Source organism: Hemitrygon akajei, chromosome 6 (genome assembly GCF_048418815.1).
Source record: "Hemitrygon akajei chromosome 6, sHemAka1.3, whole genome shotgun sequence".
Lineage (NCBI taxonomy): Eukaryota > Metazoa > Chordata > Chondrichthyes > Myliobatiformes > Dasyatidae > Hemitrygon > Hemitrygon akajei.
In genome coordinates, this window is record NC_133129.1 from 183,187,580 (window position 1) to 183,259,668 (window position 72,089).

The window sequence follows — 72,089 nt, forward strand, 5'->3', positions numbered from 1 at the left end:
TGGAGACTAGAACTAGGGGATATAGCCTCAAGATTCGGGGGAGTAGATTTAGGACGGAGATGAGGAGGAACTGCTTTTCCCAAAGAGAAGTGAATCTCTGGAATTCTCTGCCCGATGGAACAGTGAAGAGTGGAGGCTACCTCAGTAAATATATGTAAGACAAGGTTGGATAGATTTTTGAATTGTAAGGAATTAAGGACTATGATGAAAAGGCAGATAGGTGGAGATGAGTCCATGACCAGATCAGCCATATTCTTATTGAATGGCAAAGCAGGCTCAATGGGTCAGATGGCCCATTCCTGTTCCTATTTCTTATGGTCTTATGTTCTTTTGAGGGCCCCTATCACATCGGCCTCCACCGCCATCCCAGGCAGCACATTCCAGGCACCCACTACTCTGTGTACAAAAAAAATTTGCTCTACACATCTCCTTTGAACTTACTCCCTCTCATGTTAAATGCATCCCCTCTAATATTAGGCATTTTTAACCCTCAGAAATTCTGATTCTGTAGATTCTGTCTCTCTACTCTATGCCTCTCATAATCTTAGAAATTCCTGTCATATTTCCCTGAGCCTCCACCAATTCTGAGAAAACAACCCAACAGCCTCTCCCTATAGCTCATGCCCTCAAATCTAGGCAGCATTCCGGTAAATATTTTCTGCACCCTCTCCGAAGCCTTGACGTCTTTCATATATTTCTCTTTTATTCATGTGCTAGTCCCTACTGCCTACATACTGTCCATAACCCTCCATTCTCTGCACATCCATGAGACTAACTAAGGTTCTCTGAAATGTCCCTATTGTATCTGCCTTTACCACCATCCCTGGCAGCACTCGCCAATCTGTATAAAAAAACCTACCTCTGACATCCTCCTTTACTTTCTTCTAATCACCTTAAAATTATGCTCCCTCATTTCTGCCCCTGAGGGGATCATTCTGATCCTATATGTTATAGTCACCCATCATATCAGTTTTCAGTTGTCTTCTCCTGCTGTAATATAAGAAATTGTTTCTAAATTTCTTTATGTCTGAATGTCAGAAGAGAAGGACCTCCCTTGAAGAGAGAGATGAGGAGGAATTTGTTTAGCTAGATGGAGGTGAATCTGTGGAATTCATTGCCACAGATGGCTGTGGTGGCCAAGTCATTGGGTTTACCTAAAGTGGAGGTAGATAGGTTCTTGATTAGTGAGGGCGTCGAAGGTTACAGGGAGAAAGGAGGAGAATGGGTTTAGAAGGATGATAAGTTAGCCATGATGGAATGGCAGAGCAAACTCGATGGGCTGAATGGCTTAATTCTGCTCCAATGTTATATGACGATTTAACATATCAATTTTTAGCTATCTTTTCCTGGGTTTAGGGTGTAACAACAAAAGCACAAGAAATGCTCTCTGCATTTACATTACGTCCCCATTTTATGATAAGCCTTTCTTCAATAAGCTTTCAAAGCAAAAAGTCTGTGCTACACCCAGCAACTCCTGAAAACGCCTGTATTTGCAAGGCAAATCGTAACCTTCATTCCAGTGGATGACTCATGGCTTCTGCCAGTTTTCAAACTCCTGCTGTATTTGCTTAAGTGTTGAAGTTCTGTGTAAAGCAGGACTACGAGAAGAATCACTCGGCACCGCACACTGTACCAGAACACAGGCGAGTGGTCATCCAACTCCACATTGGAGCCTACTCAACGGTTTAGTAAGTATAAAATTGTTTCAAACCCGTTAACTTAAAATGTAGATCTACTACTGGTAATTTTAAACAAGCTGATGAGAATCAAAATCAGGTTCAATTATCACTAGCATATGTCATGAACTTTGTTGTTTTGCTGCAGCAGTACAGTGTAATACATGATAATAAAACTATAAATTACAATAAGAAATATATATAAAACTGTTAAATTATATAAGTAGTGCAAAAAGAGCAAAAAAAATTAAGTGGTGTACATGGATTCTTTATCCATTCGGAAATCTGATGGCAGAAGAGAAGAAGCTGTTCCTGGAACATTAAGTGTGTGTCTTCTGGTTCCTGTATATCTTGTCCTGTTGAAGGGTCTCGACCCAAAACATCAACTCTTTATTAATTTCCATAGAAACTGCCAGACCTGCTGAGCTCCCCCAGCATTTTGTGTGTGTTACTCCTGTACCTTGATAGTAGCAATGAGAAGACTGGTAATTAACACGGACACAGCTGGATGCATTGTCCGATATCACCTCTTCTAGGGTGCGTTCAAAGAATTGAAATGTTTTAACCCTCTGTCAGAGATCAGAAAGAACATGTGTCAGCCTCAACTTTGTCTCCTGCCCAACCATTGCAATATTTATTTAAGTATATTTGTTGCTGTAAGAAAGTGAATTTTAATTTCTAAACCCTGGTCAGACCCCACTTGGAGTACTGTGCTCAGTTCTGGTCACCTCACTACAGGAAGGATGTGGAAACCATAGAAAGGGTGCAGAGGAGATTTACAAGGATGTTGCCTATATTGGGGAGCATGCCTTATGAGAACAGATTGAGTGAACTCAGCCTTTTCTCCTTGGAGTGACGGAGGACGAGAGGTGACCTGATAGAACTGTATAAGATGATGAGAGGCATTGATCGTGTGGATAGTCAGAGGCTTTTTCCCAGGGCTGAAATGGTTGCCACAAGAGGACACAGGTTTAAGGTGCTGGGGAGTAGGTACAGAGGAGATGTCAGGGGTAAATCTTTTACATAGAGAGTGGTGAGTGAGTGGAATGGGCTGCCAGCAATGGTGGTGGAGGCTGATACGATAGGGTCTTTTAAGAGTCTTTTGGATAGGTACATGGAGCTTAGAAAAATAGAGGGCTATGGGTATTCCTAGTAATTTCTAAGGTAGGGACATGTTCGGCACAACTTTGTGGGCTGAAGGGCCTATATTGTGCTGTAGGTTTTCTATGTTTCTTAAATGAAGATGCTCTGTCCTGGGTTGGAGGACTGTGTTTGTGCATGGCTGGGTGGGATGAAGGTGAAGGACTTACACTTAGAACATAGATCATAGATCATAAAACATAGAATAGTACAGCACACAAACAGTCCCTTTGGCCCACAATGCTATGCCGGACCAATTAAGTCAGTAATTAAATGGCCAACTAAACTAATCTCTTCTGCCTACAATGTCCATATCCCTCCATTTTCCTCACATTCATGTGCCTATCTATCTCATCCCTTTTAAGTCTGTAATGTATCTGCCTCTAACACCAGGCAGTACAGTCCAGGCACCCACTAGTCTCTGTGTAAAAAAAACTTGTCCCTCACATTTCTTTTGAAATGACCCCCTCTCACCTTAAATCATAGGTTCCCAACCTTTTTTACGCTATGGCCCAATATCATTAAGCATGGACCCCAGGTTGCAAACCCCTGCCTTAAATGAATCCCTTCTGATTTTAGACATTTCAACCCTGGGAAAAAGATATTGTCTGCCTACTGTCTGTGCCTCTCATAATCTTATAAACCTCTCTCAGATTCCCCCTCAGCTGCCACCAATCCAGAGAAAACAACCCAAGTTTGTGCAGCCTCTAATTATAAAACATCCTCTGATCCGGGCAGCATCTTGAACCCTCTCCAAAACCTCGGCATTCTCCCTGTAATGGACCAGAGCTGTATGCAATACTTCAGATGCAACCTAACTAGAGTTTTATAAAGCTGCAACAGAACTTCCTGAACTTTGAACTCAGTGCCTCAACTACTAAAGGCAAGCATGCCACATGTCTTCTTAATCACTCTATCAACTTGCGTTGATAAAGCTATGAACTTGGACTCCAAGATCCCTTTGCTCTTCAACACTGATAAGGGTCTTGTCCTTGAGAGAGTACTGTCTTGTTTTGTTGCTTGTTGTGTTCTGTGCTGTTCTGCAGAACATTGTGGGTATGCTATGTTGGCACCGGAATGTGCGGTGACCCTAGCCACACATTCTGTCCCTAGCACGTAATTATTAGGCTGTGTTGGTTGTTGATGCGAGCAATGCGTTTCACTGTACGTACATATAAGTAAATCTGAATCGGAACCTGAATGTAAATTTTAAAGCGGTGGGGAAGAGTCTTGACTTTTTATAAGAAGTAAGAACATGACTGAGAAATCGACACTTCCCAAGGCTGTGTTATCATCTTCTATAGTGAGTGATCTCAGAGTAAAAGGAATTGAATTATAAGCTGAGACAGGTAGGGTGGGACTGTTTTCCCCAGAGCAAAGAAGATTGAAGAGACCTTAAAGAGTTCTATAAAATCTTGCAGGGAGTAGTTTAGGCAAATAGTCACAGTCTTTTTCCCAGGGTAGGGAGTCTAAAACTAGAGGACATAAAATATTACTCTCACAATATACAAAATCTACACTAAACTCCATGTCTCTAGGAGAGTCAAGTGTCAGAGGATCTGTAGAAAGGAGGAGCCAATCAAATGGCCATGATATCATCTTGTGGTGGGACAGAAATGGAGAGAACACATCAGTGACTCCTGCTCTGATCCTCTAATGAATATGGGTGGGACCATTCAGTGGCCCAGGAGAGCAACTGCCTCACAGCACCCCCGTGACACAGGTTCAATCCTGACCCTGGGAGCTGTGAGAATGGAGTTTGCAGGTCCTCTCAGTCACTCGCTGGGTTTCCTCCCACAATGAAGCTGTTAGGTTCATTGGTCATTGTAAGTTGCCCCTGTGTAGGTGAGTGACAGATTCTTTGACAAATTATTGGAGAGAATGAAATGGAATTGGAGCGAGATTGGTGTATATGGATATTAAATAGATGGTGTGGAACTATTGGCCTGTTTCTTTGTTGTGGAACTATCCAGCCACCTTCAGCTGCTTCGCAGACCATTACAGCACAGTACAGGCCCTTCAGCCCACAATGTTCTGCTGTCCTTTTAACCTACTCCAAGATCAATCTAACCCTTCCCTCCCACATAGTCCTGCATTTTTCTATCATCCTATCTAAGAGTTTCTTATCTGCCCTGAATATATCTTTCTCTACCACCACCCCTGCAGGGCTTTCCACTAACTGTGTAAAGAACACACTTCTAACATCTCCCCGATACTTTCTTCCAATCACCTAAAAAATATGCTCCCTCGTATTAGCTATTTCCGCCCTGGGATTTGGGCACTGGCTGTCCACTCTGTCAATGCCTCTTATCATCTTGTACCCTCTATCAAGTCACCTCTCATTCTCACTCACTCCAAAGAGAAAAGACAAAGCATGCTCAACATTTTCTCCTAAGACGTGCTCTCTCGTTCAGAATGCTTCATCGTAACATGCAAAAGAGGGACGTTCACTGATGACCGCACAAAGTTCTGCACCGATCATGGACTCCTCTGAATCAGACCACACCCAAAACATGGAAAGGCTAGAAAATATCCAGACCTGGACTGATATCCACTCTACACATGTTCCAGGCAATCCAAGAAGAAAAAATCCATTTATCCACCACCCACCCACAGTATTCAATGGCATCACCATCACAAGATCAGAAAGAGCTGCAGAGGGATGTAGACTCAGCCATCTCCATCACAGGCACAATCCTCTCCACCATCGAGGACACCTTCAAAAGTCGATGTCTCAGGAAGGCAGCGTCCATCGTTAAAGGCCATCACAACCCAGGACATGCCCTCTTCTCATTGCTGTCCTGACGAAGGGTCTCGGCCCAAAACGTTGACAGTGCTTCTCCCTATAGATGCTGCCTGGCCTGCTGCGTTCCACCAGCATTTTGTGTGTTGCTTACATGCCCTCTTCTCATTGCTACCATCAAGGAGGAGGTACAGGAGCTTGAAGACACATATTCAATGTTTTGTTTTGTATCTTCAAAGCATTAAACTAATTCAAGAGAGACACTGAAGCCCCTTATTTCACTCCTGATAGAAGATCAGAAAATTTTGAGAGGTGAGTAGACAGGAGACAGTCAGAATCTCTATTACCCAGGAAAGAGATGTCGGATGCTACAAGACATGCATTTGAAGTGAGAAGAGGAAAGTTTAAAAATGAGCAGCTCAGATTTTTATCTTACATGCAGATTGGTGGGTGGCTGGAATGGATTTCCAATGCAGGTGGTGGAGGCATCTCTGCGATGGCAATGCAGAATTACACCAGGGTCCTTACACAAATTTCGAGATGATTTTTTGCCATTCTTCAGTAAAGGAGAACAAAATTATTGTTATTGCAGATCCAATAAGGCATAAAAAAACACACAATAAGCTGCAGAAAAGTTACAAACTCAATCAGCTCCATCATGGGCAGAAGCTTCCCCAACATCCAGGATATCTTCACGGAGCAGAGCCTCAAAAATGTGGCACACATCATTACGGACCCCTGTCACCCAAGATGTGCCCTCTCCTCATTGCTACCATCAGGGAAGAAATACAAGAGCCTGAAGGCACACACTCAATGATTTAGGAACAGCTTCTTCACATCTGCCCTCAGATTTGTTATTGAACATTGAACCCACTACATTTGTTCTCTTTCTGCATTACTAAATTAATTTAACTTTTTAAAATATATATGTATACTCTTAATGTATATCACAAATTTTATTATCATGTATTGCAATATATGGCTGCCACTAAACAAATTTCATGGCATATGCCAGTGATATTAAAGAACACAATAAATATAAATATAAAAGGAATCTTATAAAACACAATGTACAAGTAGCTGTTATATACATAATCTGATTGTATATACATAAAGTGACATTCAGTGACGTTGGTTGGGGGTGTGGGGGTGGGTTAATGGGTGGAGATGTTGACCACCCTAACAGCTTTGGGGAAGTATTTGTTTTTGAGTCTGGTGGTCCTGAAGTGCATGTTGTGTAGTCTCCTCCCCGGTGGGAGTGGGGCAGACAGTCTGTGAGCAGAGTAGATGGGATCCTTCATGAAATTACTACTCTTTCTGTATATATGTCCTTGATGGCAGGTAGGCAGGTGCCAGTGATGCTTTGGGCAGTTTTATCTACCTGGTGTAGAGCCTTCCTCTCCACTAGAACTCAGTTAAAATGCCATGCAGTGATGAAGCTTGCTTACTCACTGTGGGTAGGCTCAAAGGGGAAGTGGGAGGTAATTTTTTTACACAAAGGATGTTGAATGCCCAGATGGTGAAAGAGGCAAATACATTGGAGGCTTTTAACAGACGTTTAGATAGGCACATGAACGTGAGGAAGATGGAGGGATAGGGACATTGTGCAGATAGGAGGAATGAGTTCTCAGCTGGTTTGGCACAACACTGTGGGCTGAAGGACTGGCTCCTATGCTCTGTTCTCTATGTTCTATGACTGGTAGAAGGTCATGAGTATTGATATGCATAGGGAAGCTCTTGTCAGCCTTCTCCAAAAGAAGAGACATTTGTGATCTTTCTTAACTGTAGAAGCAGTGTTCTGGGACAATGAGATTTGCAGTCCCAGGTGTTTGAAACTGGTTGCACTTTCCACTGCTGTGAAGATGTGATATATTGTCAAGGTGAACAGTCTAACATTGCTCTTTGGTGAAAGTACTTAACTCGGCTTTATATCTTACAGAAAGTCACTGCCAAATATGACCACCAACATCCTGAAGGATATTCTAAAAATACCAGAGAGGCTCTACATGGTTCAGCAGTTCAACCAATGCATCGTCTCTGCATCGCAGAGAGTGAAAGAGTACGTTGGCTTTCAGGACCCTGAGGGCAAACTGAAGGTCAGTAACTCCGTGCTGATTGATATCTTCCTGATGACTTACATTAACCGGAGCAAGCAGTGTAAGCTCACCGAATCAATCAGGTGTACCAGACTGACCGATGAGCAAGCCATTCTACTGGGTGCTGACTGGGTTTGGTCTGTGCATGATCTGCCTTCCAAAAACCCCAAGCTGCAGATTGCCGTGCAGGTGATTCACATGGAGAGGAAGGAAGAGGAGGAGGAAGAGAAGAGGTTTAAGATCACCGAATCTATGGAAGTTGCCAGGGCAGTGGTGATCAATAAGACCAACCACGAGAAGATTGCCAGCTTCTGCAACTCCATTGGCAGGGATTGCTACGGGCTCTTCCTCTTCTTCGGGCACAAGGGGGACCCAAAGACAATCTGCGGAGTCCTCAGCAACAACTTCCACGCACGTTTAGAGAACGGGCACAGGCTGGACAATGCCTTCCTGTTGGAAAGCATCGAGAAGTCCAAGACTGTTATCACGCCAGGAAAAATGTTGGAGCTAATCCTTCAGAAGGATGATCAGCCAGAGGACTTAAAGCCAATCTGTGTCAAGTTTACTCAGTGACCTTCACTGAGGCAAAACTCCAAGCAGCATCGATCATCTGAAACCTTTGGTGTGTTCAGCTTTATCAGGAGGCAAACCGTGACATCATCACCCAAAGGAACATCTCTCCCCAAACATGACATTTCCCATCTCTTCTAAGGATAGTCCTCCAACTGATTGACTTCAATCAAAGACCAATTACAGAACTTGCTGTAGAACACAGAACACTACAGCACAGTTCAGGCTCTTCAGCCCACAATGTTATGTGACCTTTGAACCTACTCCGAGATCAATCTAAACCGTCCCTCCCACATAGCCCTCCATTTCTCTTTCAGCCATGTGCCTATCTAGGAGTCTCTGCCTAGACCACCACTCCTGGCAGTGTGTACCACATATCTACCACACTGTGCAAAGAACGTAACTCTGACATCCTCCTGTACTTCCCGCCAATCACCCCTCGTATCAGTCTCCTATATCTGCTAAGGAAAAGGGCATTGGCGGTCAGCTCTATCTCATCATCTTGTAAAGTGGCCTCTCATCCATCTCTGCCCCAAAGAGAAAAGCTGATGCTCTCTCAACCTACCCTTGGGAGACTTCTTCAGTCTCTTCTGGTTTGTGACATTTTGGGTCAAGACCATTCATCAGGACTGGGAGGGAAGTTCAAAGTACCTCCCAAATGGCATTCAGAACTGAAGTTCACAAAAATGGGTTCGTAGGCCCAAAGCCAGCAGCCGATTAAGCAGCCAGCTCGTTGCAGGCCAGGGCCTCTCAGTTCAGTGCAGACGAGTAAACCTCATGGAGTCGTGGAGCAGCGAGCTGAACCAGCCCGTCCCCTCGTTTCCGACGCCAACACACTGACCCAGCGCTTAAATCGTCCAAACCTTGATTCAAGTTCAAGTTCAAGTTTAATTGTGATACAACCGTACATAATGAATTCACATGAATACAGCCAAACAAAACAGTGTTACTCTGGGCCAAGGTGCAAAACAAAGTACCAACAGCACACGGCACAGGGCACGTATAGCACGTGTAAGATAGCAAGCATGTATGAGACTGCAGTAAATATTGCCCATCTCCCTGAGTCTGTGAATGTTGCAGCAAACACAATACAGCTTGTCTTCCACCGAGTGAACACTGGAGGGCTGCACTGAGTGCAGCCTGGATGCCGTGCTGCACTGCCTCTCCTGGGCTGCTGCAAACAAGCAATAAGCTGGCTTGAGGCCTAGTCCCCGTTGTGACTGAGGCCACGCAGCTCCCCCACCACCTGTCTCTCCAATAAACCAGTGACCTGCACCGTTTCACACTACAAAAGTCCAACAGAGTCTTGCATTCACAAGAAAAGCGACTAAGACAATCGCTTTCTGAGTGCACACCACATTCGCACACCTCTCTGTAGGAGGTAGCAGCACAATCCACACCATCTAGCCCTGTCAGCTTCTCCACCAATAAGCAACTTGCTGATGGGGTAGACCTTTAGTACTTTACGTTCTCAATGTCCAACAGGGTCTTGTAATTCTTAAAAAATATGTTTAAAATAGCCAATAACCGCTTTGATTGGCTCCGCAGAAGTTTCTGTGTCCAAAGGTGCTACCTTCTTACCGGAATACTCCAATAAGTTAGGAAAGGGGGAAGAAGTTTCAGAAGAAGAATTCTCCAGAGTTTGTGGACTATGGGACCATAAAGTAGATCAGCACAGAAGAAGCCACCCAATTAATCTACACCCTCACTCTTTCCCTAGGTTCCTGAGATGATCTTTCATCCAATTGCCATTTGAAGGCCCGTGTTGGGTAAAAAGCCCTGACAGTATTTCCCATGGTTAGGGGAGTCTAGGACAAGATGGCAAAACTTCAAGATTGAAGAACTGCGATGCAGAGAAATTACTTTAGTCAGAGGGTGGTAAATCTGTGGAATTTGTTGCCACAAGCAGCTGTGGAGGCCAAGCCATTGGGTGTATTTAAAGCAGAGATAGATAGGTTCTTGATTAGCCAGGGTATCAAAGGGTATGGGGTGAAGGCAGGGGAGTGGGGATGACTGGAAGAATTGGATCAGTCCATGATCAAATGGCGGAGCAGACTCGATGGGTTGAATGGCCTACTTCTGCTCCTATATCTTTTGGTCTAATGGTCTTATACGTCCTAATGTGAGCAAATGGGATTATTTACTTATTTAGCGATAATGAGCAGAATAGGCCACACTGCCCAGTTAACCCCAGCCTAATCACGGGACAATTTACAATGACCAATTAGCCTCCTAATCAGAATGTCTTTGACCATGGGAGGAAACCGGAGCAGTGGGGGAAAGCCACATGCTCACGGGAAGAATGCCACTCTTCCTTTCTGCAGTTGCTGGAATTGAACACTGAGCTGTAATAGCCTCACATGACCACTATGCTACCGTGGTGCTGTGGGGCAAAGGGGTCAGCATGGAAGTTGTGGGCCGAAGGCCCTGTTTCTTGTACTTTGTCTCTACAACTCTATGAACGCAACACTTGTATCAGGCAACTCATTCCAAATCTAAACCAATATGGCATAAAAATTATTTGCTCAGGTCCCTTCTAGCCTTTTGGAGGATTATTTTAAACAGAGTCATCAAGTCACAGAAACTACAAAACAGAAACAGGCCCTTCAGCCCATCTAGTTCATGCCAACTACTATTCTGCCTGGTCCAACAACCTGCACCCTAACCACAGCCCTCCATACCCTTCCCATCCATGTGTACCTATCCAAATTTCTGCTGAGATTGAACCCGTATTCACCACTTCTGCTGGCAGTTCGTTCCACACTCTCTTCACCCTCTAAGTGAGGAAGTTCCCCTTAAATACTTCATCCTTCACCCTTAACCTATGACCTCTGGTTCTTGTCTCTTCCAACCTCAACTGAATCTACGGCCTTTCATCCTTCCAACCCACTGTTTTATTTGTGGTTTTTCAGTGCACAGTGTTAATCACCTTCACCAAATCTGCACTCAACTTTCCTTCCACTGAGAAGGCATCTCACTAATGACCTGTAAAGGGTCTCAACCTGAAACATCGACTGTTAATTCATTTCCAAAGATGCCGTCTGGCCCGTCGAGTTCTTCCGGCATTTTGTGTGTGTTGCAATAAACCAATTTACCAATTTTACAATTCCTTTCCCTCCCCACAAGGGCTGCCTTACCTGTTGAGCTCCATCAGCAGATTGTCCTTTGCTTGAGATTGCAGCGCCTTCTGTCATCATATACTGCTGGGCGGTTTAGAAAGTGTTATCAGTCCTCTTCCCCATTCCATCGACCAACCACCCCTCCCACATCATTAGTATCTAACTGAGCAGAGGAAACTGTTGCAGCACTCATTCTCAGAAGACAATTGAATATGTATTTGGAGATATTTTAAAATGCCACATGATATAAGTTGAATAGAATTAATGTAAATATTAATGCATGAATATCACACATAAAAAGCTGGAGGAACTCAGCAGATCAGGCAGCATCTATGAAATGGAATAAACAGTTGACATTTTGGTCCAAGATTCTTCTTCAGGACTGGAAAGGAAAGGGGGAAGATGACAGAATAAGAAGGTGGGAGAGAGGAAGGAGTACAGGCTAGAAGGTGATAGGTAAAGCCAGGTATGGGGGGGGAGGGGCTGGTATGAAGTAAGAAGCTGGGAGGTGATAGGTGGAAAAGGTAAAGGGCTGCAGAAGAAGGAATCTGATAAGAGAGGAGAGTGGACCATGGGAGAAAGGGAAGGAGGATAGGCAAGTAAAAGGCCAGAGTGAGGAATTGAAGAAGAGGGCAGGGGAAGGAGAATAATTACCAGAAGTTGAAGAAATTGATGTTCATGCCTTCAGATTGGAGGCTACCTAGATGGAATTAGAGGTGATTGCTCTTCCAACTTGAGAGTGGCATTATCTTGGCAGAAGAGAATATTATGAGTATCTTAGGTCCTAGATAGGTTAAAAATGGTGGGAGCTGAGGAAAGGGTGAAACTTAAATCAACAGGTTTGTTCAATAAGTTAGACTTGGCAGAACTTGATGTTTGTTTTTTAAAGCATTTATTGAAGCATTTTCATTCTTGCTAATATGAAGCAATCAAATTGTAAAATGTAGCAGAGTTATTAATAGAATTAAAGGGCTTCAAACAATGAATTGATCTTTATTTTGTGAGGTAAAACTAAATATATTGTGAGTCCCAGAGACATTCCATAAAGCTTAGATAGGCCCCCATTGGTTGGGGTTAACCACAGGTGCTGCATCCTAGCTGTCAATGTGAGAGCAAACAGGCCGTCCCCTCTTCACGCATCTGATAAACCCAAAAGAAGGCCAGAGACCGATACAGTTTGCCACCAGCAGCATTGTAGGAGTTGCCAGTCAGTATTGAACTCAGCATAGCTCTGCCTTAAGGACTCCAGCTCCGGATTTTTCCTTGGGTTTACTCCTGTACCCTTGCCCAGGAGTGGGTCTATCGCAAGGCAGTGGAGGTTTGAGATCAGAGTTTTCCTTCTCCTAGGTGAGATGACGAGGCCCATCTGCCTGAAGTGATTGGTTTTGGGGTGTCACCTTTGCCCTTTCTTCTGTCAGTAGAAATGGTTCCACCAGGCTCAGTAGCTAACCCGCACATGAAGGCCAGGATCTGCACTTGGTTGACAGAGGCTGTTTGAGGCACACTCCATCTGGAGCATTCGATAGGTTGTGGGAGGCGTCCCCACAACCACCCCTGATTATATCAACCTTATGGAAACATGGTAACTTCAACACTAATAGGGCCAGGCTGAGCACTTATTACCTGCTTCTCCAAGGATCATCACCTTGTTGTGGTGAGATGCTTGTGAGTTCCTGACATCTTGAGAGTGACGCTCTGCAGATTAGCTCCTGGTAGGATCACTCATGGTGGTAAGGTCAAAAATGAGGTTCCAGACAAGGAACAATCCATCCAAGAGCTCAAAGGCGGAACCCCTGCCCGAGCCTGATCACAGGACAATTTGCAATGACCAATTAACCTACTAACTAGTACGGCTTTGAACTGTGGGAGAAAACCAGAGCACCTGGAGGAAACCCAAACAGTTCACGGGGAGAGCATACAAACTCATACAGGTGACGTCGGAACTGAACTCCAGATTCCAGACTGCCCTGAGCTATAATAGCATCACACTAACTTCTATAGCACCGTGGAGCAGAGAGGCTAAAAGGAAACATGCATAAAATTATGATCGGTATGGATCGAGCTGACTGCTGGACCTTATCTCTCTTATCAGAAATAGATAAATCTAGGCAATATAGATTTGGGGTAGAGGGTTAAAGTAATGAGTCTGGGTAAGATTTAGAGGAAGAGGTTGAAAGATTTGGAGAGAATTAGAGGGGGGCCTTTCTCACTCAGAGAGTGGTGAGTATAAGTTTCCCTCTCTTCCCCCCATCCCCCGTCACTCTTCCATACTCCAGTGAGTACAGGGCCAGAACCATCAAACACAATCAAAATGCACCAAAAGTGGTGAGTATCTGGAATGCAATGCCAAAAAGAGTGAACGTGGAGCACACTAGACTTCTGCACCTATTGTCTATTGTCTATTGTAAAGTACACCCTTCCGCCCTACATAGCCCTCCATTTTTTATCTTCCATATGCCTACGAGTTTCTTGAATGCCCCTCCATCTTTGTGGAGGTGAGCACCTGCTCTACTCACTTTACACTTATGACTGAGAGGCTAAGCACAACTCTAATGGAATATTTAAATTTGCTGACAGCACCACTCTTGTTGGCCGAATCAAAGGTGGTGGCAAATCAGCATATAGGAGGGAGATTGGAAATCTGACTGAGTGATGCCACTTCAACAACCTCTCACTCAATGTCAGCAAGACCTAGAGGATGATTATTGACTTCAATTGGAGGAAAGCAGACATCTATGAGCCACTCCTCACTGGAGGCTCAGAGATGGAGAAGGTTAGCAACTTCAAATTCCTCGGTGTTATCATTTCAGAGGACCTGTCCTGGGCCCAGCACTAAGTGCAATTACAAAGAAAGCATGGCAGCACCTCTACTTAAAAGTTTGCAAAAATTTGGCATTATGTCTAAAACTTTGACAAACTTCTGCAGATGTGTGGTGGAGAGTATATTGACTGGCTGCATCATAGCCTGGTATGGAAACACCAATGTGCTTGAATGGGAAATCCTATAAAAAGTACTGGATTCAATATAGTCCATCACAGATAAAGCCCTCCCCACCATCATTGCTTGCTGCCACTCACATGCGGGAGGGAGAGGAGTTGGGGAGGGACTTTAGGGTTCTAACATTTAACTGTCATTCATTCCTCTGTTTTCATTGATGGTTCCGAAGAAAAAGTAATTCATGATGTACATTGTAAACATTTCTCTGACATTAAATGTACCTTTGAAACCTTTGAAACGTCTCTAATTGTCATCTGCCCCATCACTGAACTATTTCCACAACCAATAGACTCACTTTCAAGGACTCTTCATCTCAAGTCCTTGATATTTATTACTTATATATTCATCATTTTTTTCTTTTGTATTTGCAGTTTGTTGTCATTTGCATGTTGGTTCTTTGTCGTCCTGTTGGGTGTGGTCTTTCATTGATTCTATTGTGTTTCTTGGATTTAATGTGTATGCCCGCAAGAAAATGAATCTTAGCATCGTATATGGTGAAATACATGTACTTTGATAATAAATTTACTTTGAACTAATGTACTGTAATGTAATGTACTCTGCCACCACCCCTGGCAGCACGTTCCACTCACCCATACACTCTGTGTAAAAAAACCCTATCTCTGACATCCCTCCTATACTTTCTTCCAATCACCTTAAAATTATCCCCCCCCCCCCCCCGTGTTTTAACCCTGGGGAAAGTTTCTGACTGCCAATTCAATCTATGCCTCTTATCATCTTGTAAACCTCTGTCAAGTCACCTCTCATCCTCATGAGGTGACCAGAACTGAACACAACACTCCAAGTGTGGTCTAACCATGGTGCTACAGGATTGCAACATTACTCTCACAGCTCTTGAACTCCATCCCCCTGACAAATGAAGGCCAGTGCACCACATGACCTTTTAAGCATCCTATTAACTGTGGTGGAGACTGAGCTACTGACTGTTTAAGAGGTGTCTAGATGAGCACGTGAATCACCCATCCATAGAAAACTATAGACCAGGTGCTGGAAGATGGGATTAATACAAATTGGTGCCTGTAGGTCAGTATGGAGGAGTTGGGCTGAATTGTCTGTTTCTATGCTGTCTGACTCTATAACTAAAATCCTGTGCAGAAAATGGTATTGATTTTCCTCAGTCTTCAAAATAAATGCTCTAAATTAGGCAATTACTTAGACAAATGAGTAAAGAAATACCAAAGTGAATTATTCAAGAAGCATTTTAATTTCTATCATATTAAACTCTAACAACTTATGGATAAACACAAAAGATTTTGCAGATGCTGGAAATCCAGAGCAACACATACAAAATGCTGGAGGAACTCAGCAGGTCAGGTAACATCTGTGGAAATGAGTAAAAACCCAGCATTTCAGGCTGAGACCCTTCTTCAGGACTGGGAAGGAAATGGGGTGATAAAGGAAGATGAATGGTGTGGTCAGGTGGGTGGGAAAGGTAAAAGGGCTGCAGAGAAAGGAATCTGATAGGAGAGGAGAGTGGACCATAGGAGAAAAGGAAGGAGGAGGGGCACCAGGGGAAGGTGATAGGCAGGTGAGCAGAGGTAAGAGGCTAGAGTGGGGAATAGAAGAAGACAGAAGTGGAAGGGAATTTTTTTTAACTGGGAGAAGAAATCAATATTCATAACATCAGCTTGGAGGCTACCCAGACAGAATATAAGGTGTTGCTCTTCCACCCTGAGGGTGGCCTCATCTTGACACAAGAGGAAGCCAAGGACCAAAATGTTGGAATGAGAATAGGAATCAGAATTAAAATATTTGACCATTGGGAAGTTCTGCTTTTGCCAAATGGAGAGGAGGTGCTCGATGGGGCTTATCAATGTAGAGGAGGCCACCTCGGGAGCACCGGACACAATAGATGATCCTAGCAGATTTGCAGTTGGTGTTGCCTCACCTGGAAGGATTGTTGAGGGCCCTGAATGGAGGTGAGAGAGGAGGTGAATGGGCTGGTATAGCACTTAGGCTGCTTGCAAGGTTAAGTGCCAGGAAGGGGGTTAGTGGGGAAGGATGAATGGACAAGGGAATCACACAGGGGGCAATCCCTACAGAAAGCGGAGGGGAGGGAAGTAAAGATATATTTAGTGGTAGCATCCCTTTGAGATGACAGATGTTGCAGAGGATGAAGTGTTGGATGCAGAGGCTCATGGGGTGGTAGATAAGAACAAGAGACACACTATCATTGTTAAGACAGCAGGAAGATGGTGTGAGTGTTGATGTTCAGGAAATGGAGGAGATGCGGATGAGCGCAGCATCAATAGTGGATGAAGGGAAAACCCATTCTTTGAAGAAGGTGGATCTGCTAAGGAAAGCCTCATCCTGGGAACAGATACGGCAGAGATGAAGAAACTGAGAAAAGGGAATAACATTTTTTATAGGAGATAGGGTGGGAAGAGGTATAACCAAGATAACCATGGAAATCAGTAGGTTTGTAAAAGATGTCAATTGACAGTTTGTCTGTAAGGATGAAGACAGAGATCAAGAAAGGGGAGGGAGGTGTCAGAAATAAACTATGAATTTAAGGGCAGGTGGAATATTGAGGAGAAGTTGATGAAATTGACGAGCAGAGCATAGGTGCATGAAGCACCACCAATGCAGTTGTCAATGTAGCACAGGAAGAGTTGAGGAGTATTACTGGGAAGGCTTGGAACATAGACTGTTCTACGTAGTCACTAAGGGCCAGGCGTAGATAACTGTGCAGGTTCCCCTGGCCACCCCTCAAGTCTGAAGGAAGTGGGAGGAGCCAAAGGAAAAATTGTTGAGGTGGGGAACCAGTTTTGCCAGACGGAGGAGGGTGGTAGTGGAGGGGAAATGGTTGGTTCCTTTGTCAAGAAAGAAGCGGAGAGTTTTGAGGCATTCTTGATGGCGAATAGAAGTGTATAGGGACTGAATAACAATGGTGAAAATTAAGCAGTCAGGGCCAGGGAATTGAAAGTTACTAAGGAGATTGAGAGCCTTTGAAGTATTGTGGATGTAGGTGGGAAGGATCTGAACCAAGGGGAGTAGAATGGAATCAAGATATGAGGACATGTGTTCAGTGGGGCAGCAGCAGGCAGAGATAATAGACTTTACCCTGACTTACGGATAAGCAGATTTAAACTATAAAATCATTACTGTGCTTAGAACTCAATTTGATTCAGGTTTGAGTGCTCTGCACAGCTTTAGCGTAGTGAATCTGTGGAATTCGTTGCCACGGAAGGCCATGGAGACTAATTCATTGGATATATGTAAGCTGGATTATAGGTTCTTGATTAGTCAGAGTGTCATAGGTTACTGGGAGAAAGCGGAGAATGAGGTTGAAGAGGAAAATAAATCAAACATGATAGAATGGCGGAGTCAACTTGATGGGCCAAATGGCCTAATTCTGCTTCCATGTCTAAAAATACAGTTTCAAATGTCAATTTCCTATGCTGGGTGGGTTTGGAAGGTTCGTTTGGATGGTCTTGGAGAGTAACTTCATTCTGCAGAATCTATCCTGAGACAAAGTGAACTGGAGTGGTTCAGTTTCACAAAAGAGACACCAAACATGGTGGGAGGGCAGGGGAAGAGCTCGAGGAGAATGGAAAAAGTGGGAGTGATGGAAAGCTGGATAAACACAGGAGGAAGAAAGATGTTGGTGAGGGAGCTGGATGGAAGTGGAAGAGCCCTGTATGTAGGCTGGAAGAGAGGGGCTGAATAGCCTGTCTCAGAAGTGAATTGCAGGCCCTACGTTCTCTCTGGCAGCACATCCCTCACACAAGAGATTGCTGACTGTTCTTTGGCTGTTGGGTGGTGTAAACCAGCCAGATACCACCCGAGGTACTGTTGGATCTGACGGTGAATTCCACGGTTAATGCTGAGCCACTGGACCAAATGGGGGGAGCAAGTCGGCCACCACACAGTGTTGCTGGAAGAAACAAAAAATACGAGCTTGATTTTATAGAAACGTAAAACTGTACAGCAGTGAAGGAGGCCAATGGAACAGAGCACTGCATCTAAACCCTACTTCCTTAGCAACACACACAAAATGCTGGAGGAGCTCAACAGGTCAAGCAGCATCTATGGAAGTGAATAAACAGTCGATACTTCAGACTGAGCCCCTTCATCAGGACTGGAAAGGAAGGGCAAAGAAACCAGAATAAGAAGGTGGGGAGAGGGGAAGGGGTACTAACTGGCAGGTGGTAAGTGAAATAGGGTTGGGGTAAGATGGGTGGGTGGGGGAGGAAAGATGAAGTAAGAAGCTGGTAGGTGATAGGAGGAAGAGGAAAAGGGCTGAAGAAGAAGGATCCTGATAGGAAAGGAGAGTGGACCATGGGAGAAAGGGAAAGAGGAGTGGCTCCAGACAGACGCTGTGAGCAGGTAAGGAGATGAGAAGAGGTAAGAGCGGAACTGGGGAAGGTGAGAGAATGGATGAGAGGGGAACCAGAGGGAAGTGAGGAGAAGAGAAGGGGTGAGAGGGGAACTAGAATGGGAAAGAGAAAAAGCTACGGGAGTGGGGAAGAGGTACCAGAAGTTGGAGAAATCTCTGTTCATTCCATTAGGTTGGAGGCTGCCTAGACAGAATCTGAGGTAGTTTCTCCAGCTGGAGGCCAATGGATCAGACTCACTCCCTCACCCTTATCCCATATCCTAGCTCACTACACAAAGTACAAAACTGTTTGTATCATGGTTTGGCATGACAATTCGAATGCAGAGGAGTATAAGAATTTGCAGAGAGAGGTGGATAGCCCAGTACGTCACAGGAACATCCCTCACCACCATCAGTAGAATCTCCAGGAGATGCTGCCTCAAGAAAGCAGCATCCATGGTCAGAGATCCCCTCCATCCAGGCCACGCCATCTTGGCATACCCACAACTTACTAACACTAACCATATGCCTTTTAGGAATGTGGAAGGAGACCAGAGGAACCAGAGGAAACCCATGCGGTCACAGGGAGCGGAGGGAAATGAACACCAATCTTACAGCTGTCACTGTAATGTGATGCACCAACCATGTGGCAATTTGAATACACAGGAAGATAGGAAATTGCCCAGAGAGTAGTGGATTAAGCTCAATGGTGCATTAATCATTGGTGCATCTGTCCCCACCAGCGCTGTATCCATCACCAAGGATCGTTGGAATCTAGAAGGATGGGGGGGGGGGGGGGGGGGGATCTCATTGAAACATTTCAAATGTTAAAAGGCTTAGACAGAGTAGATGTGGAAAGGATGTTTCCCATGGCCAAGAGGGCACAGCTTCAGGATAGAGGGGCGTCCATTTAAAAGAGAGATGCGGAGAAATTTCTTAAGCCAGAGGGTGGTGAATTTGTGGAACTTGTTACCACAGGTAGCAGGGGAGCCCAGGTCATTGGTCATATGTCTTATGGCCTTAATATTTTCCAGCTTCTGTCACTATTCCCACTCCCCCATTCTCACCTAGATTCACCTATCTTTTAGAGTTCAGGGTGGCATGGCCCTGTGTGGCTTGAAGACTTTAACCCCACCTGGGCAAGTTGGAGGTAGATACTATTTCTCCAGCAGGACTTACCCTTCAAGTTTTGGGCGAGAGTTGCACCATCGAAGACGGAGAGAGAAATCCTGCAGTCTTCACCATCCAGAATGCTGTTAAAAGCTTTAACTTCAAGTTTAATAACTCTGTTTTTCGGTGCGACAATCCTCCACAAGCAACTGCGATACAAGAACACAAGAGCCAGCATGGATAACTTCATTCACGATTGCTCTGAACTGAATCCAGAACTATAGATCAAGTGGTCAGCCAGAGACATTTTTCCAAGACGCAAACGGCTAATACGATGGGGCATAATTTTAGAGTGAGTGGAGGAAGGTATGGAGATCCCCGGAGTAAACTTTCTTTTACACAGTGAGTGATGAGTGTGTGGAACGCGCTGCCAGGGGTGGTGGTAAAGGCAGATATATTTGGGACATTTAAAAGACTCTTAGACAGATACACAGATGATATAAAAATGGAGGGCTATGTCAAAGGGAAGAGTTCAATTGATCTTAGGGTAGGTTAAAGGTTCGACACAGCATTGTGGGTTGTTCTATGTATCAGTGCTGGATCGTACCTTGGTTGGGTAATGTAACCAGATGATCGGATCTCCCCCCGAGATCCCATCAAAATTACATCCGTACATCCAGTGGAAAAGTTAACCATCTGGAGCAAGTCTGCAGGAGGCCGCACGTCCTCTGGACTCTCCAGATCTGCCCCTACTCGAGAAACAAACATAAGGTCACAGGCAAGTGTGCTGCACCTTCACAGCCCCATAGGAGGGTTAAGTGGCTCTTTCCAAAGCAGATCTCACACACACACAAGTAGAAAGAAACACAGATGCAGGCACACAAAAATAAAGAGACACACTTGTGAGCACACACACACACACACACACACACACACACGTGGACACACACACACACACACACACACACACACACACACACTCACACACACGTGGACACACACACACACACACACACGTGGACACACACACACTCACACACACACACTCACACACACACACACACACACTCACACACACACACACACACACACACACACACACACACACACACACACACACACACACACACACACACACACACACACACACACACACACACCTGGGAAAGCCTGAGCATTACATTTTTTTTATACAGAGTCTAGTTCTCTGGAAACAATTGCATTTGGCTTCTTTCCTACCAACAAATTGGATGTTCTGCCTTTTGGAACACGGCTAAGTGGAAATTGCTGGCTGCGTTTCCTACATTACAGGACTGAATGAACCTTAAAAGCACTTCACTGGAGGTACTTTGGAAAGGGTTTTTACTGTACTGGAGTGTTCTACGTTCTGTGTTCTATAAATACAATGCTTTCACAACCTCTGGGACATTCCAAAGTACCTCCAATGAAGTGCTTTTGAGATGCATTCAGTCCTGTAATGCAGGAAACTCAGCAGCCAATTTCTACTCAACCATGTTCCAAAAACACAGCCAACCATTTAACTTACACTATGATCAATCGAACCCTTCCCTCCTACATAACTCTCCATATTTCTATCATCCACATGCCTCTCTAAGAGTCTGTTACATATTCTCTCAACAACTTAACAAGCAAATAATTCAATCAACCCTGATACACAATGTGTCTTCAACAAAAGAATTCCAACTCTGCTACTTAATTCCAAATTATGCTGATGAATAGAGGTCGAGAACTGGCTTGCAATTCTCTATTGATTTACAGATTAATTTTTTATATTATTTTTACTTTTTGAATTATTTTTATGATATTTTGTCAGCAAAACACAGGAACTGATCATAGAGGGATCAGAAGTGGAAAGAGTGAGCAATTTCAAGTTCCTGGGTGTCGATATCTCTGAGGACCTAACGTGGACCCAACATCTCAATGCAGCTGCAAAGAAGGCATGACGGTGGCTGTATTTCAGGAGATTTTGGTACGTCACCAAAAACACTCACGAATTTCTACAGATGTACCATTCTGACTGGCTGCATCACTGTCTGGTATTGGGGGGAGGGGGGCTGAAATAAGCTGCAGAGACTTGTAAACTTAGTCAGCCCCATCGTGGACAATAGCCTTTGTGGTATCCAGAACATCTTTGAGGAACAATGCTTCAAAAAAGCAGCATCCATCATTAAGGACTACCAGCACTCAGGCCATACCTTGTTCTCATTGCTAACATCAGGGAGGAGGTACAGGAGCCTGAAGACACACACTCAATAATTCAGGAGCAGCTTCCTCTCCTCCGCCATTAGATTTCTGAATGGACAATGAACCCATGAACACTACTTCACTACTTTTTATTTCTATTTTTGTATTATTCAGTTTAACCACTTTATATATATAAAGACGACAAATGGCACTAATATTATACCTGAATCTGATTCTGACTTGAGCAGGCAGACCTGTCTCTATCAATGGCACTGAGGTGGACACAGTTGAGAGCTTCAAGTTCCTAGGTGCACATCGCCAACAATTTGCCCTCATCCAACCACTGCCAAGAAAGCTCAATTGTGCCTTTACTTCTTCAGAAGGTTGGGAAAATTTGCCTTATCCCCAAAGACCCTCACCAATTTATACAGACATATCATAGCCCAGTACATCACCACAACCCGATCTGCCCTCATTGACACTTCTCACTGCCGTGGTGAAGCAGGCAACATCATCGAGGGTCCATCCCACTCAAACATTTTCTCTGCTCCCCTCTGCCGTTGGGCAGAAGATACAAAAGCCTGAAAGCACATTTCACCAGACTGAAGGACAGTACCTATCCCACTGTTATCAGACACTTGAACGGAATGCTCATACACAGAATCTCAAATGGTTTTAAGAAAGTGCTTAACATACCTGGTAAGATTGATCTGCTGTGCCGTATTAATTCTGCAATAAAAAGTACACACGTTCAGTCCTGCTGCGCCATATCAACTTGACTTTACGTGCAACGATTGAGAAGGAATTATGAGGTGAGGGGAAAGGTGTGAGAAACATTTGGGGGGCCACCACGGTAGTGTCGCAGTTAGCGTGATGCTCTCACACCTTTGGTATCGAGTTTGGAGTTCAATACTGGCACTGCCTATAAGGAATTTGTACCTTCTCCCTATGAACTGCATGGCTTTCCTCTGAGTGCTCTGGTTTCCTCAAGTAGTTCAAAGATATACCGGTTAGTAGGACAATTGTTCACTGTAAATTGCCCCATGGATAGGGTTTCAATAGGTACATTTAATGACAGAGAAATGTCTACAATATACATCCTGAAATTCTTTTTCTTCACAAACATCCATGAAAACAGAGGAGTGCCCCAAAGAATGAATGGCAGTTAAAACGTTAGAACCCCAAAGACCCGCAAGCTCCCCCCCATACAAAAGTAGTAGCAAGACAATGAACACCCCTCCCCCCACCAGCAAAAAACATCTGATAGGGTAGGGGTAATTCTGTGTTGCTGGGAAGTGTGGCTTGTTGAGCAGGAAGGGCAATATCTCTAAATTAAATAAATAAATTCAGTTTAACAGCATCATTCACTGAGAGGTAGAGGGCTGAATAAGGAACAATTTGAAGGCAGTACTGTATATGTGGGAAAGAGGCAAGGAGACAAAGGGACAAGAAGGTATCGAAGAGGCAGAATAGTGGTGAGTGATACACAGTGAGAGCGGATGGTAAATCCTTGGCAAGGCGCGGTAGCGCAGTGGTTAGCAGTACCAGTGACACAGGTTCAATTCCTTCCACTGTCTGTAAGGAATTTGCCCGTTCTTTCTGTGACTAGATGCTCCGATTTTCTCCCACATTCCAAGGACGCATCGATTAGGGTTAATAAGTTCTGGGCAGGCCAGGCTGGCGCTGGAAGTGTGATAACTCTTGCAGGTTGCCACCAGCACGTCTCCGGACTGCGTTGGGGAGAACGTACAAACTCCTTGCAGACAATGGTTGGAATTGAACCCAGGTCACTGGCACTGTAATAGCATTATGCTAACGGCTACACCACCATACCTCCCCGGTACAATCCAGGTTTTGTATTCTATGCGGATACAGCCCAGTCAATCACAGGAAAAGCCCTCCCCGCCAGTGATCCCATTTACAAGGAGCATTGTCGCAGGAAAGCAGCTTCCATCATCCAGGACCCCCACCACCTGGGCCATGATCGCTTCTCATTGCTGCCCACAGGAAGGTGGTACAGGAGCATCAGGACCCTCACCACCAGGTTCAGGGGCAGTTATTACCCCTCAACTATCAGGCTCTTGAATCAGATGGGATAACTTCACTCACCCCAACACTGAACTGATTCCGCAACCTACAGACTTACTCTTAATGACTCTATGACTTGTGTTCTTGATATTTATTGCTTATTTTTTATGGATTTGCTCAGCTCGCTGTCTTTTAAATGTTGGTCATTTGTCTGTTTCTGTCATGAGCGGTTTTTTCATTGATTCTATTGTTTTTCTTCCCATTTACTGTGAATGCCCACAAGAAAATTAATCTCAGGTTTGTATATGGAGACACTTAAGTAATTATATAATTACATTTCAAAGTACAGTTATTATCAAAGTATGTACACAGTACACAACCTTCAGATTTGTTTTCTTGCAGGCAGCCGCAAAACAAAGAAACACAATAGAACCGGTTGAAAAAACCCACACAACAAAAACCGTCAAACACCCTATGTGAGTAAAAAAGAAAAAAATTGTGTAAACAAAAAAATACAAATAACTCACAGCAGAACATTAACCACAGAGTTACTTTGAACTTTGAGTAAAGTGGATGTAGCCAATCACGTTAGTGAGAGCGCTTCAGCTCTAAGAAGCTGCCCTGTCCAAACCCATTGCTTCGAGATGTTGAGCCAATCCCAGTGAGTTACAGTGACTTCAGTTCCATACCGCTGTTCATGGCCTGGTGAATCCACAGTATCACGGACTTCACGTTGGTGAAGATGCTAGGGGTCCCTCTTTTTTTGAATGATTTCCTTCCGTTATCCTTCCAGCCACGACCACAGCCCATGCCCCATGAGGAGATTCCGGCCAGGGTCCAAGCCCCTCTGTCACTCCGGCACACCAGGGGGCCTCCTGAATCACCCTCCGAAAAGAAAAGTAGAGACGTGTCAACTCACAGGAATAGCACAATTATTTATTCCTTAAGCCCATCACCCCTACTGGGGCAGAGGCCACCGATGGCAGCTCACCAGAGTCCTCTGCCCTGGGCCAGTCTTTCAGTCTGTCAAGGTGTAGCCCATCAAAGATCCTCCCTCACACAGGGATGGCTTCCGTAGGTGTTCCTGTAGCTCTAGGTTGCTAGCCCCATTCCCAGCCCTCCTCCTTTTGCAGTCACGCTTGGGACTGTCGATGGCAGAGTTATGACTAGCACAGAAAGCACCATCCAGTACAAGGCAGCCCACTTGATTGGTACCCCTTCCTCAAGCATCCAATCCCTCCACCATCGATGACCAGTTGCAGCAGTGTGTACTATCGACAAGATGCACTGCAACAACACACCAAAGCTCCTAAAGCAGCACCTTCCAGACCCATGGCCACTACCATCTAGAAGGACGAGAACAGCAGATACCTGGGAACACCAGCACTTGGAAATCCCCCTCCAAGTCACTCACCATCCTGACTCGGAGACATACCCAGTTCCTTCATCGTCACTGGGTCAAAATCATGGAATTCCCTCCCTAACAGCACCGTGGGAATACCTACACCTCAGGGACCGCAGTGATTCAAGAAGGCAGCTCATCACCACCTTCTCAAGGGCAACTAGGGATGGGCAATAAATGCTGGCTTAGCTGGTGACGGCCACATCACGTAAATGAATAAATAAACATAAAAGGCACAGATGAAGAGAAACACCGGTGGCCCTTACCAGGGTATCAGTCACCTAGTGGACCCCTCACAGCGGTTCTCCACCCTCCCTACACCCCTGTTAACAGGTTATCAGTGCATTGTTCTCCCTGGGAGCTAACTATTCACAAATGCAAGCACACAGTTCGCTGAAATTGGCTGCACACAAACAAATCACTTTGCACATTGGCTTTACCAATCAAGTTGTGGAGTTGGGACATCACATTGCAGTAATTCACGTCATTGGTGAGACCGACTTGAAGTATTGTGCACAGTTTTCATCACCCCATTATAGGAAAGACTTTGTCAAATTGGAGAGGGTGTAGAAGGGATTTGCAAGGATGGTGCAAGGGCTAGAGGGCTGAGTTACAGGGAGAGGTTGGCCACACTGGATCATATTCTCTGGAGTACAGGAGAATGAGGGGCAGCCTTATAGGAGAGTGAGGGGTGACATGGACTAGAGGGCTGAGTTATAGGGAGAGGTTGACCAATGGATCATATTATCTGGAGTACAGGAGAATGAGGGATGATCTCATAGCAGTTTATAAAATGGTGGTGTGGATAAGGAGGTCTCAAGTAGTATTGACACAGGGTTTGGGAGTCTAAAACTAGAGGACACAGATACAAGAGGGGAGAGATTTATAAGAGACCTGACCTTTACATTGTAGGTTTACAGTTTACAGTTTATCTGTCCTATGGACTTTGAATTATAATTTATGAACTTATTTATGGTCATATTTTGGTTTATATGCTGTGTGTGATATATGTTTTCTATGTGCACCATTCCTCCATTTGGTTGTATATATGTACAGTCAGATGACAATAAACTTGAGGGGTGAGTGTTTGAAATGAGGTGCAAGAGGAAGTGATTGAGGTGGGTACATTTGCAGCTTTTAACAAACATTGAAGAGTCCCTCATCATCCAGGCTATACTCTCTTCCTGCTGCTGCCATCAGGAAGGAGGTACAGAAGCCTCAGGACCCACACCATCAGGTTCAGGAACAGTTCCTCCCCTCCAACTGTGAAGCTCTTAAACCAGGGGGGATAATTCACTCAACTTCACTTGCCCCATCACTGACATGCTCCTGCTCTTTGTCTTATTTTCTTGATATTTATTGCACATGTATTTATTATTATTAGTTTGCTCATTTGTTTTGTTAGTTCATTGTATTTATTTATTTATTGAGGTACAGTGCGGAACAGGCCCTTCTGGCCCACCGAGTCACACTGCCCAGCAATCCCCTGATTTAACCCGAGCCTAATCACAGGACAACTTACAACGACCAATTAACCTACCAACCAGTACGGCTTTGGGTTGTGGGAGGAAACTGGAGCACCCGTGGTCACAGGGGGAATACGAATGCCTGCAAGAAAATGAATCTCAGGGTTGTATAAGGTTTCATATACAGTGTGTACTTTGGTAATACATTTACTTTGAACTTTGAACATGCATGGAGAAGAGGGGTTTGAAGGATTATGGGCCAAACATGGGCAAGTGAGACTAACAGGGTTGATGCTGTGGTCAGCATGGACTGGATGGGCCGAAGGGTCTCTTTTATACTGTGCTACTGATAAACCAGCTGTCATGTTTCCTATAATGGATGCTTCCCAAAACATAATTCAGCAGCTGTTTAAGAGAAATTTAGGAGTTTTTCCCCTCTGGTGATATTACATTCCCAGACCTGAACACTAGTTCAACGTTCTGCACATCACAATTTTAGCGTCATGGTAATGCTACCTCGTGAAGTTTAACTCTTCAATGCCTTCTGTGGGAAAAGGAGAAGGGAATTCCAGTCCTCATGTCAGTTCTGCCAACTCAGCACAGTACTAACTCAGACCTTCCGGCCAATGATCTTGTGCAACCTTATAATCTACCCCATGATCAGTCTCACCCTTCCCCCCCACATATTCCTCCATTCTTCTATCATCCATCTGCCTACCTAAGTGTCTCTTAGAGTTTGAGTCGGTGGTGAGGAAGGCAAATGCAATGTTAACATTAATTTCAGAAGGTCTAGAATACAAGAGCAGGGATGTGATGCTGAGGCTTTATAAGGCACTGGTGAGGCCTCACCTTGAATATTGTGAACAGTTTCAGGCTCATCATCTCAAAAAAAATGTGCTGGCATTGGAGAGGATTCAGAGGAGGTTCACATGGATGATTCCGGGAATTATGTATGTTATATGAGGAACGTTTGATGGCTCTGGGTCTGTACTCGCTGGAATTTAGAAGGATGAGGGGAGATCTCATTGAAACTCTTCGAATGTTGAAAGTCCTAGACAGAGTAGATGTGGAAAGGATGTTTCCCTTGGTGGGGGAGTTAGGACAAGAGGGCACAGCCTCAGGATAGAGGGGTGCCGTTTTAAAACAGAGATGCGGAGAAATTTCTTTATCCAGAGAGTGGTGAATTTGTGGAATTTATTACTACAGCCAGCTGTGAAGGCCAGATCATTGGGTGTATTTAAAGCAGAGATTGATTGGCCATGGTATCAAAGGTTATGGGGAAAAGGCCAGGGAGTGTGGCTGAGGAGGGGAGAAAAGGATCAACCATGATTGAATCGCACAGCAAACTTGATGGGTCAAATAGCCTAATTCTGCTCCTATGTCTTATGGTCTTAAGTGTCTCTAATGAATCTGCCTCTATCACCACCACTAGCAACACATTCTATGCACCCACTATTTCTGCTAAAAAAAAATCCTACTTCTGACATCCCCCCACACTTTCTTCCAAACACCCTAAAGTTATAACGCATTGTATTAGCCATTTTCACTGCGGGAAAAATGTCTCTGGCTGTCCACCCTTTTTATGTCTCTTATCATCTTGTACACCTCTATCAAGTCACCCCTCATACTTCTTCTCTCCAAAGAGAAAAGCCCTAGCTCGATCAACCTATCCTCATACAATATGTTCTCTAATCCTGGAGGCGTCCTAGTAAATCTCCAATGCACCCTGTCTAAAGTTTCCACATCCTTCCCAACTTAGGCTACCAGAAATGAACATAATACTCCAGGTGTGGTCTGCTGGCTAAGCCCATCACTCTTCTGGGTCAGAGGTTCACCAGAGTCCTCTGTCCTGGGCCAGGTTTTCAAGTTGTCTCTAGGTGTTGCTCATCTTCTTGGTGTCAAATCCTTCCTCTCCCAGGGATGGAGCTTCGGAGTTTCTACTGGCATTGCTGTTTTTACAGCACGCGGTTGCTGGCCCCGTGTCCAACCCTCCTCCATTTTACTGACGGGCTTCGGAACATCCATGGTGGAGTCAAGTGTGGTCTGACCAGGGTTCTATAGATTTGTAACATTACCTCACAACTCTTGAACTCAATTCCCTGACCAATGAAGGTCAATACACCATGCTCCTTCTTAACTACCTTATCAACTTGCAGGGCAACCTTGAGGGACCAATAGATGTGGGCCCAAAGATCCCTTTGTTCCTCTACGCTGCTAAGAATTCTGCCATTAACCTTGAATTCCACCTTCAAGTTCGACCTTCTATAGTGAATCACCTCACAATTTTTGTGCTACGTTAGTTTAAGGCAGCAGAATGGTTAGGCTAACCCTCAAAGCTTGGGACTGAGTGAGTGCATCATTCCCAGAGGAACAGTCTGTGCTCACTGATGAAAACGAGTGTTAAATTGTTCAGGATCGGGAATGGTCTCACGTCTATTTGGAGGCCATGCTTCACCCTCGACAACACTGACGGGACGTAAAGCTGGGCTGAGGCGTGGCAGCTGGATTTCAATCCGAAACACCTGTGAAGTAATACATCTGGAACGTGAAGGCAAATACAGTATTGATGGAGGGAATGTTACCAGTGTGGAGGAACAGAGGGATCTTGGGGCCCATTTCGACAGAGTCCTCAAAGTTGCCGCATAAGTTTCGAAGGTACATTTAATGTCAGAGAAATGTATACAATATATATCCTGAAATGCTTTTTCTTCACAACCATCCATGAAAACAGAGTATTGCTCCCAAAGAATGAACGACAGTTAAATGTTAGAACCCCAAAGTCCCCCCCAGCTCCCCCTCCCACGCATAAGCACCAGCAAAGCCATGATCCCCCTCACTCCACCAGCAAAAAAAAAGCATTGGCACCCACCACCGAGCACTCAAGCGTGCAGCAAAGCAACAGCAAAGACACAGATTTGCAGTTACCCCAAAGACTACTCGTTCACCCAGTATTCGACATACCACAGGCTCTCTCTCTCCCTAATAAAGGAGAAAGAGGTGTCTCCATTTCATCAACTTGACAGGCTGGTTAACAAGGTGTACGGTGCGCTGGCCTTCATTAGAGCTCAAGAGCCATGAGGTAATGTTGCAGCTCTATAAAAGTGATTGGACCACAGTTGGAATATTGTGTTCAGTTCTGGTCACCTCATTATCAGAAGGATGTGGAAGCTTCAGAGAGGATGCAGAGGAGATTTACCTGGATGCTGCCTGGATTAGAGAGCGTGTCTTATGAGGACAGGCTGAAGGAGCTGGGGCTTTTCTCTTTGTAGCCAAGGAAGGGAGGGGACTTGATAGAAGCGTACAAGATGATAGGAGGCAAAGATAGAGTAGATGGCCAAAGTGGAAATGGTTTATAAGAGGGGGCACAATTTTAAAGTGTTTGGAGAAAATTATAGGAGGTAGGTCAGATTTTTGTTTCTGCAGAGAGAGTGGTAGGTGTGGAATACTCTGCTGGGGGTAATAGTAGAGGTAGATACGCTAGGGGTATTTAAGAGACTCTTAGATAGGCACATGGATGATAGAAAAATGGTGGGTTATATATAAGGGAAGAGTTAGATTGATACTAGAATAGGTTAAAGTGTCAGCACGATATTATGGGCTGAAGGGCCTGTACTGTGTGATTCTATTTAGCTTCTGCATTTCATTATGAACTGAAGCTTTACCTCAATGCTCTTAGTGGGATCTTTGATTATTTATTTATTGAGATACAGTGCGAAATAGGCCTTACCGGCCCTTCAAGCCACGCCACCCAGCAGTCCTCCGATTTCATCCTAGCCTAGTTACAGGACAATTTACAAAGATCAAGTAACCTACCAGCTGTCTGCCTTGGGACTGTGGAAGACCAAAGCAACTGGGGGAAACTCACATGGACACAGGGAGAACGTACAAACTCCAGCGGGAATTGAGCCCGCGTGGCCTGTACTGTAAAAAGTTGTGTTAACCGCGACGTGCTGCCCAGCTGGCTGAGTTGTTTCCGCCAGCCAGGACAGCTTAGCAGCACCTTGCTGGCCTTAGGACAACATGCAGGATGCCAGACAAACGTAATCCTTCCTTTATTCTCTTCCTTACCTGACAGGCATCCCTTCCCCCACCGGGGAACCCCGCGCAGAGAAGCGTTTCACCCTTGAATTGTTTTATTAACAGCTTAATCAAGTTTAAGCAGCTCTGGAGGTCCACGATGGGTAGCTCAACTTCCTGCGGAGTGTTCGATAACTTCCCATCTAGTGGACAGCACAGAGATTCAAGAATTCAGTCATTTCCAGTCATTCCTTCATTCATACGTATCATGTTGTCTGACGTGGGCGATCATGGTCTTTCCATGACCATGAGTGTTCTTAGCAAATTTTGCCACAGAAGTGGTTTGCCATTGCCTTCTTCTGGGCAGTGTCTTTACAAGATAGATGACCCCAGCCATTGTCAATACTCTTCAGAGATTGTCTGCCTAGTGTCAGTGGTTGCATAACCAGAACTTGTGATATGCACCAGCTCCTTATATGACCATCCACCACCTCTACCAGAGCTTCAATTGACCCTGATCAGTGGGAGGGAGGCTAAGCAGGTGCTACCCCTTGCTCAAGGGTTACCTGCAGGCTAGCAGTAGGAAGGAGTGCCTTACACTTCCTTTGATAGAGATGTATCTCCACCCCACCACCCTAATTTCACTTCCAGTACACAAGTGTAAAGGAAAACAAAATAATTCTTTATCCGGATCCGCTGCAGCACATAGAAAAACACAATAAGATAAAGAACACAATAAATATAAATACATAAGCTGGCGTATATACTGTGTGTAGATGCATTGAATGTCCATAAAGCACTTCATTACGATTGATGTCAGTGCCACTGGCTGATTGTCATTTAGTAGGTGTCACGTGTAGGTGTAGCGTTCTTTGGTACAGGGATGACAATGGCTGATCTGACACATGTGGGGCTAACACTGAGATATGCAGGTGGGACAAGAGATGGAATAAACGTAGACGCCTGTTTATTAGGAGCAAGTAGAGACCTTCACGGTCGCTAAGTCAAAATCATAGAACTGCCTCCCTAACAGGAAATCGCAAGGACTGCAGTGGTTCAAGAAGGCAAGTCACCACCACCTTCTCTGGGAATAATTCCAGGATATCAAAGGGTTAACGTACAAGGAGCATTTGACGGTTCTGGGTCTGTACTTGCTGGAGTTTAGAAGAATGGTGCGGGGGGGGGGGGGGTGGAGAAGAATCTCATTGAAATTTATCAAAAATAGAATGGATGTGGAGAGGATGTTTCCTATAGTGAGGGAGTCTAGGGCAGAGGGTGCAGCCTCAAAATAGAGGGATGTGCATCTAGAACAGAAATAAGGAGGAATTTCTTTAGCCAGAGGGTGGTGAATCTACAGAATTCATCACCACAGCTGGCTGCAGAGGCCAAGTCATTGGGTATATCTAAAGCAGAAGTTGATAGGTTCTTGATTAGTCAAGGTGTCAAAGGTTACAGGGAGAAGGCCGAAGAATGGGGTTGAGAGGGATAATAAATCAGCCATGATGGAATGGTGGAGCAGACTCAATGGGCCAAATGACCTAATTCTGCTCGTACAATATGTCATGGTCTGATGGTCTTCTCAAGGGCTGCTAGTGACATACAGTTTAACGTTGGCTCAGACTTCGAAGCACATTTCCTTGAATGAGTGAAACAGGAATCACTACAGCAGCTGAGAAAAATGGTCTGGGGAAAAAGGATTTCAGACCTAAGGTTTGGTGGAGAGGCAGATATTCCTCTCCTTGGAACAGTGAAGGTTGAGGGGAGATACGAGGGATCTGGAGCAACACACAAGGTGCTGTATCAACTCAGTGAATCCAGCACAGGGTCTGTGGAGGGAGACGGCCGATCAGCGTTACAGGTCCAAATGACTAGAGAGCATTTTTTGAAGCTTTTCTCTTTGGCATGAAAGAGGATGAAAGGAGACTCGACAGAGGAGTATAATATGATAAGAGTGGACAGCCAGAGACTTTTCCCCGAGGCAGAAGTGCCTAATACAGGGGGTACAATTTTAAGGTGATCAGAGAAAAGTATGGGGAGGGCGGTCATTATTGTGGTTACAGGGGGAAGGGTGGTGTGGTAACATAGTGGTTAGCGCAATGCTTTACAGTACCAGTGACCCGGGTTCAATTCCTGCTGCATTCTGTAAGGAGCGTGTATGTTCTCCCTGTGACCGCATAGGTTTCCTTCCACAGTTCAAAACTGTACCAGTTATCTGGTTAATTATTCATTGTAAATTGGCCTGTGTTTAGGCTAGCATTATATCAGGAGTTGCTGAGTGGCGTGGCTTGAAGTGTCAGGGGGGCCTGATCCATGAGACCATAAGTTACAGGAACAGAATTAGGCCATTTCGTCCATCGATCTGCTCTGCCATTTCATCATGGCTGATCCATCTCTCTCCCAGCCCCAAACTCCTGATTCTCCCTCTAACCATTCATGCCCTGACTAATCAAGAATCTGTCAACCTCTGCCATGTTCCGTGCTGTATCCCAATAATTAAATAAATAAGGCAGGGAGAATGTGGTTGAGGGCGATAATACATCAGCCATGATGGAATGGTGGAGCAGACTCAATGGGCCAGATTGTCCAATTCTGCTCTTACATCTTATGGAAGGTCTCGACCCGAAACGTGGGCTGCCTGTTTCCCTCCAGAGCTTTGTTGAACTGGACAGGGTCATGGTAGATTGTGGTTGAGCAGAGAGAGTGAAGCTGCTCCCAGGCTCTGATAATCCAAATTCATGGACAAGATGTGAGAGGAATTTAGGAGAGACAATCTAACCTTGCCATGGCTGCAAAAAGAGGAGGGTTGGGCATGGGGTTAGAAATCCTATTGTGTAAAAAAACAGAGCTACAGAAACGCCAACGGAAGCTCCAAAGACCTCATCCCTGGGAGAGGAAAGATATTTGCCCAGAAGTGAAAGCGTCTGGTGAGCTGCTGTCAGTGGCCTGTACCCCAGAAGGGGTGAAGGGCTAAAGTAAAGGTAAAAAATCTGATAATTACCAACAGATACTGGCATGGTGTGTGCACATTACAGCGCTAGAATAAGACACAGACCTGTTGTCCATGAGGAAATCATAATGAATCCTGGCTGGATTTCCTGATCTCCTCTTAGTCAACAGGTCTACATCTTCAGACCCTGGGCTCTGCCACACCTACTTCCCAAAACTAGGCCTTACTCTCAGACAGACGCCCCCAGCCAGTGGCAGTGCAGATGGTTCCCGTCTCAAAAGTATCATTCACTCCAGGAAGGCAGGCCGGATAAACATGGGAATCTGGAATGGGAAAGCACAGACACAACAGTTACTGGGATGCAATTCCCAAATGGGGTGCAGACTCCAGACCACATGGACAGACCCTTCAGCCCACAACTAGTTAAACTAGTTCTTAATTACCTAAGTAACACAAACATAATGCTGGAGGAACACCACAGGTCAGGCAGCATCTACGGAAATTAATGAACAGTCGCCATTTTGGGCCGAGGTCCTTCTTTAGGACTGGAAAGTAAGGGCAAAGAAGTCAGAATGAGAATTGGGGGGGGGGGGGGAGGAGGACAAGCTAGAAGGTGATAAGTGAAGCCAAGTGGGTGGGGGAGGGAGGATGAATTAAGAAATGGGAGGTGATAGGAGGAAAAGGTAAAGGGCTGGAGAAGAAGGAATTTGATAAGAAAGGAGTGGACCATGGATAAAAGATCAGGAGGAAGGGAACTGGGGAAGTGTTAGACAGGTGAGAAGAAGAGGTAAGAGGGGGCCAGAGTGTGGAAGTGACGAAGGGGGAAGGAGTAAGAAACACTACTGGAAGTTAGAGAAATCAATGTTCATGACATCAGGTTGGGCTACCTAGACAAAATATGAGGTGTTTCTCCTTCAACCTGAGAGTGGCCTCATTGTGGCATTCGAGGAGGCCATGAACTGACACGTCAGATGGGAATGGTGGTAGGAATTAAAATGGTTGCCACCATGAAGTTCTGCTCTTTGCAGGTGGAGTGAAGTTGCTCAAAAAAGGCAGCCCCCCCCCCCCCAATCCATTGTGCAAAAGTCTTAGATGCACACATATATATATATATCACTAGAATGCCTGAGACTTTTGCACGGTACACAGTACTGTAGTAATGTTATGTATTGCATTGTACTGCTGGAACAAAAAAATTCATGACATATGTGAGTGATGATAAACCTGTGCATCCTTTGCTCTAGGCAGATTTACAAACTTGATCTCTGTTCCACATTAACAAATACAGCACGTGCAAAAGTCAGGTACCCTAGCTATATATATACCTAAGACTTCTGCACAGGACTGTAAATACTTATTGTAATCTACAAATATTTTTATTATTATGTATTGTAATGTTCTGCTGCCACATGACAATACATTTCACAACCTATACCAGTGATACTAAACCTGATTCTGAATTTGATTCTGATTCTGATCTACCAAAGCCATGAGGATGTATACATTAGAACAAAAGTTTTCAAGGGAAACAGATGAATAAGTAAAATAAAACACACGAGATGGCAGATGCTGGAATGCGAGGCAACACACCAAGCACTGGAGGACTCAATGGATTAGGCAGCATCTATGGAGGGGAATGTTTCCAGTCTAGATGAGGGATCTCACCCGAAAGGTCAGCCGTTCATTTTCCTCCATAAATGCTGCCTGGCCACTGAGTTCTCTGGCATATTTTGTGTTACTCTAAAAATAAAAGTTTTTTTCACCAAAAGTTACCAAAGGTGAAGTTGCCATTGAGTTCCAGAAGAGCGACATCAAACTCCACAGGGTAGATAGCCTTGAACTTGGGATGGGTAATGATCCGCTTGATAGTCCGCGTCTGCTCATTACTATCCATGTTGTTCAGATGATGCTCCCCTGCTGTCACCGTCAACACTGACAGGATCTTCCTGAGTACAGAGGGAATAAGCAAAGAGTAACAACGCAGAAGAAACACCCCTTCATCAGGCACATAGAGCCATACAGCAGGGAAACAGGCCCTTTGGCCCATTAAGTCAATGTTGGTCATCAACCACCCATTTCATCATCATCACTATTATGTGTCATAATTTGACATGGGTGATCATGCTCTTTGCATGACCATGGTTGCTCTTGGTTTGCCACTGCCTTCTTCTGGGCAGACGGGTGACCCCAGCCATTATCAATACTCTTCAGAGATTGTCTGCCTGGTGTCAGTGGCCATATAACCAGGACTTGTGATTTGCACCAGCTGCTCAAACGACCATCCACCACCTGCTCCTATGGCTTCACATGTCCCTGATCTGGAGGGGAGGGGGCCACTACAAGTACTACACCTTGCCCCAAGGGTGACCTGCAAGTTGGCAGAGGGAAGGATCACCTTTGGTAGAGACACTACTCCACCCCACCACCCAACACTGGATTCTCATCAACTCCTCACAGATTCTGCCAATCACCTACACATTAGACCTGAAGACCATAACATAGGAACATCAAACCACTAAACTGTATGTTGTGGAATGTGAGAGGAAACCAGAGAACCCAGAGGAAATCCACACAAACAAACGGGATCGTACCCAGGTTGCTGGTGCTGTAATAATGCTGTTGAAGTGAGGCTAAAGGACCAAGAGGCATTCTCCAGCTTTGATTTTTTTTTTTTTTTTTTATTAGTTTTTCAAAACATTTTACAAAATTAAAAACCCCAAATCACAATGAGGAGCATTAATACAGAGCTTTGATTTCTAATGTTCCGGGATGCCCTCAGGCAACCTCTTTGCTGTACAACATAATGAGCATGATACAATATTCCCGTTCCAGCCGGATACAGCTGAGAATCACAACTGCTTCCAACGTATGTACAGTTAATAAAGAAGCTTTTATGCAATTAAACGATCTATCGCTGCTTAACACCGATGGAAACTATGGCTATTATGGTCGTACTTCTCATTGAACTCTTTGAAGGAAACGTGGCTGCCAATCAGGGAAACAAGGTTTTTGACTACCAATGCCGACTGTCTTGGTGGCAAGCTTCCTGTCTCTAGTAAATAAAATTGGAGGTCTCAGAGCTAGGGTGCTGTATCAGAGGGGCATTAGGACCATGTGATGATCAGCTCCTCAAGATCAACTCCTCTTGGTGCAGAAATATATCAGTGTTATCCCAATTCTGCTCAACAGACCTGGGATATCTTGCAATTAAGTGCCATCCATTTTACCCTCTGCGGGAGATTTCTGTGATCATTTTGGGAGCACTGTACATTCCACCTCAGGCCAATGTCAAACAGGCTCTAGATTATCTGAGCAACTTGCACGAAACAGCACACCCTGACACCTTCACCATCATTTTGGGAGTCAGCTTGAAAAGTCACTAAATAATTATTATCAACAGATCACTTGCAATACCAGAGGAAACAATACGCTGGACCATTGTTACCCCACCATCAAGAATGCCTATTGTGCTATTCCACGCCCTCATTTCAGGAAGTCTGATCACCTGGCTGAACTTCTACTCCCTGAGTATAGGCAGAGACTGAAGACTGCAGCACCAGTAGTGAGGACCAAGAAGGTATTGTCAAGGGAAGCACAGGAGCGCCTACAGGACTACTTCGAATTGGTGGACTGGACTGTATTCAGGGATTAATCTTCAAATTTGGATGAGTTTGCTGCAGTTGTTACCATCTTCATTAAAACCTGTATAGATGAGTGTGTGCCCACAAAGACTTGCTGTACATTCCCAAACCAAAAGCCGTGGATGAACCAGGAGGTATGCGGTCTGCTGAAGGCTAGATCTGTGGCATTCGAGTCTGGCAACCCAGGCCTGTACCAGAAAACCAGGTATGATTTGCAAAGGGCTATTTCAAGGGCAAAGAGACCATTTTGAATGAGGTTGGAGGTGATATAAGATGCACAACAACACTAGCAGGGTCTGCAAGACATTACTTCCTACAAAGCAAAACCCGATAGCATGAATGGCAGCATTGCTTCATTACCAGATGAACTCAATGCCTTCTACCCCCAGTTTGAGAGGGACAACATAACTACAGCTGTGAAGATTCCTGCTGCACCAGGTAACCCTGTGATCTCCGTCTTGGAGCCTGATGTTAGATTGATTTTAAAGAGAGTGAACCTTCACAAGGTGGAAGATCCCAGTAGAGTACCTGGTAAGGCTCTGATAACCTGTGCCAACCAACTGGCGGGAGTATTCAAGGACATTTTCAACCTCTCACTGCTACCGGTGGAAGTTCCCACCTTCTTAAAAGTGGCAACAACTATACCAGTGCCTAAGAAGAGTACTGTGAGCTGCCTTAATGACTATCATCCAGGAGCACTCACATCTATAGTGATGAGATGCTTTGAGAGTTTGGTCGTGGCTAGAATCAACTCCAGCCTCAGCAAGTACCTTGACCCACTGGAATTTGCCTATGGCCACAATAGATGCAATCTCAATGGTTCTTCACACAGCCTTAGATCACCTGTGACAGGATGCTGTTCGTTGACTATAGCTCAGGGTTTAACGCCATCATTCCCACAGTCCTGCTCAATAAGCTACATAATCTGGGCCTCTGTACCTCCCTCTGCAATTGGATCCTGGTCTTCCTAACCAGAAGCCCACAATCTGTTCTGATTGGTAATAATAATGGAGCTTTGAACAGTGACCAGTCGGCATTTGGGATTGATTAGTAAAAGCAAATTAAAGGAAGGCAGGGTCAGGCGCAGTGGCAATCATCACAGCAGACTTTGTTATAGTGGTGATCTTAGAGCTTCAGAGGCTTCACTCAGAGAAAGCAAAGGAAAGAAAGCTCAAGCTTTTTTTTTCCTTCTCTTCTTTATATCTGCTAAGATAGGACAGTAGAGATGCCAGGCAGGAGAGTGAAATGCTCCTCTTGTGGGATGTGGGAAAGCAGGGAGACCTCCACAACTGCAAGGAGTGCATCCAGCTGCCGCTTCTAACAAACCACGTTAAGGAGTTGGAGCTGGAACCAAACGATCATTCAGGAGGCTGAGGATAGGACATATAGTGAGGTAGTTACACCCAAGGTGCAGGACACAGGAAACAAGTGACAGTCAAGAATGGGAAAGGGGTTACGGAGCCAGTGTGAGTACCCCTGCGGCCATTCACCTGAGTAACAGCTATATCACTTTGGATACTGTTGGGGAAGGGAAAGTTTCTCCCACTAAGTCTGCCTCTGTGACTCAGAAGGGAAGGGGGAGAAGAGGCACACGGTGGTGACAGGGAATTCGGGAGATAGGAGAATGAATGGACAGGAGGTTCTGTGAGCGAGAATGGGATTCCCAGAAGCTGTGTTGCATCCCAGGTGCCAGGGTCCGGAATATCTCGGATCGAGTGGGAGGGTGATAAGTCAGAAGTCATGGTCCATGCAGCTGGATGAGTGACGAGCTGCTGAATAGGGAGTTCGTGGAGTTAGGTGCTGAGGTAAAGGGCAGGGCCTTCTGGGTTGTGATCTCAGATTGCTATCCATGCCACGTGCTAGTGAAACGAGAACTAGGAAGATTATAGAGTTTAAGACGTGGCTAAGGAGTTGGTGCAGGAGGGAGGGCATATGATTTTTGGGTCATTCGGCTCTCTTCTAGGGAAGGCAGAACCTGTACAGAAGGGACCATAACACATCGGAGCAGAATTAGGCCATTCAGCCCATTGAGTCTGCTCCACCATTCCATCGTGGCTGATCCTGGATCCAATCAACCCCATACATCTGCTTTCTTGACATATCCTTTGATGCACAGACCAATCAGGAAACAATCAACTTTCGCCTGAAATATACCCACGGACTTGGCCTCCACCGCAGTCTGTGGCAGAGCATTCCACAGATTCACTACTCTTTGACTAAACAAATATCTCCTTACTTCTGTTCTAAAGAGTCACCCCTCAATTATGAGGCCATACCCTTTAATTCTGGGTACCCCCACAAGAGGAAACATCCTCTCCACATCTGCCCTATCTCATTTTTTCAACATTCAGTAGGTTTCAATCAGATCCCCATGCATTCATCTAAATTCCAGCAATTACAGACTTAATGCTGTCAAACGCTCCTCATGTGTTAACTCCTTCATACCAGAATCATCCTCATGAACCTCCTCTGGACTGTCTCCAATGATAACACATTGATATGGGGCCCAAAACTGTTGACAATACCCCAAGTGCGGCCTGACTAGTGTCTTATAAAACCTCAGCATTATCTCCTTGCTTTTATATCCTATTCCCTTTCAAATAAATGCCAACATTGCATTTGCCTTCTTCACCACCAATTCAACCTGCAAATTAACCTTCTGGGCATCATAACGAGGACTCCTAAGTCCCTCATTTCTGATGTTTGAAACTTCTCCCCTTTTAGATAATAGTCCACGCTAATGTTCCTTTTACCAAAATGCATTATCATACATTTCCCAACACTGTATTCCATCTGCCACTTTTTTGCCCATTCTTCCAATTTGTCTAAGTCCTGCTGCAATCACATTGCTTCCTCGGCACTACCTACCCCTCCACCTATCTTTGTATCATCCACAAACTTTGCCCAAAAGCCATCAGATCCATTATCTAAATCATTGACAAAGAATGTGAAAATAAGCAGTCCCAATACTGACCCCTGAGGAACACTAGTCACTGGCAGCCAACCAGAAAAGTCAGGGGCACATAGAGTATGAAGTTACCATGACTAGAGAGAAGGCTCTTTGGAAACTGAAAGGTCTGAAGGTAGATAAGTCACCTGGACCAGATGGTGAACACCCCAGGGTTCTGAAAGAGGTGGCTAAAGAGATTATGGAGCTGATTACATCCTTGCTTTTATATTCTAGTCCTCTTGAAATGAATGCAAACTTCACATTCACCTTCCTCACCACTGATTCAGCCTGCAAATTAACATTGGGGGATCCTACACAAGGACTCTCAAATACTTTTGCAACTCAGAATTTCCCCTCCATTTAGAAAATAGTTGACCCTTTTATTTCTTCGACAAAAGTGCATGACCATACACTTCCCTACACTGTATTCCGTCTGCTACCTTTTTGCCTATTCTCCTAATCTCTGTCCTACTGCACCCTCTATATGTCCTCAAAACTACCTACCCTCCACCTATCCTCGTTTCATTTGCAAACTTAGCCACAGAGTCATCAATTCCACCATCCAAGTCATTGACGTATAACATAAAAAATACGTCCCAACACAGATCCCTGTGGAACGCCACTAATCACTGGCAACCTACCGGAAAGGCTCCCTTTATTACCACTCTTTGCCCCTTCTTGAAAAGTGGTGCGACATTTGAAATTCTCCATTCCTCCGGAAACATGCCAGAATAAATTCATTCTTGAAAGTTCATGACTAATGCCTCCACAATCTCGTCAGCCACCTCTTTCAGGACCCTGAGGTGTACACCATCTGCTCCAGGTGACGTACTTAACTCCAGACCTTTCAGATTCCCAAGAATCTTCTCCCTAGTAATAGTAACTTCACACACTTCTGCACACACCCCCCCCCCCCCGACACTCTCAAACTTCTGGCATACTGCTAGAGTCTCCCCTATTCGGAGAGTGATCAGGCAGAGCAGTGACTGGCTGGGCAGGCAGGTCCCTTATACTGGAGACTGACCTGGCCGGAAAGACCCCTATCCTGGAGACTGACCTGGCAGGAAAGACCCCTATCCTGGAGTGACGTGGAAGGAAGAACCCCTATCCTGGAGAATCTGGGCAGATTAGACTCTATCCCAGAGACTGACCAGGCAGGCAGGACACATATAAGATCATAAGACCATGAGACACAGGAACAGAATTAAGCCAGTCAACCCATCGTCTGCTCCGCCATTCCATCATGGCTGATTTATTATCCCTCTCAACCCCATTCTTCTACCTTCTCCCCATAATCTGACATCCTGACTAACCAAGAACCTGTCAATATCCACTTTAAATATACTCTATGACTTGGCCTACACAGCCATCTGTGGCAATGAATTCCACAGATTCACCATCCTCTGGCTAAAGAAATTCTTCCTCATCTCTGTTCTGAATGGACATCCCTCTATTCTAAGGCTGTGCCCTCTAGTCCTAGACTCCCTGACTTTAGGAAACATCCTCTCCACATCCACTCTGTTTAGGTCTTTCAATATTCAGTAAGTTTCAGTAAGATCCCCCCTCATTCTTCTAAACTCCAGCAAGTACAGGTCCAGAGCCAAACACACCTCATACATTAACCCTTCCATTCCTAGAATCATTCTCTTCAACCTCTTCTGGACCCTGTCCAATGCCTGCACATCTTCTCTTATATAAACGGTCAAAAATCTGCTCACAATATTCCAAGTACAGTCTGGCCAATGCCTTATAAAACCTCAGCAACATGTCCTTGTTCTTACACTTCAGTCCTCGCAAAATGAATGCTAACATTGCTTTTGCCTTCCTCACCACCGACTCAACCTGCAAGTTATCCTTTAGGGAATACCGCACCTGGATCCATATCCCAGAGACTGGGCAGTAGAATATCAACAAGGGACGAATTGCAATAAAAAATATCCAGAGTTACTTATTGATACAAATGGACTGTTTCGAAGAACAAGCCAATGATGAAAGGGCACCCGTTGGGTCTGTACCTGTCCCGTAAGCAGTGAGCAGCCGTTATCACCCACTTTGCTCCGATGATCGTCCCTCCACAAAGATGGCTCCTACGCCGTTTCAAAGACACCTACAGAAGAAGATGAACATGACTGAACGTGAGAAGATGTACACAAAATTCTGAAGGAACTCAGCTAGTCAGGCAGCATCTATGGAAGGAAATGATCAGTTAGTGTTTTGGGTTAGGGCTGAGAAGGCCTACCCGTGAATCGAATCCCACCTACCTGCCAAGGGTGCTCTCCAGGCTGGAACTCCTTGCCTCCGACAATCCGCTTCCGCAACCTGAACCGGTTCCGGACCCCTCCCCGCTCTGGAGGACCACCACATTTCACTGTTTGCATGAGAAACAGACAGGAAAGTTAGTTTCACGCAAAGTGAAAATTGCCGGAGGAACTCAGTGGGTCAGGCAGCATCTGTGGAGGGAGGTGGATAGTCAACACTCAGATTTGGACTCATCCCCATTAGAACCAGCAGTGGAACCAATCCTGACCCAGAATGTCGACCATTCCTCTCCCTCTGCAGATGTTCACAGCGTGGTAGGGCCATATCAAAAGCTTTTGGCATATTGGCCTTCACAAATCAAAGTACTGAGTACAGGAGTTGGGATGTTATGTTGAACTTATATAAGATGTAGGTGAGGCCTAATTTGGAGTATTATGTGTAGTTCTGGCCACCTACCGAAATGATATAAAAAAAGTTGGAAAGAGTACAGAGAAAATTTACAAGGATATTGCCAGAACTGGAGGACCTGAATTATAGGGAAAGATTGAATAGGTTAGAACCTTACTCCCTAGAATGTAGTAGATTGAAGAGAGATTTGATAGAGGTATACAAAATTATGAGAAATTCAGATTGGGTAAATGCAAGCAGGCTTTTTCCACTGAGGTTCACTGAGACTAGAACTAGAGGTCATGAGTTAAGGGTGAAAGGTGAAAGGTTTAGTGGAAACTTCTTCACTCAGAGGGTCGTGAGTGGGTGGAACAAGCTGCCGGCACAACTGGTGCATGCAAGCTCGATTTCAACGTTTAAGAGAAGTTTGGATAGGTACAGGTATGGTAGGGGTATGGAGGGATATGGTCCCGGCGCAGGTCGATGGGAGTAGGCAGTTTAAATGGTTTGGCACGGACTGACGGGCCTGTTTCTATGCCATACTGGTCTACATATGACTCTATGACTATTCGTCACTGTTGTAGTAATAATCAACCTCTTTTCTTTAACTATGAAAATCATTGAAGAAGTAAATTCAGGCTTACCGTTCGAATTCTGCATTGATATCGAGTCTGTGACGGCACTGGCGTGAAGCATTACCACTAGCAGGAAGAGCTTAGCTGGAGATATTAGCATCATGGTCAGAGTGCAGAGTGTATAAGAGAGAGGAGCAGCAGGAGACTGGGAAAGCAAGAAAGAGAAAGAGGCAGAGAGCAAGAGAGCGGGAGAGAGAGGGAGAGTCAGAAAGAGATGTACAGTTCTCCAGCCAAGTGGAGGACAGCGGAGATACCAACAGCCACTGCCCAGTTACTGTTTAACCAGGATAGCTGCAACTGTTCGAGAGTGAAGAACTCTCGCCTGGGTTTATACTGGAGCGATGATTCACTGTAAAGGCTGCATGCGGAAACATAAATCGCATCACTGATTTTTACATGGCCCCAGTGAAGCACTTTGAATTCCTGGGGGTCGAAAGTGATAACAGACGTCAGTCTCTCTTGTCCGTTGGGTCAAAGCAACAACAGAAGTGGACATTGAACTTCGAGTCATGCAGCACGGAAACAGGTCCCTTGGCCAACTTGTCCGTAGCAACCAAGATGTCTCATCTCATTTGCTGTGATTTGGCCTATATCCCTCTGAACCTTTTCTATCCAAGTGCCATACAACTGTCTTTTAAACATTGCAAGCAGGTTAAAGGTGAAAGGGGTAAGTTTTAAGGGGAATATGAATGGAAACTTCTTCACTCAGAGGGTTGTGAGAGTGTGGAACAAGCTGCCAGAGGAAGCATGCAGGTTCAATTTCAATGTTTAAAAGAAGTTTGGATGGTAGGGGTATGGGGTGCTACAGTCCCAGTGCAGGTTGGTGGGATAAGGCAGCTTAAATGGTTCAGCATGGACTAAAAGGGCTGAAGGGCATGTTTCTGTGGGGTACTTTGCTATGAATCTATGACTCTTGTTATTGTATCTGCTTCAACCACTTCCTCTGGCAGTTCATTCCACACAAGAAAAAGTAGATACCACCCTCCATGTGAAAAAAAATGGCACTTAAATTCTTATTCAGTATTTCCCCTTAAACCTATGTCCTCTAGTTCTTGATTCCTCAGCTTGGGACAAACACTTCTTTTTTGCACTATTTATTTATTTTGGTATCTATAGTAATTTTTAAGTCTTTGCACTGTAATGCTGCCATAAAACAACATTCAGGTTAACACAAGAGATTCTGCAGATGCTGGAAATCCAGAGCAACACACACAAAATGCTGGAGGAACTCAGCAAGTCCAGGCAGCGTCTATAGAGAGGAATGAACAGTTGCCATTTCAGGCTGAAACCCTTCATCAGGACAGGAAAGGAAGGGGGCAGAAGCCAGAATGTGAAAATATAGCAGGGGAAGGAATGCAAGCTGAAAGGTAATAGGTGAGACCAGATGAGGAGGGGAAAGTAGGTGGATGTGGGAGGAGGAGGATGAAGTAAGAAGCTGGGAGGTGACAGGTGGAAGAGGTAAAGGGCTAGAGAAGAAGGAATCTGATAGGAGAGGAGAGTGGATCATGGAGAAAGCGATGGAGAATGTGATAGGCAGATGAAGAGAAAAGGAAGACATAGTGGGCAATGGAAGAAGAGGGAAAGGGAAGAGGGAAAAATTAGAGAAATCAATGTTCACTTTATGTAAGTTAACAATAATAAGTCAGACTCTGATTTGGATTCTGAAATCTCTCGCATTAGATTCAGATTCATTTATTTATCATATGTACATCGAAACATACAATGAAATGTGCCATTTGTGTTAACAACTAAGGACTCCAAGCGTTGCCTCACACTCTGGCGCCAACATAGCATGTCCACAATGTTCAGCAGAACAACTCAAGCAACAGTGACACAAGACAACAAGAGGAAAACAAGCCCCTTTCCCACCCTCTCACCCACCCACTCACTCATAATGACAGATAGGCCTCTAACTCCCCTCCACCCCGTGTAGCGCTGGCAGAAGTTACATAGGTAGGGAGGGGAGAAAGTTATGGTGAGAGATGAAATTAAGATCTTGGTGTCAACATGTTGGAAACAAATTGCTTCTGAAATCATCAAAATAAAATTTAAACTCAAGACCACAAAATGCATCAAGGTTAGCATAACGCTGTACAACACCAGCAATACGGGTTCAACTCCTGCTGCAGTCTGTAACGAGTTATTACATTCTCCCTGTGAATGCGGTGGTTTCCTCTGGGTGCTCCGGTTTCCTCCCACATTCCAAAGACGTAGTAATTGTAAATTGTCCAGTGATTAGGCTAGCATTAAATTGGTGGGCTTGCTTGGCGGTGAGGCTCTGTGGGCCAGAAGAGCCTGTACTTCAATGTATCTCTAAAAAAGTAAATAGCTAAAATGAGGGAGCATAATTTTAATGTGATTGGAGTAAAGTGGGGATATCAGAGGTAGGTTGTTTGCACAGTGTTGGGTACGCGGAATGAGCTGCCAGGGGTGGTGGTAGAGGCAGATACATTAGGGACATTTTTAGATAGGCACGTGGATAATGGATAAAAATGGAGGGTTATGTGGGAGGGAAGGGTTAGATTCATCCTGGAGTAGGTTACATGGTCAGCACAACATCATGGGCCAAAGGGCCTGCAGTGTGCTGTAATTTTCCATGTTCTGTGTTCTAAATGTGATGAGCAAAATTGGGACAAATTGAAGTAAGAAGGGAGTGGGTATCTCTGAGACACTGGCACAGTGATTCACCTTACTTGTCACTATCCCCCACTGGGACCAGTCTGATGGATACGGCTTGTTCTTTTTGGAAGTCCGTCAGGAACGACGATGATGTCAGTGATGCCTCTGATGAGAGCGAAGCCCGAACTGGGAAGTGCAGATGCACCCGCAGCTCGGGCACGTCACAGCCATTGAAGGGTCAGATCATCTCCCCTTATGGTCCTGGCCCTTTTGATCGAGGTCCTTCAGCTGCTGCTCTTTGAATGCACTGGTGCTTTTGTAGACTGCCAGGTGTTGCAGTCTTTGGCCAAGGCCTCCCAACCAATCACAGGGATACTGCATGCCTTCAAGGATGCTTTCACATAGTCTTGTGAGTGTTTTGTGGGGCCTCCCTGCTTTCTGGTACCATGGGCCAGCTAGAAGAAGAATACCATCTTTGGAAGGCGGTTGTCTTCCACTGGACCACATGTCCAACTCATCAAAGTTGAGCCTTTATGATCAGTGTCTCCATGCCAGAGCTTTTGGCCCTTTGTAGCACTTCTGTGGTGAGACTCTCTCTTGCTACGAGATGTCCACGATCTTGTAAAGGCTTCGCAAGTGGAACTGGTCAATCACCTTGATGTGCCTGTGGTATGGGGTCCATGTTTCACAGCCATACAGCAGAGAAGTCAGGCCAACTGCTCTGTAGACTGCCATCTTGATGTTCAGCTGGATACCACATTCTCCCCATACACGTGCCCCAGCTTTTGCAAATCTGTTTGATACTTCTCGATCTAGACTGCAGGATGAGGTGAGGCAGCCTCCCAGGTAGGTAAAGGTGTCAATATTGTTGAGCTGTGTGCCTTCAATCTCAATTCATAGGTCCACAGGGTTGGTATGGGGGCGGCGAGCTGAAGTAGAACTTCTGTCTTCTGCAGGCTGATGGTTAGGTCAAATTCCACAGCTAGGTCCTGCAGGTCCCTTTCACTGTACGTTGCAAGAGCATAGTCATCTGCAAAGAGGAAGTCTCAGATGATAGATAGATAGATAGATACTTTATTCATCCCCATGGGGAAATTCAACTTTTTTTCCAATGTCCCATACACTTGTTGTAGCAAAACTAATTACATACAATACTTAACTCAGTAAAAATATGATATGCATCTAAATCACTATCTCAAAAAGCATTAATAATAGCTTTTAAAAAGTTCTTAAGTCCTGGCGGTTGAATTGTAAAGCCTAATGGCATTGGGGAGTATTGACCTCTTCATCCTGTCAGAGGAGCATTGCATCGATAGTAACCTGTCGCTGAAACTGCTTCTCTGTCTCTGGATGGTGCTATGTAGAGGATGTTCAGAGTTTTCCATAATTGACCGTAGCCTACTCAGCGCCCTTCGCTCAGCTACTGATGTTAAACTCTCCAGTACTTTGCCCACGACAGAGCCCGCCTTCCTTACCAGCTTATTAAGACATGAGGCGTCCCTCTTCTTAATGCTTCCTCCCCAACACGCCACCACAAAGAAGAGGGCGCTCTCCACAACTGACCTATAGAACATCTTCAGCATCTCACTACAGACATTGAATGACGCCAACCTTCTAAGGAAGTACAGTCGACTCTGTGCCTTCCTGCACAAGGCATCTGTGTTGGCAGTCCAGTCTAGCTTCTCGTCTAACTGTACTCCCAGATACTTGTAGGTCTTAACCTGCTCCACACATTCTCCATTAATGATCACTGGCTCCATATGAGGCCTAGATCTCCTAAAGTCCACCACCATCTCCTTGGTCTTGGTGATATTGAGATGCAGGTAATTTGAGTTGCACCATATCACAAAGTCCTGTATCAGTTTCCTATACTCCTCCTCCTGTCCATTCCTGACACACCCCACTATGGCCGTGTCATCAGCGAACTTCTGCACATGGCAGGACTCCGAGTTATATTGGAAGTCTGATGTGTACAGGGTGAACAGGACCGGAGAGAGTACGGTTCCCTGCGGCGCTCCTGTGCTGCTGACCACTGTGTCAGACCTACAGTCTCCCAACCGCACATACTGAGGTCTATCTGTCAAGTAGTCCACTATCCAATCCACCATGTGAGAGTCTACTCCCATCTCCGTTAGTTTGTGCCTTAAGATCTTGGGCTGGATGGTGTTAAAGGCACTAGAGAAGTCGAGGAATGTAATCCTCACAGCACAACTGACCCCATCTAGGTGAGAGAGTGATTTGTGCAGCAAATACGTGATAGCATCCTCCACTCCCACCTTCTCCTTATACGCAAACTGAAGAGGATCCTGGGCGTGCCTGGTTTGTGGCCTCATATTCTGTATTATCAGCCGCTCCATGGTCTTCATCACGTGCGACGTCAAGGCAACAGGTCTGAAGTCATTCAACTCCTTTGGTTGTGGTTTCTTCGGTACCGGGACAATACAGGATGTTTTCCACTGTCTGGGTACTCTTCTCTGCTCCAGGCTCATGTTGAAGATGCGCTGTAGCTTCCAATTCATAGGTCCACAGGGTTGGTATGGGGGCGGCGAGCTGAAGTAGAACTTCTGTCTTCTGCAGGCTGATGGTTAGGTCAAATTCCACAGCTAGGTCCTGCAGGTCCCTTTCACTGTACGTTGCAAGAGCATAGTCATCTGCAAAGAGGAAGTCTCAGATGATAGATAGATAGATACTTTATTCATCCCCATGGGGAAATTCAACTTTTTTTCCAATGTCCCATACACTTGTTGTAGCAAAACTAATTACATACAATACTTAACTCAGTAAAAAATATGATATGCATCTAAATCACTATCTCAAAAAGCATTAATAATAGCTTTTAAAAAGTTCTTAAGTCGCTTCCAGCACTTTGGTCTTGGTCTTGAGGTGACGCAGATCAAAGAAGCGTCCATCAGTCCTGTAGCGAATTGTTATTCCCGCATCAGTCTGTGAGAGAGCAGAGAACAGCATTGTGGCAAACAGCAGGCTGAACAGAGTAGGCGCGAGGTCACAACCCTACTTGACACCGTTAGTTACTAGGAAGAGGTCGGGGGTCAATTACCTTGGCCTTCATGCCATTGTGGTATGACCTGCCAATGCTCACCAGCCTTCGGGGCAGCTTAACCTGGTAAGGATGCGTCCAAAGGCCTGCACGACTGATGGTATCAAATGCCTTTGTCAGATCCACAAAGAGGATGTAGAGATTCTGGTTCTGTCCCTGGCACTTATCCTAGATCTGTCTGACAACAAAGGTCATGTCCACGGTCCCTCTGTTAGATCTGAAACCACGTTGGCTCTCTGAGACAATGTTGTCAAGGAGCTGAGAGGTAATCCAGTTCAGTATCATCCGGGCCATGAGTTTCCCGGCTATGCTCGGGAGAAATATGCTTCTGTAGTTGTCACAGAATGCCCTTTCCCCCTTATTGTTGTACAGGTGGATGATGTTTGCATCCCTAAAGTCCTGTGGTACACAGGTTTTCTCCCAGAACTGCTGCATGAGCTCTGTCAGCTTCTGAAGAAGGGTTTCACCACCGTCCTTGAAGCCTTCTGGTGGGATCCCATCTGGGCCAGGGGCCTACCTGGCTGCAGCTGATCGACTGCCATCCTAGTGTAACCTCCGTGCCCCCAGTTGACCCCTGTTCGCCTAGGGTAAACCACTGTCGCCCCGCCAGTAGTGCAATACTTCTGTGCAAATACAGAGTAATGCCCCCCCAGCACACGCTCACAAGACAAATACCAGACAATACCCAAAAGCGAGTAAATAATTGCAACTTTATAGTGATTTCTTAGCAATGGGTTAGTAGAAACAGATAACCTAAAGGCGCCAAAGTAATAATCAGATTGTCAGTTTGTGCATATATTTTAATACGTTGGAGCTCACGTCTCCGGTTCCCTTCCACAACGACCTTCCGAGCCTTCGGCCACCGTCTGAACCGCCGACGTCCAGTATCCGTTGCTCTGGAACCCCTGTCCGCTCCACACACGTCCGTCCTCCTCACTTTCCTCCCGAAAAAGACCACGAACTCCCGCTCAGCTTACACAGACAAGATAGCATAACAATTCTCCATTTGGTTGGTTTTCCCCTTATCAGTACCCATAATCCAGACATATGAGACACAGGATCCCATTACAGCAGTACAGAGAAGCCATTTTGTTAGCCTGAACAGTTAACACCACGGTTACTGGTACTGAGAAACCTACACTAGCTTCTACCAATGTGCGGGATCTTCAAAGGCCTGCAAGACTGGGCACTGGGGCATGTCGACTATGGCCTGGTCATCTGTCTGGGATGGCCTGTTCAGCAGCTGGTTGAAATGGCTTGCCCAGCATTGGACAACGTCGCCTTTGTCAGTGAGGAGCAGTCTGGCACCATGATGTCAGAGGAAGGTCCGTACACTGCCTTTAGACCATCAAAAAGCTTCTTTGTGTTGTTCTGGTCAGTGTAGCACTGAAGCTCTGCCGCTGTGGCCTCCCACCACTGATCTTTTACCTTCCGCAGCTCAGCCTGGACCTTACCACCGAGGTGCTTCAGTCGGCCATGTTCGGAGGTTGACTGCTTCCTGCTTCTGCTTGAGAAGGGTGACAATATCAGAGCTGTTCTCATCAAACCAATCCTGATGCTTTCTCTTGGGGTACCCGAGAACAGCACCTGCAGCGCTGTACAGGGCGTCTCTGAAGGCAGTCTATGCTCTTCCTCAGGCTGGTGCTCAAGTTGTTCCTCCAGTTTGCTGATCAGCTCTTTGATGCTGAGGACAGTGAGCCGTTGAATGTTAGTGTCAGCCTGCTGGTGTCTGTGCACCCTGGCGACAGCAGGATGTGGTCAGTCACCCCTCATCGCTCTGATGTCCCGGCACCTTGTGATCACATAATCAATCAGGGGCCAGTTCTCGGAGCGCGGGTGCATCCACGTTGCCTTGTGCATGTCCTGAAGCTGGAAGAGGATGTGGTGACTGTCAGTCTATGTTCTGCGCAGGAGGTGAGTTGTAGCTGCCCATTTGAATTCTCCTTCCCAAGGCCATGCTTGCCAGTGACTTCCGGCCAAGACTGACGGTCACTGCCTACTTGGGCATTAAAGTCGCCTGTAATGGTCCGGTCCATGAAGTCCGCGTTCTGGTTCACGGTCCGGTCCGTGGACTCCAGACTCCGGGTCTTCTGTCTGTCCCTTGTTTCATTTGGGCTTAATCACAGGCACCTGATTCTCATATTGGGGCTGGAATATAAGTGACCCTGGCTGCAAGTGTGGTTGTTGGTTTGTCTTGTCCTTACCTCTGGGAGGTAAGTCAGGCTGTCTTTACTATTAGCCTGTGGTTGGATTTGTTCCTTCCTGTTGTTGTCTCTGTTGGGTAAGTCAGGCTGTCTTTGTTGTTACCCTGAGGCTGGACTGTTCCCTTCCCTTCACCTTCCTCCTGAGGCCTTGCCTGATTTGCTGTCAAGTTCCCCTGTCCTTGCCTCTGGGAGGTAAGTCAAGCTGTCTTTGCTGTTACCCTGAGGTTGCACTGTTCCCTTCCCCTTCTTTCTGTAGCCCTTGCCTGGAGCCTCGCCTGCTACCCTCCCTCCCGGAGCCTCGCCTGCATTGCTGTCTAGTTCTACTGCTGGAGCCAGACTGGAGCCTTGCTGTGTCCAGATAAGGAACTGCCTTTTGTTGTTCAGAACTGTTTCTTTGTGTCCATGCCTTTGCTAGGTCGGTCTAGCTATTTGCTGCTACCTAGTGTTGGGAACTGCCTAGTTGTGTTCAGCTTTCTGTGTATGAGTCCCAGCCCTATGTCCTGTTCCCAAGGAGGGGTCCTGGCGTTCCTGCTCCCCCTCGACCCAGGCTCTGCGTTCTGCGTTCCTGTCTCCCAAGACCAAGTCTGAGCTTCATGTCCTCACCCAGCCCAGGAGTCCCACGTCCTGCCCCACGTCCTGTCGCCTTGCCACATCTTGTCCTTGCCTAGATCTGGAGTCCGAGCCTGAATCAAGACCCAGGTTCCAGATCCCTGTCCAGTCTCTGGCTCGGAATCCTTGTCTAGGTTCCAAGTTCCTAGTTCCTCTTCCAGGTCCTGCTTTCCCAGTCTAGTCCTAGCCCAGGCCCTGTATCCTAGTCTCATCCTGTGCCTGCCTTGTCCAGTGTTGTTTCTTCCCCAATTCCCTTGCTTTCTTGACACACCTAGTCCTGTCCCTAGTACTTCAGTGTCTGTGTCTTGCATCTGGGTCCGTTCCCAATGCCCACTGTGTGACATCGCCAAATAGCAGGACCTTGTTGTCTTTGGGGACAGTGTAGTAGCTGGCCGAGTTCCTGGTAAAACAGTTCCGTCTGTTCAGAGGTGTAGGGCATGGTGGGTGCGTAGGCACTGATCAGAGTCTTGGCTTTCAGAGGCAGCCTCATTACCGTGAGTTGATCGTTGATACCTCTGGGGAGGTACTCCGGGTTCCTGAGGACTGTGGCCTGGATGGCAAAGACAGTTCCAGCTTCTCCAGCTTCATCCTTTCCCTTGCCTCTTGAGAAAAGCATGTAGCCAGACCCTCCTTCTGTGATTTCACCAGTCTCGGCCAGGCGTGCCTCACTGAGCGCTGTAATGTCGATGTTGTACTTCCGAAGCACGTGTCCTATAAGTGCAGTTCGCCTCTCCGGTCTTTTACTGGTCTTGTTGACCACAAGTGTCCTGACGTTCCAGGCTCCAACACAGTTTGCTCAGCTTTCTGGTGGTTCTTCATTCTTTTGTGGGTTCTGAGGTAGTTCAACCACAAAATAGCTGTTCAATCAGCTTTGGTATGCTGGCAGGATTAGGTGAGGCAAGCCTTTAGGTCACCTCTTCCAGACCCTTTCCCGTGAGCGGGGAGTGCGGTCCCTGAAGAGGGCTGCTCCATCGCCAAGGTAGCTGCTGACCACTGCCCTTGCCTCATGAGAAGAGAGCGACCATCCTGTCTTGGCTGCCTGAGTGCAGGTCTGTGACTAGTGGCTCCCAGCACCATCTTGCGCCTGCCACTGTTGCCACCAAATCTGGGGCAGGATGTGAATAAAGACCATGAGTTGCCCAAGCATCACGATCCTCCCAGTCCAGATGCTGATTCAAAGGGATGCCAGGCATAACGTTTTGATGACGGCTGAACTGCAGGAGCTGCCAGAATGACACTGAATCAACATCAGACTGCCGTAGGGACTCCGACTCCAGATTTCTTCCTCTGGGTTTACTCCCGAAGCCTTTCCCATGAGAGGGTATAGCCGCAAGGCCAGGGAGTTTTTAAATCAGAGCTTTTTTTTTGACTCGGTGTGCTGCCTTCCCAGGCTAACAAGCCCCACCTGCCCAAAGCAACTGGTCACCCACCATCACCCCTTCTGTCAGTGTAAACAGTTCCGCAACATGAAGGCCAGGAGGTGCACTTGGGGAGGCTGTTTGAGATGCACGCCATTGGGAACACTTTATAGGTAGTGGGAGCTTATCCCCTCTCACCCTGGCTATGACAACCATTTGGAACATGTGTTCCAAAGGACAGAAGGCTGTAAAACCCATTGCCCACTAGTCTAATCCTTTACACAAAATCTGAAATGGCTTTGCATCAGGAAACTGTAGTTCTTTGATTCAGGCTGAAATAGACACTGCTTGAACACTGGATTTAACTTCACTCATTGCCAAACCTTCATACAGTTGCATAGAGTTCTGGTCACCTCAGTTTAGGAAGGATGCCGAGGCTTTGGAGAGGGTGCGGAAGGGGTTTACCAGATACCTCTGGATTAGGGGGCATGGGCTATAATGAGAGGTTGGACAAACTTGGGTTGTTTTCTTTGGAGTGATGGAGGCTGAGGGGAGATCTGAGAGAGGTTTATATGATTGAGAGGCATGGATAGAGTAGACAGACAGTATCTTTTTCCCAGGGTTGAACTATTGAACCAGAGGTCATGCATTTAAGGTGAGGGGGGGGTAATTTCAAAGGAGACATGAGGGGTAAGTTTTTTTTTAACAGTGGTGCGTGCTTGGAGTGCACTTGCCGGGGTGGTGGTAGAGGCAGGAACATTGAGGGCTTTTAAAATTATTTATTTGTTGAGATAGAGTACAGAATAGGCCCTTCTGGCCCTTCAAGCCTCACTGACCAGCAAACCCCGAGTTAACCCTAGCCTAATCACGGGACAATTTACACTGACCAATTAAATGGTACGTCTTTGGACTGTGGGAGGAAACCAGAGCACCCAGACAAAATCCACGCAGTCACGGGGAGAATATACAAACTCCTTACAGATAGCAGAGGAAAATGAACCTGGGTCGCTGAAACTGTGAAGCATTGTGCTCACCAACTGTGCCACCCAAGTGACATTCAGATGGGCACGTGAACGTGAGGGAAGGATACGGACGTTGTGGAGGTAGAAGAGGTTGGCTTAGTTGGCCATTTGATTACTAATTTAATTGGTTTCACACAATATTGCAGGCCGAAGAGCCTGCTCCTATGCTGTACTGTGCGATATTCTATGTTCTTGTTACCACAGTGACCACTTTACCTGCTGAGAAGCACCCTGGAATGTCCTGAGGTGGTGCAAAGTCATTGAGGAAAAAACTAATTCTTTTCAATTGTTAGTCAAAGTACCAGTAAAATAAAACGTTTCCACAGACGACTGAGGTCTTGTGGGAGAGCAGAATGTTGTCCTAGACTTCTGACAATGTCATGACTCACCCTACCAAATATCATTATTTTAAGGGCCATAAATGCCTCTTTCAGAACGCAGTATCATTCCAGTCTCCACGGTGACTGTTGCAAGTTTGTAAGTCGAACACATTCCCATGGTTACAGTGAATTGGCTGTGGGCCTCATCCACAGGTGGCCCGCTATTAAGTGGCTTATATTTCAGCAAAACTCTTTATAGGCTCTTGGAAATACCCCACAGCATGCCTCCCACCCACTTTTACGGCTGTTGGAGGACACAGTAACTCTGGTCCTGTGGAAATCTAAAATGGAAAGACCATGAGGATGACCTATCCCTCACTCCGGAAGAACAAATGAGCTGTCCAGGAGGAGGGCAGTGCACACACTCCAGATTACACCAACGGCACTGACTAAGGCTGACAGGGTTGAGAGATTCGATTTCCTAGCAGTGAACATCATCAATACCCTGTCCTGGTCCAACACCAACCTACTCCTCCACTTCCTCAGGAGGTGAAAGAAATTTGCCTCATCCGCTTTGACCCTCACTCATTTTTATCAATGCACCATAGTAAACGTCCGATCTGGACGTATCATTGGCAGCTGCTGTACCCGAGACATTAGGAAACTGCAGGCAGTTGCAGGTATAGCTCAGCTCATCATGGGAATCAACCTCTCCTCCATATAGTCCATCTACACTTTTCACTGCCTCAGTAAAACACCCAGAATAATCAAACACCTCACCCCCACCCTGGACATTCACTCCTCTCCCCCTCCCATAGCACAGAAGATACAAAAGTCTTAAAGCCTGTACTGTGCAAAAGTCCTAGGCACATATATAGCTAGTATGCCCAAGACAATACTGTAGTAATTCTATGCATTGCACTGTACTGCTGCCATTAAAAAAAAAACTGATTTCATGACATGTGAGTGATGATAAACCTGATTCTGATATGGATCTCTGTTGTGGACTGAAAGTGGGAAGGGGGCAGGAAGAGAGGAATCATGGTTGGGAAAAGGGGAAGGGATAGAGGAGGGAATGGGAAGCACCAGAGAGACATTCTGTAATGATCAATAAACCAGTTGTTTGGAATCAAACAACCTTGTCTGGTGTCTCAGGGCTGGGATACCAACTGCCTCTGTCCCTGGCACTCCTTTGCTGCCACCTGTGCCACAGCCCTCCACCCACACCAGTCCCAACATCCTTTGCTCCTGCCAGATTTACAAACTCGCTCTCTGCTCCATGTTGAGAAATACAGTATTGTGCAAAGGTCTAGCTATGTATATGTGCTTCTGCACAGTACTGTGCAACCAGACTCGAAGACAATTTCTACCTCACTGTTATAAAACCTTTGAATGGTTTCCTCATTGGATAAGATGGACACTTGACCTCACAATCCACCTCGTCATGACCTTGTACCTTATTGTCTACCTGCACTGCACCTTCTCTGTAAGTGTATTCTGCATTCTGTCATTGTTTTACCTTGTTGTACCTCAATGCACTGTGTAATGAATTCATCTGTATGGACAGCATTTGAAAGAAAGTGTTTCACTGTACCTCAATTTGCCAACTTTACCTGTAGCAAGGTCTGAGGAAATTATTTTACAGCATTGAATTAATTTCTACAAGTTTTCGGATGTCCAGGAATTCTCTGCACCAACTTAAGACTATAACATATAGGAGCAGGCTTACGCCACTCGCTGCTCCTTCATTCCATCATGGCTGATTTATTATCCTTTTAAATTTATTTATTGAGATACCACGTGGAATAGGCCTTTCTGGCCCTCCAAGCCACGCAGCCCACCAATCCCGATTTGATCCGAGCCTAATCTCAGGACAATTTACAATGACCAATTAACCCACCCACTGGTACATCTTTTGACTGTGGGAGGAAACCAGAGCACCCAGAGGAAACCCACGTGGTCACCGGGAGGAAGTGCAAATTCCTTGAATTGAACCCAGATCGTCTGTAGCATGCCATCCCAACTTAACCCCAAACCCATTTCCTCCGGTACTACAAGACGCCCATCTCAAAACTACTGTCTTGGCTGTAAAGTACGTTGTGACTTTTTATTTTCATTAATTTTTAATTAAATTATTTTAAATTAAAATTAATTTTTTTGGTATTGGTTTATTATCATCACGTACCAAGATACAGTGAAAAGTTTGTCTTGCACACTGTTCATACACATCAGATTATTACACAGTGCATTGAGGTAGAAGATCATCGAGAAGATCATCAGGGTCTCTCTTCCTGCCATCATGGACATTTACACTACACGCTGCATCCGCAAAGGAAACAGCATTATGAAGGACCCCATGCACCCCTCATACAAACTCTTCTCCCTCCTGCTGTCTGGGAAAAGGCTCCGAAGCATTCGGGCTCTCACGACCAGACTATGTAACAGTTTCTTCCCCCAAGCTATCAGACTCCTCAATACCCAAAGCCTGGACTGACACCTTGCCCTATTGTCCCGTTTATTATTTATTGTAATGCCTGCACTGTTTTTGTGCACTTTATGCAGTCCAGTGTAGGTCTGTAGTCTAGTGTAGCTTTTTCTGTGTTGTTTTTTACATAGTTCAGTCTAGTTTTTGTACTGTGTCATGTAACACCATGGTCCTGAAAAATGTCTCATTTTTACTATGCACTGTACCAGCAGTTATGGTCGAAATGACAATAAGTGACTTGACTTGACTTGAACAAGGGAAAACAATAAACCTGCTGAATAAAGTGTAGCAGCTTCAGAGAAAGTTCAGGACAGGTAAGCAATGAAGTGCATGATCATAACGAGGTGAACAAAGTTAACTATTAAATTAACACATGCAAAATGCTGGAGGAATTTGACAGATGGACAGTAAAACAGGCAAACCTCAGGTGTTCGAGGTGTTCTGGTCAAGCGTGTCTGTAGTTCCTGGCAGATTTATTATCCCTTTCAACCACATTCTCCTGTCTTCCTCCTGTAACCTTTGACACCCTGACTAACCAAGAACCTATCAACCTCCACTTTAATTATACCAGGTGACTTGGCCACCTCAGCTGCCTGTGGTAATGAATTCCACAGATTCACCACCCTCTGGCCAAAGAAATTCCTCCTCATCTCTGTTCTCAATGGACTTCCCTTGATTCTGAGGCTGTGCCCTCAGGTCCTGGACTCCTCCACCATAGGAAACATCCACTCTATCCAGGACTTTCAATATTTAATAGGTTTCAATGAAACCCCACGCCCCCCCATTCTTCTAAGCTCCAATTAGTACAGGCCTAGAGCCATCAAACACTGCTCATACATTAACCCTTTCGCAGAATCATCCGTGTAAACTTCCTCTGCAGCTCAGTGAGTCAAACAGCCTCAACCAAGGGAGGTGGACAGTGAAACTTCCATGTTGAGACCCTTCATCCAGACTCGGGTATTATCACCAACTACCTTAATTACACCCCACCCTACCCGCCCACTGTAACTATATACCTCTACCAGGTCATCCCTCAACCCTCTCTGATCCAGGGATAACAATTCCAGCACAGCATATCTCTTTCTAACTGGAAAAGTCCATTTCTAGCAACATCCTGGTGAATCTCCTCTCTAGTACAATCCCATCCTGATCACCAAGTGTTGTTGGTGCTCCGCACTCGTCCGGGCACTTGGAGAGTGTTTGTGACGCACTCCTGACACTGACAATGGAAAGACTTTGGGGGGTGGGGGGGGCTGTCAGAAGGTCATTCTCACACCACAGGACAGTTCCAAATCTGAATCAGGTTTAATATCACTGGCTTACAATATGCTGTATGTGATTAAATGAAATAAGTAGTGCAAAAGAGAGAAAAATAGAAGAAAAAGAATTAGGTAGTGTTCATGGGCTCATTGTCACCAGTGGGGTGTGTCAGGGATCTGTTCTGAGACCCTTACTCTGATTACAAAGGTTGGGGGTGTTGTGAATAGTGTGGAGGGCTGTCAGAGGTTACAGCGGGATATTGATAGGATGCAAAACTGAGCTGAGAAGTTGCAGATGCAGTTCAACCCAGATAAGTGTGAAGTTCATTTTGGTAGGTCAAATATGATGGCAGAATATAATATTAATGGTAAGACTCCTGGCGGTGTGGAGGATCAGAGGGATCTTAGGGTCCGAGTCCAGAGGCTGCACAGGTTGACTCTGAAGTTAAGAAGACATGCGGTGTATTGGCCTTCATCAATCGTGGAATTGAATTTAGGAGCCGAGAGGTAATGTTGCAGTTAGATAGGACCCTGGTCAGACCCCACTTGGAGTACTGTGCTCAGTTCTGGTCGCCTCACTACAGGAAGGATATGGAAGCCATAGAAAGGGTGCAGAGGAGATTTACAAGGATGTTGCCTGGATTGGGGAGCATGCCTTATGAGAATAGGTTGAGTGAACTCAGCCTTTTCTCTTTGGAGCAAAGGAGGATGAGAGGTGACCTGATAGAGGTGTATAAGATGATGAGAGGCTTTTTCCCAGGGCTGAAATGGTTGCCACAAGAGGACACAGGTTTAAGGTGCTGGGGAGTAGGTACAGAGATGTCAGGGGTAAGTTTTTAGTCAGTGGTGAGTGGAATGGGCTGCCGGCAACAATGGTGGAGGCGGATACGATAGGGTCTTTTAAGAGGCTTTTGGATAGGTACATGGAGCTTAGTAAAATAGAGGCCTATAGGTAAGCCTAGTAATTTCTAAGGTAGGCACATGTTCAGCACAACTTTGTGGGCTGTAGGACCGGTATTGTGCTGTAGGTTTTCTGTGTTTCTATGTTTGTTATATTGTCCATTCAGAAGTATGATGGCAGAGGGAAGAAGCTGTTCTAAAATGTGGAGTGTGTGTCTTCAGGTTCTTGCACTTCCTCCCTGATGGAAGCATTGAGAAGAGGGCACGTCCTGGGCGATGGGGGGTCCTTACTGACGGATGCCACTTTTTGTGGCATCAGCACTTGAAGACATCCTGGATGCTGGGGAGGCTAGTACCCATGATGGAGCTAACTGAGTTTGCAACGTCCTGCAGCTCTTTCCCAGTCCTCTGCCATGGCCTTATCTCAGTGATGGTGTAGCAGTGAGCATGATGCTGTTACAGCGCCAATGATCAGGGTTCAATTCCTAACACTGTCAGCAAAGAGTTTGTTTGTTCTCCCCTTGTCCGTGTGGGTTTCCTCCGGGTGCTCTAGCTTCCTCCCACATTCCGAAGAAGTATCGGTTAGGGGTAGTAGGTTGTGAGCATGCCACATTGATGCTTGAAGTTGGTGAATCTTGCTTTCATTGGCTGAGTGAACACAGGAGTTAGTATAATACTTCATAGTGCCGGTGGTGGGGCTCAATCCCCGCCACTGCCTTTAAGGACCAGCGACTCGGGTTCAATCCCCGCCACTGCTTGTAAGGACCAGCGACTCGGGTTCAATCCCCGCCACTGCCTTTAAGGACCAGCGACTCGGGTTCAATCCCCGCCACTGCCTTTAAGGACCAGCGACTCGGGTTCAATCCCCGCCACTGCCTTTAAGGACCAGCGACTCGGGTTCAATCCCCGCCACTGCCTTTAAGGACCAGCGACTCGGGTTCAATCCCCGCCACTGCCTTTAAGGACCAGCGACTCGGGTTCAATCCCCGCCACTGCCTTTAAGGACCAGCGACTCGGGTTCAATCCCCGCCACTGCCTTTAAGGACCAGCGACTCGGGTTCAATCCCCGCCACTGCCTTTAAGGACCAGCGACTCGGGTTCAATCCCCGCCACTGCCTTTAAGGACCAGCGACTCGGGTTCAATCCCCGCCACTGCCTTTAAGGACCAGCGACTCGGGTTCAATCCCCGCCACTGCCTTTAAGGACCAGCGACTCGGGTTCAATCCCCGCCACTGCCTGTAAGGACCAGCGACTCGGGTTCAATCCCCGCCACTGCCTGTAAGGACCAGCGACTCGGGTTCAATCCCCGCCACTGCCTTTAAGGACCAGCGACTCGGGTTCAATCCCCGCCACTGCCTGTAAGGACCAGCGACTCTGGTTCAATCCCCGCCACTGCCTGTAAGGACCAGCGACTCTGGTTCAATCCCCGCCACTGCCTTTAAGGACCAGCGACTCGGGTTCAATCCCCGCCACTGCCTTTAAGGACCAGCGACTCGGGTTCAATCCCCGCCACTGCCTGTAAGGACCAGCGACTCGGGTTCAATCCCCGCCACTGCCTGTAAGGACCAGCGACTCGGGTTCAATCCCCGCCACTGCCTGTAAGGAGTTTGTAATTCTCCCCAGGACTGTGTAGTTTCCTCCGGGTGCTAACTCGTCACATGGGTGTGATGAGATGGTGCGGGCTTATTGCCAGAAAGGCCTGTTACCCTGTTGTATCTCAAAAAGAACTTTAAATAAATAAAAACCGCCCAGATTTTAAACACGCCCATCTGCACAGATAATGCTTCTTCACACTGAGTTAGTACACAATGAAAATTACAAAGGTTTCTCTTGCCACGCCTTATTCAAACTGTTTTAAACAGATTGCTGGCATCGTGTTCAGCAATCTCCTCCTTTACATTACCCACAGAACAAGCTGTGTTTGAGCAGAAACAGTTTGTACAGTTAATGTATGTCATTTGGTCACCTGGTGTGCCAATATTGAGATGGGAGCCAGCTGTCCTCTTCCCTGCACAGTTGTCTTCTTTACCTCCAGCTGCCCACAAAACATCACCGTAAACTGCCAGCAGTATCTTAGAGTATTCCATCAAGGACTCTACAACTCGTGTTCTTAGTACCAATTACTTATTTATTTGTATTTGCACAGTTTGTCTTTTGCACATTGACTGTGTCAATCTTTGTTCTAATGGTTCAGAGAATGTACAGTATACAACCTGAAACTCTTACTCCCCACAGACATCCACAAAACAACAAACCCCATTGAATAAATGACAGAATCCAAAGCCTCCCTCCCCCCATGTGTACCGGCAGAAGCCCCACACCCCATCATGCAAGCAAAGCCCCCAAAGAGATCTTGATCTGGAGTCAATCAAAAACTACAGTCCATCCCAACACTTCGACCTCTCGGACAGGCTCCCGCCCAGCTGTGAGGGAGAGAGGTCACTCCTGCAATGACGGTGTGTGGCTTTTCATTGACTCTATTGTATGTCTTTATTCTACTGTGAATGTCTGCAAGAAAAAGAATTTCAGAGTAGAAGTTGGTGACATACACATAATAAATTCACTTTGAACATTGAACTTCGAACTGTGAGAATGTTTCATCATCAGAATTACCAGATCCTCTTCTCCCGGATGCAAACGTTTCCTGAACACTCAGTCCAGGAGACGTTTTTGATGGTTTGAATGGAATTGGAATAGCACGTTGCATTGTCGGGCTAATGGTTTGGGAGAGAGTTTGCAGTATCTTTCTTTGGCATTTCCCGGTATTACAAAAGCAACAAGGAATTTGCGAACAGAATTTAACCAGAAGAGGTGAATCGATAAAAGGAATACGAGACTTTAGAAGAAGACGTGGCTTGGAATATGAGGAGGAGATTCAGCAGAAAGATATCCTCCAGCACCATCAAAGAGTTGGATGCTTTTCCAAAAGTCGCTGATGTCTGCATTGAAACCTCCATCACTGGCGGAGCAGGTGAACAAAGCATATTTCAGAACACCTTTACTGTGCCGAGCCCTTACCCTTTCGGGGGCATTCCGAGCCCTTACCCTTTCGGGGGCATTCCGAGCCCTTACCCTTTCGGGGGCATTCTGACAGCAACTAGACCACTATTGTATTTTCTGAGCTGTGTATTAACCCAGGACCTCCCTTTTGTCTGAAAGGTGCAAATTAATTAAGTGTTATTCAAACGTATTTGGTTTAGACTCTCTTGCTTAAGGCAGGTAACTGAAGTCAGCAGCCATGGACAATCTGCTGAGCAGCTCAGCCGGTTGAGCAGCTTCTGTGTGGGGAGGGAATTGTCAATGTTTCGGTGCTGGGTTTTGACCTGAAACTTCCACGGTTTCTTTCTCCCGGCAGACTCTGCTGGGCCTACTGAACTCCTCCAGCAGGCTGCTGTTTGCTGCAGACCTCCATCGTCTGTGGACTCTTGTGTTGACCAGGAGATGGTCTTTGGTTTATTCACCCCTGCACATACTCTCTCAGGCAGACTCGAATGTCTTGGTGTGAGTGACTAGGCAGTTGATGCGGTCCCGTCTCTTGTTGGGAAACGGCAAGCTGATAAAAGGAGACAATATGCACATTTGTTCCATGCTGTGCTAAGAGTGAAGGGTGAGCGGGATAAAGAAAAGGGAAGAAAAGAATGGGAAAGAGTGAGTGACAGAGTAAGAAGAGGATAAGGATGGATACAAATGATGGGGGAGGGTAAGAGACACAGAGACAGAGAGAGAGACTGGGAGAGGTGAGAGGCAGAAAGAAGTAAGAGAGACAGAGAGAGAGCGAGATGGGGCGGATGTAAGAGAGGGAAAGTGAAAGAGATAGATAGATATGAGTGAGGAAGGAAGAACCGGAAATTCCCGTCAATAGATGCTGCCCGATGTGCTGAGTTTCTCTAGTACTTTGTGTGTGTTGCTTCAGAAAAGAGAGTCGAGTTCTGGTGTCTGGTACTTATTTCCTGTAATGTTGCTGGCATTTGGGACAGCAGTGAAGGTCTGTTTATCTGTCCATAGAAGAATTCTTCATTACTGTTTCCATAACATTTTATTCACCAGTCAGGGTGAATCCCAAACCTGGAACTTCGGTGGACCACTTGTAGCCTGGCTTCTGCCTTTGACCTGTTTGGCATAAAGCCAACATAGCTCTCTGGATCTTTGAGGCACACAAACCACCAAATCACAACAAGGTTGTGCTCCTCTTGGAGGTGGTGTCTGTTAGACCTCAAAATAACACTAGGCACTTGGCTAGGCAGTTTAACAGACAGGGAATAGAAAGACCACGTACAGGCAGACCTGACTAGCTTAATTTCAAAGTCAAAGTCGAGTTTATTGTCATCTGCACAGTACTGTACTCCTGCCACAAAAAAAAAGTTCATGACATATGTGCGTGATGATAACCCTGATTCTGATATGGGTCTCTATTGTGGGCTGAGAGTGGGAAGGGAGCAAGGAGATTGGGAAAAGGGGAAGGGAGAGGAGAGGGAATGGGAAGTACCAGAGAGACACTCTGTAATGATCCATAAACCAATTGTTTGAAATCAAATGACCTTGCCTGGTGTCTCAAGGGTGGATATGTCTGCACCCCTGACGCTCGTTCTCTGCCACCTGTCCCACACCCCTCCCGCAGCGCTCCACCCTCACCATTCCCAGCATCATTTGTTCCTGCCAGATTTACCAACTCACTCTCTGCTCCACGTTGACAAATACAGTCCTGGGCAAAGGTCTTGGGCACCCCAGCTATATGTACGTGCCTAAAACTTCTGCACAGACTGTATGTACATGCACAGGTGCAATGAAAAACGTACTTGCAGTGGCATCTCGGGCACAGAGCATCAGATAACCAAAACTCTCACGGAAAACAGAAATTAAACATAAATTATACCAAATGATACAAGAAAGAACACAATTAGAACCAAACCGCCATGGTAGTGCAAAGTGATCGAGCTGCTCTTGGTGTTGCTATTCTGAGGTGGGGATTAGGGTTGTGCCAATCAGTTCAAGATCCAAAGGGGTGAAGGGAAGTAGCTGTTCTTGGACCTGCTGGTGTGGAACTTCAGGCATCTGTACCTCCTGTCCGGTAGTGGCCTGGCCCAGATGGAGGGGATCTCTGATGATGGAAGCTGTCTTCTTGAGGCAGCCCTTCCTCTAGATGCTCCCAATAGTGGGGACGACGTGCCCGTGATTATTGGGCAGAGTCCACCACTCTGTGCAGCCTCTTACATCCCTGCACATTCAAATTGCCGTACAGTAGTGTAACATTTAATGCATCCCTTTACAGTACCACCTATTAGGTTGGGATGCAATTCCACCACTGCCTGTAGTTCGTATGTTCTCCCTGTGACCAAGCAGGTTTCCTCTGGGTACTCCAGTTTCCTCCCACTTTGCAAAAAGGGTGAGGGTTAATGAGTGAGGCCATGTTCTATTGGTACCAGAATCATGGCAACACTTACTCCAGCACACCCTCATTGATTTGATTTTACACAAATGACACATTTCACTGTGCAGGCCCAATGTTCCGATGTACATGTGATAAATAAAGCTAATCTAATTTAATTTGACATCATGGTCAATGCAGATGACGTGGGCTGAAGATATAAGATTTAACATTCAAGATTGTTTAAAGTTATTTCCAGTACACAAGTGTAAATAAGAATGAAGCAATTGTTACTCTGATGTGGCATAAATAAAACAAAAAAGATAAAGAATACAATAATAAAAAATACAATAAATATAAATACATAAGATAGCCTATATTCCTAGATTGGTTGTACATCCATAAAGTGACATTAGGTACAGGAGTGTCTGCACTAAGGTGACTGACAGGAAATGATGGAGTAGTGGTGGTTGGGGGGTGTGGAGGGATGGGTTAGTGGGTGGAGGTGTTGATCAGACTAACCCTTTGGAGAAGGTAACTGTTTTTGACTGGAGGTCCTGGTATGGATGCTATGTAGCCTCCTCCCTGATGGGAGTGTGACAAACAGTCCCTGAGCAGGGTGGGTGGGACCCTTCATCATGTTACTGGCCTTTTCCAGCACCTTTTGGTATATATACATCCTTGATGGTGGGAGGCTGGTGCCTCCTCAGAAAGTAGAGATATTGGTGAGCTTTTGTGAAGGGCTTGTTCTTGTGTTGAACTCTTCTATGTTCAATCAAAAGATCAATTCTATATTCTGTCTGAGGAACTCCATCTGACAAATGAAGATGGTTGGATTGTACAGAAGGTTCACTAATTTACCCTCCGTTCTTTCTTTGTAGTTTCTCTGCTCACACTCGCCCTGATATCTGCACTAACTGTGGGAGAGTACCGTTACTACCGCAACACCTGGATTAACTACAGCTACCAAGTGGACACAGATACGTCCAGGTACAATTTACAGATGTTTCCTTACATTAGTTTTCGGAGAGTTAGGAATGACACGGGCACTTAAGATAAAATAAGATTAAGATCACCATTTGTGTCAAATCAAATCAGTGAGGATTGTACTGAGCAGCCTATAAATATCACCATACTCCCGGTGCTAACATTTTAAAAATTACTTTATTTATCCATCTCTCTATTTATTGAGATACACAGGGAACAGGCCTTTTCGGCACTTTGAGCCCCACTGTTCAGCAATCCCTCGATTTAACCCTAGCCTAATTACAGGACAATTTGCAACGACCAATTAACCTCCCAGCTGGTAAATCTTTGCACTGTGGGAGGAAACCAGAGCATAGAACCATAGAACATTACAGCACAGAAACAGGCCTTTTGGCCCTTCTTGGCTGTGCCAAACCATTTTTCTGCCTAGTCCCACTGACATGCACCTGACCCGTATCCCTCCATACACCTCTCATCCGTGTACCTGTCCAAGCTTTTCTTAAATGTTAAAAGTGAGCCCGTATTCACCACTTCATCTGGCAGCTCATTCCACACTCCCACCACTCTGTGTGAAGAAGCCCCCCCCCTCCAATGTTCCCTTTAAATGTTTCCCCTTTCACCCTTAACCCATGTCCTGGTTTTTTTCTCCCCTGGCCTCAGTGGAAAAAGCCTGCTTGCATTCACTCTATCTATACCCATCATAATTTTATATACCTCTATCAAATCTCCCCTCATTCTTCTATGCTCCAGGGAATAAAGGAAACCTGGGGCGGTCATGGGGAGAACGTTCAAACCTTTACAGGCAGTGGCGGGCAGACATAGCATGCCCAGCTTACTAACCCTATCCTGCACGTTTCTGGAAAACCAGAGCACCGGGAGGAACCCATGGAGTCACGGAGAGTGCACTGCAGGCGGATAATAAGGTGCAAGGACTAGGACAAGGTAGATTTGGAGATATCATAGAGCATTACAGCAAACAAGCTCTTTGGCCCATCTAGTCCATGCCGAACTGTTATTCTGTTTTCTCCCATCGACCTCCACCTGGACCTTATTTATCCATACCCCTCCCATCCACGGACTTATCCAAGTGCAGAAATCACCGCATTTACCACTTCATCTGGCAGCTCATTCCACACTCACATCACCGTCTGAGTGAAGAAGTTCTGCTTAAGTATTTCACCTTTCACCCTTAACCCATGACCTCTTGTTGTAGTCCCACCCAACCTCAATGGAAAAAGCCTGCTTGTATTTACCCTATCTATACCCCTCATAATTTTGAATACCTCCAAGTCTCCTCTCATTCTCCCGCACTCCAGGGAGTAAAGTCCTAACCCATTGAACCTTTCCCTAGAACTCAGTTCATCGTCGTCATACAAGAGGTCCGTTCAAAGAAGCTGCACTTGAGCCCAGTGGTACAGTTCTCTTCCCAGTGAGGAGGGGAGGCAAGACAATGTCTGCGCTGGGAGGGGCTCTGTGATGGCTGCTTTCCCAAGGCAACGGAAAGCGCAGACGCTCCGTCACGGGTTTTGGGGGCCACAGTCAAGGGCAGCATTGCTTGCTCCTCCCCAGCTCACTTATGAAAGTGGCAGTGAGCTGTTCTCTTGAACCACTGCAGTCCCAGTGACAAAGGAAGACTATGGGGTTTTTGGAGGAAACAAGAACTGATAAGTCCTGCAGTCAATACTGAACATTGAAGCCCGAAGGTTGATCAGAAGTCTGGAAACTGAAGCCCATTGGCTGGAGACCTGGATCTGTGAGTCTGCAAAAATTGTTTGTTTATTTAGTGACACAGGCCTTTCCGGCCTACCAAACTGCAATGCCCAGCAACCCACCTATTTAAACCTAGCCTAATCACAGGACAATTTACAATGACCAATTACTCTACTAACTGCTACGTCTTTGGACTGTGGGAGGGAAATGGAAGGCGTGTCATGGCCCCATCTGGCAATTCCCCATTACCTCTTTAATTGGGCCCTAACCCCCTGGCCTGATTTCCAATCATTCCCAGTTCAGCAAATTACATACACCTGCTTCCCATCAGTAACTGCAGGATAAAAACCCTGCAATCACAACAAGGAACTGCCAGCTCATTGGTCAACTCTTGTATGAGTAACCTCGTTTCATGGTTGTTTAGGACTGTCCGTTCTAAGTTCTGCGTCATCTCCTGGACTCTCCATGTGAACCTTGTCTCTGTATAAAGACTCGCCTGGATACCGGGTCTCCGTTCGCAGTGGTGCTAATGCCTAATGACTCTGCCTCAGCGCCTGTATCTTGCACCTGGGTTTGTCCCCAGCCATGCCCTTGCAACAAGGAGCCCTCATGCACATGGGAAGAATGTACAAACTCTTTTACATATGGTGCCAAAACGGAACTTTGAACTCTGATGCCTCAAGCCGTAATAACATCGTGCTAACCACCACACTTCAGTGGCATCTGGCTGTAAGTTCAGTGGGGAACTCATAGTTCCAGTGTCGGTGAATCTGTGAATCTGAGGTGACCTGTCCTGCTGTTGGAGGTGTGCGTGTGTGTCTGATAATGCTTGCAGGCTACCCTCAGTACATCTTTAGTTTGATGCATTTCATTGCATGTTTCGATGTAATGTGATAAATCTGATCCTGAAAGGCCTGGACAGAGTGGAGAGGACGTTTCCTATGGTGGGAGTCTAAGACCAGAGGACTTGGTCTCAGAATAGAGCGATGTCTATTTAGAACAGAGATGAGGAGTAATTTCTCAACCAGAGGGTAGTGAATATGAAGAAACCATTACCACAGATGGTTGTGGAGGCCAAGTCACTGGATATATTTAAAGTGGAGGTTGGTAAGTTTTTGATTAGTCAGGGTATCAAAGATTATGGAAAGAAGGCAGGAGAATGGGGTCGAGAGGGAAATTAAATTTCATAACCAGTGCAGTGGATGTTGTATACTTGGATTTCCAGAAGGTGTTCAATAAGGTGCCGCACAAAAGACATAAATAAGATATGGATGCATGGAGTCAGAGGAAGTGTACTGGTATTGATAATGGATTGGTTAACCAATAGAAAGCAGAGTTGGTATGAATGGGTGTTTCTCTGGTTGGCAGTCAGTGGTGAGTGGGGTGCCGCAGGGGTCGGTGCTGGGCCCGCAGCTGTTTACCGTTTACACTGATGATTTGGAAGAGGGGACTGAGTGGCGAATAGCAAAATCTGCTGATGACACTAAACCGAGTGGAAAAGGATAGATAAGATAGAAGTAGGAAAGTTGTTTCCATTGGTAGGTGAGACTAGGGGACATTGCCTCAAGATTTAGGGGAGGAGATTTAGGACAGAGATGAGGAGAAACCATTTTTCCCCAGAGAGTGGTGAATCTGTGGAATTCTCTGCCCCGAGAAGCAGCTGAGGTTTCTTTACTAAATATACTTAAGATATAGTTAGATAGATTTTTACATAGTAGGGGAATTAAGGGATATGGAGGGGAAAGGCAAGTAGATGGAGCTGAGTTTATGGACAGATCAGCCATGATCTTATTGAATGGCGGGGCAGGCTCGATGGGCCGGATGGCCTACTCCTGCTCCTATTTCTTAAGTTCTTAAATCAGCCATGATGAAATGGTGGAGCAGACTCAATGGGCCAAATGGCCAAATCTGCTCCTATGTCTAATGGTCTTAAAAAGCAGAATTTAGAATCAACGGCAATGAAGGAATGATGTCACATTGCCCACAGAATCTTCCCCGCGTCTGTTGCATTGTGCAGGTAGGGGCATTGAGCTGGGTAATTACAGTCCACCATAAAAATGGGAATCATCCTCTTCCAATAACTGGCATAAAAATTCCAATTGTTCTGACCCAGTGAGTGTTTCCTGGGTTGCCTGTCCGTTGTAGTTTCCCTGTAGCCATAGCGATACAGTCTGCAACACCAATTGCTGGAGCAACTCAGCAGATCAGAATCAGAATTACGTTTAATATGACTGGCATACGTTGTGAAATCTGTTTGCGGCATCAGTACATTACAATATATAAAAACACTATAAATTACAATAAGAAATGTGTATAAATTTAAATTAAGTAAGTAGCACAAAAAGAAAAAAAGTAGTGAATTAGTTGGAGCGTAGAAGGTTGAGGGGGACTTGATAGAGGTATTTAGAATTATGACGGGGATAGATAGAGTTGACATGGATAGGCTTTTTCCATTGAGAGTAGGGGAGATTCAAACAAGAGGACATGAGTTGAGAGTTAGGGGGCAAAAGTTTAGGGGTAACACGAGGGGGAATTTCTTTCTTTTTTCTTAAATCTTTTTATTAATTTTAAGAAAGACATAAGTGAAATATGAGTACAATGTTTGAGAGTACATAATTAATAGTTTAAATAGACAATCAGATATGTAATAATCAATATATAAAGCCTCCCAAACTCATAGTATTAATGTAAAAGAATCAAAAAAGAGAAAAAAAAAACCCCAAAAAAACTAAAAGAAAACTTTTTAAAAAAACTAACCAACATGGGCAATTGCATAATGTTAAATACATACAGTAGTGCCGCTAACTCCGAACCTCCATCCAAATACTTAAGGATAATAACAGTAAGGTTTAGGATCAGACCATTTAACTCATATGAAAATGTTGAATAAATGGTCTCCAAGTTTCCTCAAATTTAACTGAAGAATCAAAAACCACACTTCTAATTTTTTCTAAACTCAAACAAGAAATAGTTTGAGAAAACCACTGAAATACAGTTGGAGGGTTAATTTCTTTCCAATTCAATAAAATAGATCTTCTAGCCATTAATGTAACAAATGCAATCAGTCGTTGAGATGAAGCAGATAGACGATTATTATCTATCATTGGTAAACCAAAAATTGCAGTAAAAGGATGCGGTTGGAAATTAATATTTAAAACTCCTGAAATAATATTAAAAATATCTTTCCAATAATTTTGTAAACAAGGACAAGACCAAAACATATGAGTCAATGAAGCAACATCAGAATGACATCTGTCACAAGTTGAATTAACATAAGAATAAAATCGAGCAAGTTTATCCTTAGACATATGAGCTCTATGTACAACCTTAAATTGTATTAGGGCATGTTTAGCACAAATAGAGGATGAATTTACCAATGACAAAATTTTTTCCCATTGCTCAGTAGATATAGGACAATGCAATTCTTCTTGCCATTCCTTCTTAATTTTTTCTGATACATCTGGCTGTACACTCATAATCATATTATAAATGATAGCTACTAAACCCTTTTGACAAGGATTGAGGGCTAAAATTCTTTCTGTAATGTCCAATGGACATTCTTTCGAAAAAGACTTTAATTCATTATACAGAAAATTTCTGACTTGCAAATATCTAAAAAAAAATGGGTTTTAGGTAAATTATACTTATTAGATAGCTGTTCAAAGGACATAATGTTATCATCCAAAAACAGATCACGAAAACATGTTATACCTTTTGTTTTCCATAATAGAAAAGCTTGATCTATAGATGAAGGCCGAAAGAAGTAGTTAGATACTATAGGACATGACAGCATAAACTTATTCAAGCCAAAAAATTTACGAAATTGAAACCAAATTCGTAATGTATACTTGACTATGGGATTAGTTATCTGTTTATTCATTTTAAATAACGAAAAAGGAAAGGAATTTCTTTACTCAGAGTGGTAGCTGTGTGGAACGAGCTTCCAGTAGAAGTGGTAGAGGCAGGTTTGGTATTGTCACTTAAAGTAAAATTGGATAGGTATATGGACAGGAAAGGAATGGAGGGTTATGAGCTGAGTGTGGGTCAGTGGGACTAAGTGAGAGTAAGTGTTCAGCACGGACTAGAAGGGCCAAGATGGCCTGTTGCCCTGCTGTAATTGTTATGGTTATATGTGCGTGGGTTCAATCTCCATTCAGAAATTGGTTGGTCGAGGGGAAGAAGCTGTTCCTGAATCGCTGAGTGTGTGCCTTCAGGTTTCCTGATGGTGGCAATGAGAAGAGGGCATGCCCTGGGTCCTTTGTGACGGATGCCACCTTTTTGAGGCGTCGCTACTTGATGTCCTGAATGAGCCTTGTGCCCATGAAGGAGCTGACTGAGCTTGCAACTCTCTGCAACTTAATTCCATCCTGTGCAGTAGCCCTGCCCCCTACCCATACCAGATGGTGATGCAGCCAGTTAGAATGCTCTTCACAGGAAATCTGTAGAAATTTGCAAGTCTTTGGTGACA

General features: G+C 45.5%; 3 protein-coding genes across 3 annotated transcripts in view; 2 read left to right on the top strand and 1 right to left on the bottom strand.

Annotated features, from left to right (window-relative positions):
* Positions 1–1,578: 1,578 nt before the first annotated feature.
* On the top strand, positions 1,579–14,820 carry rep15 (RAB15 effector protein). The gene is made up of 2 exons (XM_073049884.1): positions 1,579–1,688; positions 7,499–14,820. Exon 2 carries the CDS (start codon positions 7,515–7,517, stop codon positions 8,226–8,228), a length of 714 nt encoding a protein of 237 aa, XP_072905985.1. The 5' UTR covers positions 1,579–1,688; positions 7,499–7,514; the 3' UTR covers positions 8,229–14,820.
* Positions 14,821–15,543: 723 nt separating this feature from the next.
* On the bottom strand, positions 15,544–44,047 carry LOC140729742 (ovochymase-2-like). The gene is made up of 11 exons (XM_073049885.1): positions 43,735–44,047; positions 42,706–42,812; positions 42,460–42,551; positions 35,627–35,799; positions 34,081–34,176; positions 30,958–31,109; positions 24,711–24,906; positions 22,690–22,722; positions 20,396–20,537; positions 19,858–19,997; positions 15,544–18,237 (listed from the first exon to the last, which is right to left on the bottom strand). Exons 1-11 carry the CDS (start codon positions 43,826–43,828, stop codon positions 18,083–18,085), a joined length of 1,380 nt encoding a protein of 459 aa, XP_072905986.1. The 5' UTR covers positions 43,829–44,047; the 3' UTR covers positions 15,544–18,082.
* Positions 44,048–62,230: 18,183 nt separating this feature from the next.
* The window catches only part of LOC140729745 (endoplasmic reticulum-Golgi intermediate compartment protein 2-like), a 47,625-nt gene continuing 37,766 nt past the window's right edge, over positions 62,231–72,089 (top strand). The window contains exons 1-2 of the mRNA XM_073049904.1: positions 62,231–62,530; positions 65,806–65,914. Of these exons, the coding sequence (XP_072906005.1) occupies positions 62,422–62,530; positions 65,806–65,914 (218 nt within the window). The 5' untranslated portion in view covers positions 62,231–62,421. The remainder of the gene's footprint in view (positions 62,531–65,805; positions 65,915–72,089) is intronic.

What these genes read in the sequence shown, in the direction of transcription:
- rep15 (XM_073049884.1), top strand. Translation starts at nt 7,515, where the DNA reads ATGACCACCAACATCCTGAAGGATATTCTAAAAATACCAGAGAGGCTC.
- LOC140729742 (XM_073049885.1), bottom strand. Translation starts at nt 43,828, where the DNA reads ATGATGCTAATATCTCCAGCTAAGCTCTTCCTGCTAGTGGTAATGCTT. An exon ending in GCTCACTGCTTACGGGACAG is followed by an intron (nt 35,800 to 42,459) that starts GTACAGACCCAA and finishes CTCTGTACTCAG; the next exon opens with GAAGATCCTGTCAGTGTTGA. An exon ending in GGGGAAGGGATGCCTGTCAG is followed by an intron (nt 24,907 to 30,957) that starts GTAAGGAAGAGA and finishes TTCTTTTCGGAG; the next exon opens with GGTGATTCAGGAGGCCCCCT.